Source organism: Pelobates fuscus, chromosome 5, assembly GCF_036172605.1.
Source record: "Pelobates fuscus isolate aPelFus1 chromosome 5, aPelFus1.pri, whole genome shotgun sequence".
NCBI lineage: Eukaryota > Metazoa > Chordata > Amphibia > Anura > Pelobatidae > Pelobates > Pelobates fuscus.
This window is the reverse complement of record NC_086321.1, coordinates 280114982-280187070: the sequence shown is the minus strand read 5'-3', so window position 1 is coordinate 280187070 and position 72089 is coordinate 280114982.

The following is a 72089-nucleotide window of genomic DNA, read 5'->3' as shown; positions in this document are numbered from 1 at the left end:
CGTAACCATAACTTAACAAAATGAAACTTAGAATGGGTATAGATGTAATCCTCTTCAAAACAAGCCATAAATAAATTGGCATACCATGGGGCCACATTTGACCCCATCATTGTGCCCTGTAACTGTTTTTTTTTTTTTTTTAATTCTTAGTTTGTAGGTTTTCGCATGAAGTCAGGTGGGAGGGGTGAAGGGGTACAGAAAGAAGAAAGGGGTGGGTGGGTAGGTATGGGTCAATACATAGCAGTTTAATAAGGTTTAGTACCAACGCAGGGTACTCTTTCGCATTTGAGGTAGCATACACTTCTATCGGTGTTGTATCCTTATGAGGCAATTGTGTGAATTTTCTGCTATACTCTTGTTCCCAGTTGGTGGGCTTCGTCGGTCCTCAAGTCCTTGCGTGTCCTTTCTGTCTTTGTTTAGTTTTATGACTGTCCGAGGCAGAGCTTGGGGAAGGGTATAGGTTGTGGGACTCGGGAATTAGGACGTGGGGAGTGGTGTCACGGCTCGCGGGCCACCCCGCGCACAGGCCCCTTGAGGGGGTCGTGGGTTGGTGTCTGTGTTTTGAGAGTGTTTGGGCTAGGCGTGTTCGTGTTTGAAGGTGTATGTTGTATTGTCTTTGGAAGTCTGTAGTGGGGGAGTACGGTTTTATTCTCGGTAATGTTACCACGGGATGGTTGTGTCTCCCTCTAGCCATAGGTCCCATATTTTATGGAATTGTTTGGGTGAGTCGTGTAATTGTGCTGTGAGCTTGTCCATCTGCATGCTATCCATTATCTTCCTTGTAATTATTTCTTGTGTTGGTATGCGGTTCGTTGACCAGAGTTCTGCTATAGCTCTTCGTGTTGCTAGGGCTATTCGGGCAGCGAGTTTATTTTCTGCTCTAGTGTATTGTTCTGTTGGTTTGGAAAGCAGAAGCACCCAGGGGTCCGAGGGACAGGGTTTGTTTATGAGTTTAGAAATCAGTTGTGTGGTGTCTTGCCAGAGTGGTCGGAGTTTCGAACACGTCCACCAACAGTGGAGGAACGTCCCCGCCTCTCCGCATCGTTTCCAGCAGGTGTTGGATGGTATTTGGCGCATAATGGCCAAGCGTTGAGGGGTGAGATACCAACGAAATAGCATTTTGTAGGCCTGCTCTGTGTGTGTGTGATATGGAAGCCGTTGCGTCCCAGATGCCCGACCAGTCTGTCGGCTTGTCCGGGGGCCCGAGGTCTCTTTCCCATGCCGCTATATATGGGAGAGATAATTGTGTATGGTGGCTATGGTTGCATACAAGTCAGAGATTTGTCCTTGCCTGTTGGGATACATCGCGCAGTCTCTCTCGAAGCGATTGGGCTGGGCCATGCCGGCTTGTTTTATGATCGGGGGTCGTTGCGAAACTGCGCAGTTGTATGTATCGGAAGTGGTCGAAGGTTGTAAGTGAGGATGATGTCGTTGTTTTGGTATAGATGCCCCAGTCGGGAGATGTCTCTATGTTCGAATTGGGCGAAGTGTTTGGGAGTGAGTCCCGGTGGGAAGAGCTTATTCCTCCAGATGGGGGTCATGGGGGAAAGGAACGACGACAATTAAAATTTGTCCCTCATTTTGTCCCATAAATCGAGCGCATGGGTAATTGCGGGTGCGGTTGGTGGGGGTAGGGGCCTGTGTGGTTTGGGTATCCACATGTATAAGGATGGGTGGTCCACCCATCTTTTTTCCCCTGGTGGGACGTGCCACTGTTGTATCTGTGCTAAGTGCGCTGGTGTGTGGTAGTGTGTAAAGTGCGGGAGCCCTAGTCCCCCGTGTTTCTTGGGTACATATAGTGTATTCTGGCGCACTCTAGGTTTGCGTCCATTCCAAATGAATGTGTCTATAGCCGACTGTAGCACCTTGAAGTCTTGTTTATGGATCAGTATAGGGAGGGTTTGGTAGAGGTATAGGAATCTGGAAAGGAGGTTCATTTTGATAGTTGCGATACATCCCAGCCAGGACACCCCTAGGGGTCTCTATTTGGTTAGGTCTGCATGGGGTATAATTTGTTTTATATAGAGTAGTGACGTCTGTTGGGAGTTGGATCCCGAGGTATGTCATCGTTGTGTGGCAAGTCCTCATCGGGCATGTTTGGTTGATTTTGGCTAGGCATGGGGGGTCTGTATCGGAAGGAGCTCGGATTTGTTCAGGTTGATCTTGTACCCCGAAAGGTTGGAGTATTCTTGGATAATAGTGAGGAGAGATTCAATGGAGCGTTCCGGGTTTGTCAGTGTTAATAAAATGTCATCCGCATAAGCTGATATTTTAAAGGTTTCTCCCCTGATCGTTAACCCCTCTACATCGCGGCTGGTTCGCACCGCCTGTAGCAGGGGCTCCAGTGATATGGCAATCAACAGGGGGGATAAGGGGCACCCCTGTCTCGTGCCGTTTGAGATGGGGAATCGTGGTGGGGGAATATTGGGTAGCAGCAGTGCGCCTTGGGGAGAGTGGTAGCGCGCAGGAATGAGATAAATTCAAATGGCATCCCTATATGTGTTAGCGTGTGGTGGAGAAACGGCCACAGCAAGCGATAAAACGCTTTTTCTGCGTCTAGTGAGATGATCGCTGTTGGTATCCGTCTGTGATTAGCCAGCCAAATGAGGTCTATGGCTCTCCGGGTATTGTCCGCAGCTTGTCTGTGTGGTATGAATCCCACTTGGTCTGGGTGTATGAGGGATCCTAGGTATGGGTTTAAGCGTTTGGCTATGATTTTGGTCATGATTTTAAGGTCAACATTGAGAAGGGAAATTGGTGCGGGTTCTGATTGGTCTTTTCCCGGTTTAGGGAGAAGGCAGATGTTTGCACCGGTTATTTCTGGTCGGAGAGTTTCCCCTTGGAGTGCCGCATTAAAGACCGCGCATAGGTGTGTAAGGAGTAGAGGGCCGAACTCCTTATAGTATAAGGCTGTGTAACCATCTATTAAGTATTAAGTTTGGCGAGATGAGGAAATGGCTGGATGAGGAAATGGCTGGATGTTGTGCTCTCCAAATGTCTATTATTTTTTGTGAAGCCAGGAATTGAGCGAAGAGAGTATCGTTTTGGTATGGGCGGCTTCGTGTGTTGGTGAGTGATGTCCTGTCAATAACAGTTGTGTGTACTGCAGTCCCCTCCCACTATAAGACGCGTGGCTGAGTAGGTATTGAGGTGGGTCGCTAGTTGTTGCCAGAATGAAGCGTCTGGCGTTGTGGGTGCGTATATTGATGAGAAGGCGTACTGTACAGTGCTAATTTTTCCCTTTTATTGTGATGTATCTTCCTTGTGGGTCTTTAGTACATATAATGTCTGTGAGGGGGTTGTTGCTCTCAAGATAATTGCTACGCCTTTGGTTTTGGTGTCTGGAGAAGGGGCGTGAAAGCTTTGTGTGTAGTATCTATCTGTGAGGTTGAACAGGCGGTGGGTTGGAAAGTGGGTTTCTTGTATGAGGAGTATGTCAGCCTGTTGTTTGTGTGCCCATCGGAGCATGCCGTGTCTCTTATTGGGGGAGTTCAGTCCTTTGGCATTGATGGAGATGCAGCGTATGGATGTTGGCATAGCGTCAGCGGTGGGGTGGCGTTCCCGTTGGATTCGCGGTGATGTGGTAGCCGAGGTTGTGTCCAGGTGGCCGCGAGCCGCGAGGGAGTGAGAGGGGGGGGAGGAAGGGGAGGTGGGAGGGAGGTATGGGGTAAGGTGGGCTATTAGGCTTATCCAAGGGCCAGTAGATTGTGGGGCGAAGCGTCTAACTGCTCCGTGGGTTTCCCCTGAGAGTTTGGTTTGTTGTGTGTCTGGGGTTGACGACTGTCCGGTCAGAGCCGACCGTAGGCAGTTTTCGGTAGTTGTCCGTGGTTCCGTATAATCTATGGTTAGTCATCGTCTTAATTGTTGTACTTCATTAGGGTAGACCTCAGCGTGTCATGGTGTGTGGTTGCAAGGTTGTACCTTAATGTCCCGTGGGGTGTCGGTCTGGCTTTCCAGTGAGTCCAGGTTCGGTCCAGTGGCAAGAAGTCCCTGTCCCCGTCTAGTCGTATGTTGTCGACGTGATGTCGTCTGTTGTGTACGGTGTCAGTGTGTTGTGTGGGGTGCTTCTTAAGGCTGAAAACCAAATATCAACATTGTAACATTATAACATTATAACACAATAGCTTAACAGCAACATTGACCTAGTCATATTTTCTCCTTCAGCTTTAGCACCTTGAGATTTTGGTTCGTGGACCTCCCATTGTAGTACCTATCTGTGATTAATTCAATGTTTTTTTGGGTAGAGAGCCGGGGGGAGAAGGGGCCGTATTGTCACTGTGTTTCTACATCTCCGCGTTCCCTCGCGGGCTTGACCCCTTCATTTAAAAGGGTTAAGAGGTTTCCTTCCCTGATCAGTAGTGCTGATCTAGCCTGGTTTTCCCCTGCATACATTGTCCCCTATATGGTTTATTTGCGTGGGGTTATGCCTGCCATTGTCAGCTCGATTCCCGTAGTGCGTTTACTGCGCTCGGTATCTCTAGTACAATTAGTGTTGTCGCCTACCCGTTATGAGAGAGGCGTCTACTCGTCCCCCCGGTTTAGGAGAGGATTGATCAGCTCCAGTGCGTGAGCCTAAGTGCCCTGCTAATGGGGTCTTATGTGTATGCGCATGTTTTCAGGGGGGCACCCAGTAGCAGTGAGCCTACCCTTGGATATTGTCAGTTGCTGGGCGTTTATCGTCGGGGGCCGGGGGGGCATCTCGACTAACCCTTTGCCTCGACTAACCCTTCGCCTCGACTAACCCTTCGCCTCCTTGTTATCCCTGTCCTTTGGTGTCAGTGCGGTTCGATGTGTGTCTGTATCTTAGGCCTATTGCCGTCCTCTGCCTGTCTCTTTAATGGCTCGCGGCTGTGCCTTACTGTAATTAGGCTTTAAGTATGATAGCCATTTAGGTGCATTTGCTGACGCTCTTTCAGTCGGACTTGTTCCTAATTTTGTCTCCCACCTGCCCGGTCCCATGTGTGAGGCTTAACGGGACAGCTATACCTGCTGGTGACTGAAACCATAGCCTCTAACGCCCGTGAGGAACCATCACTCACGTAACATCGGCGTGGCCATGCTTTGTGTAAAGAAGCGGCTGGTGTGCTTGTGGGTCTGATGTGCAATTTCAAGTCGGCCATTTTGTTTTGCACAGAAAAATGGCACCCTCCTACATATAAATTAGCAGATACAGTAAAATGTACAGGTGCCTAATACATATGTTGTAGAGTCTGTAATGTCTAACTATTATTGCTAAACTTCAAAACATAAAACAAGGAGAAGGTTTGTGGGTCATAGCTTATCTGGAGCTTGGAGTTGTCGGTGATTCTTTCGGTATCAAGTCCAGCATTAGGGTGTGTGTAGGCCGAGTAGGCAGAGTTTCCCCGGTACCGGCGTCTAGCAGTGTTTAGCGGTTCATTGCGTCTGTTTTTGCGGTGCGTTTCAATTTGGGCAATCAGATTCCCCCGGGGGATAGTCCGTGTTGTCGGTGGGTTTCTTTTGGTGGTGCACGGGGTGGTAGGTGGTTTTTGTTCCACTCAGTTTTCGGCTCTGGAGCACGGGCTACTGGGTATCCGGCGTGTCGAGGGTAGTGGTGGTGTGTTTCTGGACGGAGGACCCCTCTCGTTTCTTCTGGGGTTTGGGTCTGCGGTGAGAGTTGTGGTGTCTAGGCCTAAGCACTCCGTGAAGTCAGTCATTTCGGCGGTGTTGTGCAGGGTGTATGTGCGGTTGTTCTTCCGGACTTGCAGCCTGAAGGGATGCCCCCATGAGTATCGGATGTGTTGTCTAGCGAGTTCCTGGGTGAGGGGCCGCAGCTCTCTTCTCTTGCGTCGGGTGCTCGGGGCCAGATCCTGGTAGAAGGAAACTTGGTGTCCTTCTATTTGCAGTGGGGTGTTTCGTGCTGCCTGCATGAGTGCCTCTTTGATATGAAAATAGTGCACTCTTATGATGATGTCCCGGGGTTGAGTCGCATTAGGTAGGGGCGTTCGTAAGGCTCTGTGCGCTCTGTCCAGTAGGAGCTCCGCCGGTGAGGTCTCTGGGAGTAAGCTGCAAAAGAGCTCTCGCAGTGTTGGGCCCAGGGCGTCCATTTCGATTGTTTCTGGCACCCCGCGTATCCTGATGTTGTTGCGGCGGGATCGATTGTTAAGGTCCTCCTGGGCCTCCTCTAGCTGGCGGATTTGGTCTTGTAGGGAGGCTATGGCATTTTCATTTGCCGTGGTGCGCATGGCGGTCCGGTCTAGTTGTTCCTCTATTGCTGTTGTTCTGTGTGTCAGATCAATTAAGCCTTCCAGACCAGACATACCCGCAGAGATAGAATAAATCAAGCTTCCAACACTAGGGGCATTCTAAAGAACTCTGAGTCCACACTCTCTACTACCTCATCTTTTTTAGAACAGGATTCACCTCGCTGTCAGAGAACGAGATTACGGGATCGAGAGAAATGGGCTTACAAATCCCATCCCAGACTGTAACTACTGACATGAATAAAATCATCAATCTATCAGACTTCTCACTTCTCCCTAGACATTTCTCCCTACTCAACAAAGGCCTCATTTGTTCCTACTCAAACCTAGGACAAATTTGTGTGGTCCAGACATACATTTGTAGGGAGAGGGAGTTAATATATATATTTTTTTAAATTAACTCTTTAAAAAATAAATAAAAATAATTATATTTACTAAGAGCCTCGACCTCTTGAGGCACTCAGTACAGGCAGAGCATCGGAAGCCTGCCTGATGGCTTCTGATGCTCTGCCTCACTGCAGGGCTCCACGGGGAGCAATTACTCAGTGTTCTACGGGGGCCACCAGCAGTGAGGGGGGTATTGCAGTGATGCCTCAACATCGAGGCATTGCTACAATACCATTAGAGCTGCTGGAAGCTACACCACAACCACCAACAAGGATGTATCCTGGACGAACACTCAGATACACTAGTGGTTAACATTTTATCTAAAATTCTATCGGCCGCCCAGGAGCAAGTACTGCAGAAAGTTAAGGGGTCTGTTGAGGTTTTAATGGAGACAAACTTTGGGTACAGAATTGAAGAATTTGTTCAGGACATTAAGATTAACAGTTTTTTTGTTTTGTTCTGGTCTTACACAACCCCCTGCTGATCGATAAGACAAAATATAAAAAGGTAAGCAGATTCATTCAACCACAAACCAATATCTACAATATAGTTGAGGCTTCCACAGAATAGTTCCCAAAACACCAAGTTCTTTGTTAAACCTGCTGCATGTCAAGATTCCGTCCAAGAGTCCACGTGCACCAGTAGGCATCAAAGATGGCCCCAAAACCCACATGCCCATCCCCATCCGCATCCATATTTGACACTTCAGGAACCTGCCAATATGACCACTGTCCAAGAAGATGGCCCAGACCACCAAATCCTCGCGTAGGGACCGAGTGATCCGCACATAATGATGAGGACGCTCCACACCAGAGGCCGCCGCCAAACGATGAGTAAACACCCTGCGCATGGGGATAATCCTGCAGGCAAATTGCAGCTTGCCCAGGAGTGACTGCAGCTGCCACAATTGGATCTTCCTGAAAGACCCAGTGACTTCCACCGCGCAAATCCGACTCCTTGACCTCAGACAGGCAACTTAGCAACCAAATCTATCTCTATCCCCCAAAAACTTAAACAGGTATCAGGACCTACTGTTTTATCAGGGGCCAGAGGGACCCCAAACAACTGCAGGACCGACATAGAGAAAATCATCCAAGTAGTGCAAAAGGGAATCACATACCACCTACTCCAGAAACGTGCTGAAACACTCAAAATTAGGCAGATAAGGCAGATCGAGCAACCTAAAGGGAGGCAAAGATCCACATAATCACAAAATCTCTCCTTATTTTCTGTTTGGTGAGTTCCGCCAGCCTCTCTTGTAGATTTTTTATATGTCTATTCATGATTGGCTAATTACATTTTTGGTGCCAATTTTAAATCATTAGATCCCTATATAAACACAGTTTGCCAGGTTTTTATTTTTATCCCATTTGAAGAAGCCACATATGGATGAAACACGTAATGGTTATTTTATTTTGTGTATTTTAGATCAATAAGTGTCTTTTGGTTACTTTGTGTGCCTATCCTATTTTTAGTGTATTTTATATACACTTTTTTTTTAATCTTTCCTGGCATTTTACTGTTCCTGTACTCAAAGAAATCCTATGTGGGGATCATACCAGCAACGCTTTATAGAACAGTACTTTGCTTTATACTTAGGAGTATAATTTTATCTACTTTTATACAAATTTTTTTATAATTGAGAGCACTATTATTGCGTTTTTTATTCCTTTTTGGAGCCTTGGAAAACCAGACGGTGCTGACGGACGCTCTCTCTACACATCCCACAAGCGGGGATTATACCGCTGTGCGCCCTTCACACAAGAGCTGGTCATAGCTCTTTTAAATGTGAGTTTTCTACCTCTTTCTACTACATTTTATTTTGGATTTTAGACTTATTGGACTATTGGTTGCCTTTTTCTTTCCTTTTGTCTCCATACGTAAACGAACATCTTGAGATATTCTGATGCACTTATTTCTACTGAAGAGCTGAAAACGGACCCACCATGCATCCAAACGACAAATCCTTGTTGAGCTTGTCCTTCGCCACCTTGGGGTGGTCCTGAACCGACCAGAGGTTCTGACAGACCCCGGAGGGCTCCCTGACCTGATGGGGAATCCAAAACCCATTGCTGAATCCCCTGAGCAGCAACTCCGCCGCCTTGCGATTCCTATAGCGGCTTAGCCATGGGCGCATTGTGCTGACGTCCACCGGTGTCTTCACCTTTCAAGCCCACGGCATTACCCTGCTCACCCGCCTTACCCTGCTTGAAGCAGCGGGCATCAGAGTGGGATCTCCCACGCACAAAGCATTCATGCTTAAACATGCATCCGGCCCTCCACTTGCAATGACTTTTGTTGAATTGCCAGCAGCAGCCCATGGGCCCTCTACCGAGAAAGGACAACAGACCCTCTTGGTGTGAGGCCGGGCGAGTCATAATAGCCAGCCACAAACCAATATCCATATGGTCCCACCTAGTAGAAGGGCGAACAGCCAGCCTCTGGCGGAACCGCCACCAACTCAACACCCCATAAACCCAGCAAGCATTCCACACTGTGTCCTTTTAACAAAACAGAGCCGAGCATGTCTCAGGCACCTTTCCCAACAATGCTGGCCAGGATCGAGAACGCCCGGAGCCAATTCCCAAACGTTTTGGGAACTTTTTCTTTTGACTCCTCCTCAGGTGGGGTCAAGTCCTCCAAATGACTTCCACAAACTAGACATCCCCTCCAAGCCAGACACCCCGCTCCCCAGAAGTAGAAATAGGGGCCGTTTCCCACCTTGCACGAACTTGCGCGTCAAGAGAAGGGGGACGCAGTTACTCAACCCCCGAGCTATGCTCCCACTGATCTATGAATCTTCACATACAACTAACCAAAAAACCCCAAACAGGCTGCAGTGCAACACCAGTACCACCCCCAGCCGCAACCCACCTTTCCCCAGCAGAAGAACCGGACGGTGCAGGAGTCGACTGGAGCAATGGAACCAAGCTAAGGGAAGGCTGGGCCAGAGCCCACGTGGGAGGTGAACCAGGCCTCGCGGCCGCAGACCCACAAGGCCAGGCTGGCGCTCCTGAGCCCAGGAGAGCCCTCAACCTCCCCAGGAGAGCTGAAACTATCCGGGAACCGATTTCGCCACCGGGAACACCCGCGACTGCCGGGGGTGGGAAGGCGGCAGTCACCACGGAGGTCTGCAGGTGCAGACCCCCACCTTGTAGAGCCTCAGCCTTGAGGACAGAAAAGACAGCTTCAACGTCCATAATCGGGCCCTGGCAGAAAAACAGCATTAACAAGCAAGTAAAGCAGTTACCAGAGCAATTACCAAGCTGTTGCCCATCTGGATAATTAAGATGGCTGCTTGGCCTTCAAAATGCCCTCCTTTTTATACTGACAACACCTGTTTTTTCCCTACACCTCCAACCACTATTCTTAAAGCGGCACTGTCATGGCCGCATCCTCCTTTTCAAAAGCTTTCCCCACTCATTTATGTTGCCCACAATCACCATTAAATTGTTCTAAATCTCTCTACTTACCTTTTTTCAGCTTTGATCCGGATCTATTTTCCGTAGGTCGCCATGTTCCTCTCGCCGGTTTTGACGTTTCCGCTGATCCTTCCTCTTCCCACATTGCCACGCATGGTAAATTCCCGCGCATGCCTCTTCAAGCAGTAGTGCCCTCCTCCTGACCTTCCTCCAGCCTCCGCGCGAACCAAATGGATGGGCGTTGCTAATTTAATTGACAGGTCATGGGGCCGTTTTCTAGACAGCCCCATGACCATATTTGGTGATGTTCAGCACGTGGTATCTGTTTGTGGTTTTATGCATGTTTGAGGTGTTTTTTTTTTTTTTTTTTGATTCGCAATGCCACGTTTTTACTTATAGTTAGAGTAGAAACAAGCTAGGCTATGGCATATGGTAGGTGGGTATATGTAAATAAGTTAATACACATAGATTAACAGTAGTTTCTTGTTAGCTAATAAACATCACTATTGCCCCAAGTATCTCAATTATCGTTGCGTTATGTGAATGCTGGCTGGGAGATACAAACAGCATCAGTAACTAGGCCTAACATTTCTAGTGATAACAAAAGTTAAGGTCGTATTAAGGCTTAATAACATAACACAAAGGTATAAGAAATCGTTTGACGTTAGCTAAATTAATATAACCACTGGGCTATACCCTCACACCAATTCAGATGGGGAGATCCTGCTGGGCCTCTGTTAACCAAATTTGCTTGTCATAATAATTGTGACTAAGTGCTTGGCCATGTGTGTATTAACAGGCTAATAGTGGGTTTAACCCCTGGAGCGCCTGTAGTGTAGTTAAACTTAAGTAAAGCAAATAAAGAATACAGGTAAATAAAAGCAGGCAGCCGAGAATCGATCAAAGATAAATTTAGCTATGTGACAGTATAGTCTGTCTTGGTACCGGCAGGCTGGAGTGTGGCAGCCATTCCTTAGGTGGCCATGGGTACCTTGCTCGGGGACATACGGCACTATCAGCCAATGCCTCGGCTCGGCAGAGCCATGCCGTCCCTAGAAGCTCTCTGATGCGCCTGGATGCTTTTCCGTGGCGGCTCAAGGTGTGGGTTGCGCCCGTCTTGTCTCTCGTCCGTGGCCTCCCTGAGGGTTAGCATCGTTGTTTCCGAGATTCCTTCTCCGTCGGTCCACGGGGGGGTCCTCCTCCTGATTTGCTTGCCGGCCTTCAGCCCTGCCATGGCCCTGTCAGAAGCACGGTGGGCCTCGCTATTGCCGCTGTGTGGGGTTGCGCTCTGCTGGTCGGTGGTTGTCGGGGCCCCTGTGCGGTGGGCAGGCCGTGCTTGCTGGCGGATCCCGCTCTGGTTTGTGGGAGTGCAGGTGCTGGTGCCCGAGGATTCCCGCCGTTGCTTGCGGGGTCTGTTGGCTCCCTTGAATGCCTGCAGTGGGAGTCCATAATGGCGTCTGCGGGTCTCGGGACGTATCCACGAGGCCACCAGTCGAGCTGCTTGAGGGCAGGGTACTCCCCTGTCACACAGTGCTGTGTAGAAGCTGAGCCGGTCTAGGACTGTCAGGGGGTTGGAGTGCAAGTAGCTGCTAGTGTTCTCCCTCCCTGACCCCTGCTGGGCGGCCTTCTTGGATGTGTTTCGGTATGTCCGTACCTCTGCAGGCGACATCGCCGTAATTACTCGCTTTTGATTCAGGTTGCTTGTTCAGTGTAGACCGGGATATCCCCCACCGGTCCAGAGGGGGGGGGGGAGTGGGAGATCAGAAACGATTCTGGAGGGGTCCAGTGTCGGAGAGAGCGGCCGCCTCTCCCCGGCTCCAGCTCCTGTAGGCCGCAGGTCGTGTTTCTGGCCTCGGTCTCCGTCAGGTTGCAGCAAGGTAGCTATCGGTTGAGTGGCGCACCCCCTACGTGGGTAGTGCACCCTGGTGTGTCTATGGGCTGTATAATTGCCGATTTAGCTTGAAATCCTGCCTGCCTAGCAGGAGCTCTTTCCCCGCACGTCTGTTCAGCTTGGCGGTCAGACTCCGCCCCGAGGTGAAATGTTTGCTGCACATGGTATATGTATGTGGTTTCTGCATGTTTGAGGTGAAAGTGTTTGCTGCACTTGGTATCTGTATGTGGTTTCTGCATGTTTGAGGTGAAAGTGCTTGCTGCACTTGATATCTGTAGCAACACGATCAAGAGTACAGTACAGCAACGTACCAGGGTTAGCAATATCACAGTCTGTGGACTTAACGAATTTAACAAAGTCCACAGACGTTCACAGTGCCGCTAAACCATTGACAATATACGTAGTACAATTTGAAACAATTACCAAAACACAGATGTCTGTAGACACACAAACCAAAATTCGGAAAGAAAGTATTCTAGTCTTTAAAAAAATTAAAAAAGGAACTCACAATACACAATAATGTGGTTGAAAAGGAGAAAAGTGTGTAATAAACTTTATTTTACGTAACATAAATTCAGGATGATTAGTAACAATACAAACATGGTTATAGTAGAATAAAAAATTCAAAAGGCATCAGCCGTATCAATGGCATTATGATCATGGAGTCTAATAAGTCCGACATATGCATTGTCGGGGTCTGGGAAATTTGTGCGAATGACATGAACAGCACATGAGGGAATGGGCCTGCGATTTCTTCATCCAAGGTACCCGTGAATCCAAGTGGTAAAGCCTCGGTATACTGTCTTCCTCATTTGCCTACATAGATAAGCTTGGGTCAGTTTAAAAAAAAAAAAGTAAGGTTAAGACAAATTTGTAGCATGTAAAATATGAATACTAAATATTACATATGTTGTCTTAGCATTTTTTTTTTTTTTTTTATGCATGGGGGAGAGAGGGGGAGGTGAGTTTACTTCCGTAACCAGACCCTCGTGGAAACCAACATCTTCCTCGGTTAGCTCTTCGTCAACTTCTGGCACATCAGCACTAAAAATCCACCACAATGATGTAATATCGTGCATTTGCGAGAGTACAGCAATGAGGTCTATAGAGCAATGAGGGACTACTTTACACTTTCACACCCGATTGAAAAAAATATTTGATAAAGAAATTCTCATTTTGACTGTTGTACTTTCACTGAATTACCAAACCAGTCAAGAGATATCGAGAGAAAAAAGTATATCAAAATATGTCCGTCTATCTCATGAGTTAGTTGGAATTTTAGTAAAAAGATGGTCTAAATTAATATGTAATAAAGCGTACACATATGAAATGAACAGTTTTCAAGGGTAAGGATTTGACAATTCACAAGTAGTAAGAAAAGATACCTGTTAAATATTGCTTCGGAAGGCCTCTAGGACTCAACGCCAAGGAAGCAGTAGAGGAAGTGGGTGAATTCCTCCTGGCATAATTGCTTGAAGAAGCTATGCAAGACTACACAAGGTGCATCTTCAAGTTGACAAACTACATTTGGAATTTAGTAACAGATGCCACAGGTGCACCAATTTGTGTTCCCTATCCTCCCCTCTTCGTCAGTGCTGGGATTATCTTCTTCAGGAGCCACCAACTGTCTGAGTGGAGTCTCTGGGAGGCATTTTACAAATGAAGTCGTAGTAATAACTGCTGTTTCTGTTAAAATAAAACACAAATATTACATTAATAAGAAAATAATTATAAATGATTAGATCAAATGCCAAACTTTAATGTATATACTGTGTACCATTCGATGTCTATTTCATAAATATTATGTTTATGAAATAATTATTTTTCATGGGCGTTTGACAGTTCAGCTTTAGCTAAACTAAAATTGAATAGAAAATATATAAATTACCCTTTCCACAGCATTAAAATTAATATTTTAGAAAAAAGAAGACATCAAATGGTAAGTTATTTTTTTCCAGGTATTTAGTTATTTTATTCACCCCTCACTATTTTTAGGGTGGGGTGACTAGGGGCATGGGGACCCCTAGACACCTTTCGGGGGGGAGGGGGGGCATTTTCATTTAGGGCCCTCACCTGCTGCTCAGTCATGTAGAACTAAAAAAATAACATTTCTTATTTTCTCTCATTATTTTCATATTAAATTATGTTTCATAGCTAAATATTTGATATTAAATGAAAGCCCTGTTTCCCCTGAATAAAATTATATATAATAAGTGTGGGTGAATTTAATATGAAAGAGGTGAATTACGGTTGGATAGACATATAGTGCAAATGCCATGTTTTGTTTACGCTTTGTTTTGTTCACAACGTGTACATTTGGCTCAGTCCTTATATTCCCAATGAATATATACATGAAAATATGCATGCATGTATTTATTGGGGTTATATCTAATAAACTTTTTTTTTTTTTGGTGGGGGGTTTGGAAGTGTGGAGTGGTCCTTTAACAATTAAACTTTTAAAATAGTGTCCAATAAAACCCAACAAGTACAGTTGCATTTTCTTTTCTAAAAACAGGGTAAACAACTATGTTAATTCAGTCCACATTTCATACTCATAACTACTTCATTATAAATGAATACAATACTTTAATTAGTATTAGATAAAAATACTTCCTGCAAGTCCAAAACATCAAACCATATCCAGACTCAGTAAGTCTATATGACATTAATTATTACTCCTCCTATCGTCTCAAAATTTTCTATGGGGGGAGGGATATATAATTTTAAAAAATGCTTATCCTGCAAAAGTGCAATAATCAGTGCCTACTATTTTCCTTTTATATTTCTTAAAAAAACAAACACTTTAAGTACCCCAAATTCAGTGCAACTCATTTACTCCTTGTCAAATCCAAAACCACAATTAATGAGGAATTGATGTAGTACAGAACAACCTAATTTGTATATGTGGAGTTGCCAAAAAAGATTTGTGTTCACAAACCAAAGTGGATTCAATGCAAAGCAATAATAGAAACTTCCCAGTATCAGGAGAAGCTTCACTGATACCCCGAAGACTTCCTCGTGTCTTCCACAATATATGTATACAAAATAGGGGTATATCTGCTAAACCAACAGAAAGCAAAACAGCGTATAACTGTGTGAATAATGTGCAAGATAGTAAAATCCCAACTGGACACTCACAATTTCAATGGAGTAATAATGCCTCAAAGGCGTTAAGATCATCATAAGTTAGCTGAAGATCATGTACTCGAGAGAAAATAAAATTGTAGTGCAAATAGAGTAAGTGATTGAAAAAAACCAAAACAGTTTATTGACTTACATATAACTTGAAAGTAGCGCATGTAATGTTTCAAAGTCACCACTAGGCATCCTATGCGTTTTGTCCGTGTTAGGAACTTCCTCAGGGATTTTACTCTTGTCAGGTTACAATCCAAAATGAATAACCCTCCCTCCTCTCCCCAGTCATTTTGTTTCCCCCTTAATTGTCCTGACAGGCAAAATGGGCAGACGTGCTTTCCACTAGCTCCCAGCAAATTGCAAGCAAAAAAGCTGATAAATCTGAACTTATGTTCAACTGCTACTTAGCAACCCACTGAACCGGACCCGGACAAACCGCTTACCAGCACTCACGTCCATTTTTCTTTAAGGCCTACTGGGCTGGCATGCGGGCAGTGGTGAGAGGTGGCCGATCTCCCGATGCAGTGTGAGAGCATTTTGTGGCAGCTTACAAGGAGCCCGGGACCGGTGGGGGTCATCCCGGTTCCCACTGGGCCACTTTCAACCCACAAAGCAAGACACACCGAAGGGCCTCAGAAGCTGCATGGCGCGACCAAGATGGCTGCCATGCAAAAACCTCAACAATGCTGAACGGGCCCAGAAGGCCTAGGGTGAAGAAACCTCTTCAATGCACGCTTTGATGATATGTCAGAGGTTCTGGGAGCGTATTGCTCACAGATCGAAAATACCCACCCCTCCTGATACACTGCCAAGCCAACCACTCTTGGGCTGGGGACCCACTCTGAGACACCTCCATGCCAGCGACCTCATACCCGACGGGTGCTCTGGAAGCCAGTGGACCAGCAGGCCCATGATCCTGCCACCTTGGAAAGCTGGATGCAAGGACTCAAGGCACGGGCTCCCCATCAGACCTGGAGCTGTAGACTTGTAGAGCAGAAGTGCCAGAGGAACTTTTAGCACTGTCCACCCTGTCTGGAGGACATGAAAGTGGAAATCACCACTGCCATGGAGCCGATCTTTCTGCCGTGGCCCAACATGGGAATCATCAATCTCTGAAGGCCTCTCTGTGGCATTGGATGAACAGAGACTTTGCTTTTCTCCGAGCTATTTAAGAGTATTGACTACCCAGTGGCCATTAAACTAACCAGTTGTTAACTTTAGCTTAAACATTTATTTAGCATGTGTCATGTCTGCCTAGCCTGAATTCCTCTCAATCTTAAGTCAAGCTTGTCATGTTATAACTTCCTCGCATGCAAATGAGCTTGAAATAAATCGAACTTTGGTTCTCTAAATATAACAGCCTCAGAGGAATTAACATGTCATACCTTGTTTTTATGTTTAACCCCTTAAGGACATGTGACATGTCATGATTCCTTTTTATTCCAGTTTAGTCCTTAAGGGGTTAAACATTCCCATTCAACATGTGACAAGTTTGCCTAGTTTGAATTTCCCATAAGTAAAAAAAATAAAATAAATTGCCACACTCGCTTGTGTCACAAGACATTATATTCTAGACAGCATCTGTGTATTTTATGCAACTTGTAATGTTATGCACGCTGATACGCTTGTAAACGCTGTTGTGGCGCAAAGAGAAAAATTGTATATTCCGTGCTCAAAAACAATTACTATATAAAGAAGAAAAAAGAGTATTTATTCTATGCAGCTGTTGATTTTCTTTCGGTTTCCAGCATCTTCCAGGTGCGATGACATCATCACTTATGATGCCCGATAACGTCGTGCATTCCACGGCTGCGATCCTGGAAGTGGGTGAATTTCATTGCACACGGTGCTTGTTTGTTTAAAAGCTGGGACAAAGGTGTGGCAGTGTGGGGGCGGCAGTGTGAGGTGAATTGACTTCATAAAAGATATATGTAAAAAAAAACTATGGCAATACTGAGTGGTATAAATGCATGTTATAAGATTAATGTAGTGGTTCTGGTGTCAGTGTCTACAGCCTGTCCCTGCAGGCTTATCTGCCTTTTTTTAGTGAAAAGGTAGTGTTACATTAATGTCTAGGAACACCTCTAGTGACAGTCACTCAGGGAGCCACTAGAGGTGCTTCTTAGTCAAGTGCTGCACAGTGTGCAGCAAATACGCTTAGCATCTCCACACTCTGCATGGAGACACAGATTCAATGCATTTCTATGAGAAGATATTGATTGGTGCAGAACATGTGCAATAGCCTTCCCAGTAGGAGTTTGATGATCTCAGCCATGTAGGCAGGGCCAGCAGTGACAAGACCAGCATGGTGAGGGAGAAATTGTAAGTTTACATACCTTTTTACCGAACAGAGAGGTGGGCCAGTCACAAAAAACAGCCACTCCAGCAATATAGTGTTAGGAATACATGTTTGTATTTATAACACTATAATTTTCATTTAAAGTCTCTAGATGTTCATGCTTAATGGATATCTGATGGTGACTGGTTTTTTTAGTGATAGACTCTGTTGATAGTGGTTCCCTATTAAACAATAAAACATGGTGAAGAGTAGATTTTTTAAACATGGGAAGAGAAAGTTGAATGACAGTCCTTTCATCCATGAAGAACCTACAGCCGCCACATGTCTAGAATGGCCTTCTGTGAGTATGTCTGATCCTTGTAGAACAGCATGATGTTGATGAAATTGGGATTGTATTGGAATAAAACATTCAAAATTATCCTTACTGTCTTTATTCCAACGCGTTGGCAGAAAGTAAGTCAGACAACATATGGTCAGATGATGCACAGTACAGCAGTGGTGTACTAATACGGGCGCCACTCCTTACGGGGGTGTCACCTACCCTCATAGCAAGAGTGACGGCCGGGCAGCAGGAAGAGGAATGTGAAGGCTGTCCACGTGCTCCGCTCTCGGTGTTCTGAGCAGAAGCGCTCTGACACTCTGTGCGGGCGGAGCCACGGCGGGAGAGTCTGAAGTCCGGATTAGCAGGGAGGAGCGAGCAGGTGAAGGAGCAGGGTGAGTGTTTAATTGGGGTTCCGCTGGAAAATGTGAGAAAGAAAAGGGCCCAGGGTGGTGAGGGAGCAGTGAGCTCTGATCTCGCGCGCACAGCAGTGATGCCGGAGCCGGAATATGACGTCACTCCAGCTCCGGCATCACTAGGAGGCGCGTGAGGGAGCTGAACAGAGAGATCAGAGTTCTGTATGTGTGTCTGTAAAAGAGTGTGTGTTCGTCACTGAGAGTGTATGCGTGTGTGTCTGTCAAAGAGCGTGTGTGTCAGTGCCAAGGTTTGTGTATGTGTCACTGTGTGCATCTAAGTGTGTATGTGCCAGTATGTATCTGTTGGTGCAAGTATGTGTGTATCCGAGTGTGTGTGTGTGTGTATTTGTGAGTCAAGGTGTGTATCTGTGTGCCTGTGTGTGTGTATATATCTGTGTGTCAGATACATATACACACTGACACAGAGATACACACACTGGTGCATACAAACACAGATATACAAACCTTGACACACCAGCACATGCAAACACAGATACTCCATACACACAGATACTTACATACACAGATACACACTGTGTTAAGGTGTGTATCTGTGTGCCACTATCTGCCAATGGGTATACGTGTGTCAGATTGATACACACTAGCACATACAAACACAAATACACACACCTTGACACACAGATAGATACATACATATACAGACTGTGTGTCAAGGTGTGTGTATCTGTGTGCCACTATCTGCCAGTGTGTGTATCTGTGTGTCAGATTCATACACACTGGCACATACAAACACAGATACACACACCTTGACACAGATATATACATACACACACACACAGATACACACTGTGTGTATATCTGTGTGCCGCTATCTGCCAGTGTGTTTATCTGTTTGTCAGATTCATACACACTGGCACATACAAACACAAATACACACACCTTGACACACAGATACATACATACACACACACAGAATACACACTGTGTGTCAAGGTGTGTGTATCTGTGTGCCACTTTCTGCCAGTGTGTGTATCTGTGTGTCAGATTCATACACACTGGCACATACAAACACAGATACACACACCTTGACACAGATATATACATACACACACACACACAGATACACACTGTGTGTGTGTGTGTGTGTGTATCTGTGTGCCACTATCTGCCATTGTGTATCTGTGTGTCAGATTCATACACACTGGCACATACAAACACAAATACACACACCTTGACACACAGATACATACATATACACACTGTGTGTCAAGGTGTGTGTATCTGTGTGCCGCTATCTGCCAGTGTGTATCTGTTTGTCAGATTCATACACACTGGCACATACAAACACAAATACACACACCTTAACACACAGACACACACACACACACACACAGTGTGTGTGTGTGTGTATCTGTGTGTCAGATATACAACTGGCACATACAAGCACAGATGTACACACCTTTACACACACATTTAAAGAAAACAAAGGCACAATTGAAATTTTTTTTATTTTTGTCAAAGGGTTCCACGGGAAAAATTGTGAAACCCTGGGTTAGATAACAAGGAAGCCAGTAAACACAAAAAAAAGAAAAAGAAACTTATTCACCGGCCACCATGCCCAAATGGGTATAGTGCCAGGAAAAAGTAGTACAACCCTTTTAAATCTGCTAAAAAGTGAAGGTCAATACTTTATTAATGCCAAAGCTTTAAAAATACTTAGACTCCAACCTATCAATACTAGAGCCGGTAGGTAAAGCTATCAGAGGCAAAATTGCAGGTAGCCTCACAGGCAGCAAAAAACGGAGAGTTGAGGAGTCAATATGGACCCAGTGTATGTGTGTAGCGAGCTACACCCTCCATATATGTCCACTTATACTGTCCACATGACCCAGTGAACTACTCCGTTTGACTAGCCAAATGCTACAAGAGGGAAATCCCTTCTGCCTATAGTCTCTATCCAGGTAGTCCACAATACGGACCGAAAAGAGTGGGTATAAACCTAGTTCATATAGTGAAGGCGAGCGGTAAACTCAATCCCTATGCAGAACTCAATCTTAATAGGTCTAATAACTCTCATCAAGGCTCCATACAACACATTCTCTGTACTGGATACCTATTACCTCGGCATTAGCCTAGTGCTAATGCCTACCAATACCCTTAGATTAATAAAAGGTAAACGTCCAAGCTCAACCACCCATAACCCCAGTGTAAATCAAAGAAATCAATTTAAGTTAAAAAGAAAAACAGCCCGACGCGCATTTCAGCCTCTCCAGACGCCGTCGTCAGGGGCAAATGTGAAATGCTATCGCAGCTTCCAGCCTTTAAATAGCCGGTATGTAATTATACATACCACATTCCCTAATCCTAACTTTGAAAGGCCGAAAGGTCTTTCCTATGTACATAAGGCCACATGAACAGGTGAGTAGATAGATAACCCCGGTAGTACGACAGTTAATAAAAGAACGAAGATTAAATGTCTCTGAATTGGTAGAGTTGACACAAACCTTAGAGTTCTTACTAATATAAGGACAGGCACTACAGTGACCACATTGGTATGTGCCAATGGGTAGATACTTCTTGAGGGGACCTGATGTGGTCGTCGAGGAGAAGTGACTCGGAAAAAGTAAATCCCTTAGATTCCGCCCTCTGCGTGCGGTTATGGAGGGATGTGTAGTCACTACCTGTTTAAGGTGTTTGTCCGAAGATATGATGGACCAGTATTTTTTGAAAATTCCCAACACCTTTTCCCACCCCGCATCAAATGTCCCGATACATCGTATCATGCGCGTCTCCTGTCTGGCGATATTGTCATCGATGAGGATTTGGCGTTCTGTTGAGAGTGCCCTAGCATAGGCCCTCTTTAACACCCTATTGGGATACCCTTTCTCCCTGAAAGACAGTCTCAATGTGTTTGCTTTTGATTTAAAATCGTCAAGGGACGAACAATTACGCCGTAGCCTAAGGTATTGGCCAATAGGGATTCCAGCTTTTAGTGGGGTGGGATGATGAATAGACCAGTCCAACAGACTGTTTGTAGCCGTCTTCTTCCTATAGAGAGTAGTGTTTATTTTATTTGATGCTCCCATTGTCAGGGATACATCCAGGAAGCATAGCTTAGAGCCCCCCATCTCGCTTGTAAAGCGCAAGTTGTAGATGTTGTTATTGAGGGCTATAACGAACTCATCAAAGAGTTCCGTGGTGCCTAGCCATACGACAAAAATATCGTCAATATATCTCTTCCAGTATAGGACAAAGTCCATATACTGTTTGAGATTAGGCTCCTCCCTGATTACTTTCTCCCACCAGCCCAGATGCAAGTTGGCATATGATGGTGCACAGGGCGAACCCATAGCGGTTCCCCTGATCTGCTGGTAAAGTTTGCCATTAAAGAGAAATATATTGTGAGTCAGTACAAATTTTAATAAGTCTGATATAAATCCAATATATGTCTCGGGTAACTTAGGGTCAAGTGAGAGAAACCGTCTACAGTGTTCAATTCCCAAATCATGGGGAATTGAACTATACAGTGCCTCCACGTCCAGGCTACACAGTTTGGCATGATCAGGGATCTCATTCTGGTTTAAAAACCCAAGTAACTGTTTGGTATCCCTTAGATGTGAGGGTAATTCTTGTACCATTGGGGATAAAACCTTATCGAGAAATACGCTCACATTCTGAGTGAGATTGCCACACCCAGATACAATCGGTCTACCTGTTAGGTCCGACATAGATTTATGAATTTTGGGTAAGCAATAAAAGGTAGACAAAATCGGTTCTTTAGGAATCATAAAGTCAAATTCATCTTTTGAGATGAAGTCCATATCAATGGCACTTGTCAAAAGGATACGTAATTCACTTAAGAAGAGTGAGGTTGGGTCATACTTAATCACACGGTATGTCTTGTCATCTAATAATAGGCGTTCGGCCATCCTAACGTAATTATCCTTGTCCATAACAACGACATTCCCTCCCTTATCAGATGGCTTAATAATCAGGTCCCTTTTGGCTTGGAGCTGACTAATAGCCATCCTCTCTTGTTTAGACAAATTGTCCCCAAACCGTATTTGATGATCATCATTAGGCTGGGAGACAATTTCCCTGCAGACCATATCCAAGAACACTTCCAAGTTCCTGTAGTCTTTAAACGGTGGGGTGAATCTGTTTTTAGATCTTAAGTTAGTGTGGGGAACTTTGTTCCTAATGGAATCATCATTGGATTCTAATAATTCAACAAGCATTTGGAGACAATCTAAGTCTTTGGGTGCTAATCCCAAATTCTGAGCTTTAGTCTCTTTGCGTAGCTCATGATATTTATAAAGGGCTAGCACTTCCTTTCAGTCCCGCCGGAAACCGGAACCTGAAATTAAAGTTCCAGTACCGCGGTGCACGCTGTGAAGCCGGCCCACGCTTCAAGACAGGTAAGTAAATATGGGATATCGGCGTATAACACGCACCCATCATGTTCCCCCTATTTTCAGGGAGAAAAAGTGCGTGTTATACGTCGATAAATACGGTATTTTTTTTTTAGTGCCCAATCACATTGTATAAAAAAAATTGCCATCTTTTACTACAAGACTTGGTTTTTGCTCCTTTTTTATCAAAATTTTAAGAATGTAAGCTTGGTTTCCCACTAGTCGTGTCGCTGTGTCCCGATTTATCGGCTTATTTGAGCCCATATAGCTGGAGCTCATGTGAAGTGCGACCAGTCGGATCGCTGGCTCGGCTCCGCCCCCCGTATGTCAGTGTTTTTATCTGTATGTTTGTGTATCATTGTATCTGTGTCTGTATATCTGTACATGTATGTATGTCAGTGTGTGTGTGTGTGTGTGTGTGTGTGTGTGTATCTGTATCTATATGTGTGTCAGTGTTGGTTTATGTGTGACAGTTTGTATGTCTGGGGCAGAGGAGTAGCAGGGAGAGCCTGGGGCAAAGGAGTAGCAGGGAGAGCCTGGGGCGGAGGAGTAGCTGGGAGAGCCTGGGGCGGAGGAGTAGCTGGGAGAGCCTGGGGTGGAGGAGTAGCTGGGAGAGCCTGGGGTGGAGGAGTAGCTGGGAGAGCCTGGGGTGGAGGAGTAGCTGAGAGAGCCTGGGGTGGAGGAGAAACAGGGAGAGACTGGGGCAGAGGATATGCAGGGAGAGCCTAGGACAGAGAAAAAGAGGAGATGAGACAGAGAAAAATGTATACATTTGAAATAAATGCAAATATATTAATTACAAACATTTTGTTAATGAGAAGTACAATTTATGGAAATGGGCTGCCAAGGCGAAAAAAGTTTGGGAACCACTGCACTAGGAGACTGCCCTGGAACAGAAATCTGAAATAAAGGTGGGTTACTGCTTTTTATTTTAACAAGTTGGAGGCAGTCTTCTGATGTAAAGAACACAGAGTTAAAAATAAAAGGTGAACTGGACTGTAAGGCTATTGCCAGAGCGAAAAACTTAACTTTGACTAGTGACAGATGAGGCCCTACTAGTGCCAAGTGGCGGTGAGAGGCTCTATCTATGATTTGGCTGAGGTAAGTACGTTACCACAGATGTGGTGGCGGGATGTTGGCCTCTCGATGACATTTAAGAGATTCAAAACGTGTTGCCGTGGAAAGTGAGGCCCTGACTACGGCCCTGTAGAAGAGCAAATGAGGCGTTTAACTATGATTTGGACGTGGGGCCGTACCTCCGTGTTGAGGTGGAGATGGCCTTGCAGAGCCTGTAAATACCTCGGTGAGCTAGGTCTGGAGCCCAGACCCTGTGAGCCAGTTCACGTACCATCTATGGGATAAATTGGCAAATTATGTAATGGGTGGATACTAACCTTGATAGTGGTTATACCCAGGAACTAGAACCTTCGAGTATTTTTAGAAGATCACAGCGGTTGGTGATATCTTAGAAGAAACCTAAGGGTTTGAGACAGATGTAGATCTGTGTGAGCGTGGCGTATGAGCGCAACATGAGCTCCTGGGGGGTCTGAACGGGTGATACGAGACAGAGTGACAAGTGTAGAGTGAAGGCTGCCTGAGGCCTTGACAAAATAGAAACTGAAGTGAAATAAATACTATACCTGGATTGTAGGACAAGAACCAGGGTTTTTTGCAGTTTAGAAGAGGTACCGCGGTTGGTGATATTGTAGAAGAAACCTAAGGGTTTGAGACAGATGTAGATCTGTGTGAGCGTGACGTATGAGCGCAGCATGAGTTCCTGGGGGGTCTGAACGAGTGATTCGATACAGAATGACAAGTGTAAAGTAAAGACTGCCTGAGGCAATGAAAAAACTGAAACTAAAATAAAATGAATACTATACCTGGACAAGACCAGGGTTTTGCAATTTAGCCGTAATATATGACAAAATGGGCGATCTGTGGAGATCAAAGACATTTTTTAACAGAGCTAAGATTAACTTGCACATAAAGGAATGGTATAATATTGTGTAATTAGTACTTTTACGGTAAACATCCAAGTAAGTAAGATTGCAGCTGCTGCTAGAGTTTAGTGCAGGCAAGCTACATGTAATACATAAAGAACCAGCCAATACCATAAAACCACTAGGTGGCGATAACAGCCCACTAAACTTGACCTGTGAAACTGACACAAGAAAAAAAAAAAACATGGAAAGCATGAATGAAAGTTTACAAACCGTAGCAATATGCCGTGCAGACTTTAATGACATCTTTTACATATTCAGCTTAGTAGCATAGCCTCTGCTATAACAACAAAACGCTAACCCAATGCGGATTTACATGCACCAATTGACCAGAGTATCGTTTGACCGAGCCGGTACGTGGTATGTATGAAAGGGTAGTAACGTGCCGCAAACCTACGAGTCCGTGGAGGGGGGGATGTAGGTACCCCCGGAAAGATGTACAAAAACCGACCGCCTAGATGCCGTAGTGTGTGGACTGTGGGTGGTCTCCGGTAAAGATTAACGCCATGTGCGTTCCGGCCTCCCGATAAGACCACAGAGCGGCGTGGAAGGGACCGGAATGTATCGCAAGTATGACTCACGGTTTAGCAGTCAGGAAGCCGGACCGCAGATAGGATGGAGGATTCTGCCGGAGACTGCAGCTGACAGACAGGACGCCCGGACCGGATGTCAAGCAAACCGGAAGTTGATCAGGAACATTCGAACTTGAAAGTCAGAGGTGTGTAGGGGCTGGGAGTTTAAGTAGGGGACTTACTCCTCCCACAAATTCGGGCCTAATGGCCTTCCTACATATATATATATACACATATGTAATTATATTTTTTAACATTTCTTTTTTTTTTTTTACAGCAGCAGGGAGACTGCATGGACACCTATTGTGACCATGTGACCGCGGGGTCCTGATTTGGCAATCTCCGCACACCGGGAGCAACGCAGATCGCCACCGGGGGAACGACCGCGACCGGGTGAGTAAAGATTTCCGTTATGACGGTTCAGGAACGTCACCGGTCCTCAAGGGGATTTTTCCGATGACGGTCCTGAACCGCCATCGGTCGCGAAGGGGTTAACATTAGTGTTCCTTTGACAACAACTCATTTTACTCTTTAGTGACTAAATCATTGCAATTTTTCGTTACATACCGTATATACTAGAGTATAAGCAGAGTTTTTCAGCACATTTTTATGCTGAAAAAGCCCCCCTCGGCTTATACTCGAATCAGGGTCTGTATTATGGCAACTTACATTGCCATAATACAGATGAGCCCGGCGGTCCTGGGGGGGGGGGGGCGGTAGCAAGCTCTTACTTACCTTTCCTGCAGCTCCCCAGTGTAAATCTTGCGAGTCCCGCGGCCGTCAGAACGTTACCACGGTTTACCATGGCAACACTCTGCATGGCACTCAGACCGCGAAATTTACACTGGGGAGCTGCAGGAAAGGTAAGTAAGCGCTTGCTGCCGGCCCCACCACTGCTCAGCCCATACCATTGGACCACCAGGGAATGTCATAGACCCCCCTCCCTGGCCAGGTAACAAGCAGGGAGGAAAAAAAAAAAAGTAAACAAATTAAATATTAATATAAAAATATAAAAAATGCCCTCCCACCACTCAGTATACACACACATTGTATTCACACAAACACACACTCTGCATTATATACACACACTGCATTGAAAAGAAAAGGAGGGGAGGTAATTAGCGCTCACAGAAAGGAATAGATGTTACCTTATACATATAGATTTGAATGAAATAGTCTGATAGTCTAGTGACCTACAAGTAAATACATATAACAGACATAGTGTAATCTGCATATATAATATAAGTGAGAAAAGATATATACATCCAACTCACAATTTCCAGAGCCTTTTTAAAAGTTGGCTCTAAACTTATGAAGCATATCGTCTCCTCCTTGAGACGCAAAGTGAAGATACGTCGGATCAGTCCTCAGGAACTTGAAGGTGGTAATTTAGCAGCAAACTCCAACGTAGATATGAAAGGATAAATGTATTTTGTCAAATACATTAAATACATTAAAAGTATTGCACAACGCGTTTCAACCATTAAAGGTCTTTCTCAAGTGCATCTAACTACACACTGAACTTGACCCTGCATTTATATCACAACAGTAACAGGCTACAAATTAAAACAAGTGGATCCATATGTGTTCAAACAAACCACCCACTTCCATATATGGTCATAGCCGGAAGTGTCAAGCCCACCAAAAAGATGGCTGCACCTATGTACCATTCCCTGCCGACCTCCCAAAACATGTCCGCTATATCAGTATGTCCATAGCTCTATTTCTTAATTTTCTTCCGGCTTTTGATTCCGATACGTCATATCCTATGACGTGCCGATCATTGCGCTTGTCCGGATCACGTGGGTAACAAATGGGACGTCCTTCTTGTGACGTGTGTAGCGTCATGTAGGCAGGGAAATCACGTGAGCGGAAGAAAAATCGAGTCCGCTGAAGATAGGGCAAAAAGCCCATAGTCCATGATATTAGTGTCCAAATACATAAGAACAAAAAAGAGGAAGAAAAATAAAACATAATGAGACATTATAAGCTTGCTAAATGTCTACATATATTTACATATTCAATTATATCTACTTTGTGGTATATTTGGTAATAATACCATACTGTACAACCACTGTGTTAATTAAAACGGAGAAAAAGGAACAGGTGCAGAAAAATAGTCCAAAACCCACTCTACTCTAATATATATTAGTGAGGTTAAATATTTATAGCCAAACTTGCAATATTCCATAAATTATGATAAAATAAACCAAAAGTCAATTTAAAATTGCTAAAAATATATTTTAATAACTACTCATAAAATGCTATTTATTTCAAAATCAATATTAAATTCTTGGCAATATCTCCTCCTCTCCAATGGGATTCTATTTTGTCTATGGCATAAAAATTAAGAAACTTTGGATCTGAGTTGTGTTTTTTCAAAAAATGTTTGGATACGCTATGATTTAAAAATCCTTTTTGGATGTTTCTAACATGCTCGCTTATTCAAGTTTTTAGTGGTCTCGAGGTCTTGCCTATGTACTGTAGGCCACATGTACAGTTTAGAAGATATATAACGTTGTTAGAGTGACAGGTGTTCATTGACTTAATTTTGAACTCTCTTTTTGTACTCACGGACATAAACGTGGTTACATTTTTTTCTTTGATGTTTGTGATGATAAAAACCTTTTTGGGTCTTTGACCAATTAGATAAGAAATTATTATTATTAAGAGGGTTTTTTTCAATAAAACAGTTAAAAATTTGTTTAACATTTTTTGCGCCTCTAAAAACAAATTTTGGTTTGGAACCCAAAAGCTCTGATATTTCATCGTCTTGACTTAAAATATTCCAGTTTTTATTTATAATCTTTTTGACAATACCTATATTACTTGAATAGTTAAAAATAAGTGGAATTTGTTGGTTAGTGTTATCAACAGTAGGGATTTCTCTTTTTTTATATTCTAAAAGGGGAGATCTGTCTAACGATGATACCATTTGAATTTGGCTATCAATATCTTTTCCCGGCATATCCCTTTTGGATAAATAGTTTCTTTAGAACTTCAGCCTGCTGGGAGAAATCTTGTTCATTTGTACAGTTCCTACGCAGCCTTAAAAATTGTCCCCTTGGGATGTTCCTCAACCAGGGTTTGTGATGACAACTGCTAATTTCTATGTAGCTGTTGACGTCAACTTGTTTAAAGAAAGTACGGGTGTTTAATTGATTATTATCTGTAAAAATGTTTAAATCCAAAAAGTCTATGCTGGTATTACTGACATTTTTGGTTAGACGGATTCCCCAATCATTACAATTAAGAGAATTAAAAAAATATATTAAAGAGATCTTCTGACCCCTTCCAGATTATAAAAATGTCGTCGATATATCTTTTGTATAAGACCAGGTTTGCACCACAGCTATGCCCTTGGTATATAAAAGTGCGCTCCCAATATGACATAAAAAGATTGGCATAACTGGGTGCAAACCAGGTCCCCATGGCTGTGCCTCTCATCTGCAAATAAAAATCTCCTTCACACCAAAAATAATTGTTGTCTAAAATCATATGGATACCATCTAGAATGAAGTTTCGCTGAGCTTCATTATATTTTTTAGATTCCTGCAGGAAAAATTCAGTTGCCTCACATCCTCTCTCATGTTTGATGATAGTGTATAGACTGGTTACGTTGCAAGTAATGAGAAGATAGTCATCTTCCCATTTAAAACCATTCAAAATGTTTAGCAGACTCATTGAGTCTTGGAAGTAAGAGGGGCAATCTTTGACCAGGGGTTGTAGATGAAAATCTATATATTGCGACAATGGTGATAAAATAGAATTTATGCCAGATATTATAGGGCGGCTTGGTGGATTTACCGGATCCTTATGTAGCTTGGGTAGTATATAAATTACTGGTATACGAGGGTGGTCTAAAAGTAAAAAAGCTAATTCTCCCTTGTTTAGAATTTTGGCCTTTTCTCCTTGTTCAAGCAGGACTTGATAATTTGTTCTGATTTCTTGTGTAGGATCTTTTTTAATTTTCTATAAGTGTTAGTATCTTTAAGTTGACTTTCAATTTCTTGTAGATATTTAATCTTATTTATTATAACTACCCCTCCACCCTTATCGGCCGGTTTAATGACAATTGCACTATCATTTCTTAATTCCTCTAAACTCTTTTTTTCTTCAAGTGTTAAGTTTAAACTATATTTAGGGGTTTTATTTTATATATTTTTATTGGGTCAGATTTGAGGTGTGCAGGATAAAAATTAGATTTCTTTTTAAAATCTGTATGGACGATATCTATATTGTCATTGTTACAAAAAGTATAAGGTTCACATTAGGTTCTAGCGCTTTTCTTTTAAAAAACTTTTTAAGACACAATTTTCGACTAAAGCGATTATTATCTTAAAAGGTTTCAAATTTGTTTAAAGAGCAACTTGGTGCGAACTTAAAACCTTTGGTTAAAATTTTAGTTTGCGGGGGGCGGGGCCTGGCAGCCAAGATGGCCGGCAGCATGATCTCGGAGCTCCTGCTACATCGGATCAAAGAGCTGAGATAACGAGCGATCCGACAGCGCTGCCGACTCACGGTGACCAGCAAAGTACACGGGACGACATAAGCCCTATAACGATACCAACCCGGCACCGGAGAGTCGAAGAACGGCTGAAATCGGCCATGCGGCCTATTCCGGAGCGGGACCTGTGGTCTGGGGGGAGCAGCCGATCCCGCGGCCCGGGACACGCTCACCAGCGAGAAAGCTTTGTAGCCCCACCACCCCCCCCTATGGACCGGCGGGGGATATCCCGGTCCTCCTAGGGGCGAATACCCCCATGACCCGAAGAACCCAAGCGACAAAACCCGCAAGCACCCAAGGCCTAACCAAGATGGCGGCTAAGCGGCAGACAAAGACGAGGCATACACTCACCAGGCCGCCGAAGCATATCCCGCAATTCTATGACCAGATCTGTACCTACCTCTGGTCGAAATTGTGTGCACGGAGACAGCTCTTCAGATGGGCAATAAGAGAGGTGGAGGCATGGATCCGCCCAGCTACCAGGCGCAGTTTGCGGGACTCTCTCACCCGCGCCTATGGAGCGGCATCTCGAGCGCAACGGAGCAGCCAAACCACAAGGCGGGAAAAGGCGCCATGCTCCCCGGGCAGCAACACTCCTGTTCCTGGGCCCCAAAGCAAAACGCACTGCTGTAAACGACATGCCGATCACGCGGCGAACCCTACCACTGCTAAACGGCAAGGCACTAACCCACACGGGGGAACGCGTGGATCACATCGAGACACCGCTCACAACGCAGGAGGGTTGCTGACAAGGAAACCAGAAAAGAAGAGGACCCATCCAAGACCAGCCAGTGAAGAAACCAACGGACTCTGGTTACTCACGGGAACCGGTGCGGTGAGAGTGGGAATAGGGTGACCGGCGCCAGGATGACTCAGGCTGATGCCACGTTTGTCCCCTGTCAAACCTGACAACACGGACTGGCATGAGATCCGACCGCTAACCGTTGACATTCACTGCTTATATACTATACCACACAGATGATGCCTATATTCTCAGAGCTGTTTATATGTTGTTTCATGTTAGGCTCTGCCTCCCGCCATTTGGAGCCAAAACAGCATCTGGGTTTCTGCTGTGCTCATTCAAGAGCCGCAGGGATGAAGATGCTGAGGCTATCATGACTATTGCAGAGACTTATAGCCTGTTGCTTAATGTCTGTTCTAGCTAACGATCTTGTTCACAAGCAGAATAATGCAAATATATCCGTTCTCAAGCATAATTGATGCAACACTGCAGTCTTACAGTATATGCATGGCCAGTCTGTAATTTGTTCACTGATTCTCTGCCTTAGTATTGCATTGCTCTATTGGTATTTACTTAATTCCATCACACAGTGAACTCATAAGCAAAATGTATCACACTATTATGCCTCAAGCTGTTGTAACTAGGGCATGGGCAGCAGGGTTGGTGTATTAATGTTGTATTAACCCCCGGTCCACCAGGGTGTGAGGGGTCTGGGCCTGTTGGTTTCTTTTTGCATATCTCCAAAACAGTTATTTCTCAGCAGTAGAGCAACAGTAATTAACCAGTCTTACCTTACACCTTGAATTCCATGGCAAAGCATACAGTTAAATTTCTGTGTTCTATTTGTTTTTATAAACAACCATTGAGCAGTCTTAATTACTATATCTTATACTTCAGCGGCAGGCTCAACGGCAGGCTCAACGGCAGACTCTATTGCTATAGATACACAAGCATGTAACTATCACTACCTTTCTCTTTACCATTAAGGCAGTTCTGATGGGCTGATACCCATATCTGTTTACGTTTGCGTTTTTCTTTTGTTCCTAATATCGTTTTTTCTTAAAATCGTGACAATCTAGAATACTAAAATCAACCACTGAGCAGTCTTAATTCTTATATCTTATACTACAGCGGCAGGCTCAACGGCAGACTCAATTGCTATAGATATACAAGCATGTAACTATCAGTACTTTTCTCTTTACCATGGAGGCAGTCCCGATGGGCTGATGCTCATAGCTATTTCTGTTTGCATTCTTATCTTAATATCGTTTTTTCTAAATATTGTGTCAGGCTTGATTACTAAAAACAAAAATTGTGCAGTCTTAATCAATGTCGTAGCTCTGTTAACCATTAATGGGCGATTACTACTGAAATGACAACACCGACATGTATGTAACTTTCATCCTGCACTCAAAAATAAAGAATTAAAAAAATAAAAATAAATTTAGTTTGCATGTCTGTAAAATTCTTTCCTGATAGATTAAAAACCTCTATGTCATTAACCGTTTTCTCCTTGCTCCAAGCATAATCTCTCCCTCCTCGTTTTCCTCTTCTATTACTCTGTCTCTTTTTTGAGGTGTGCTCTTTGGATGGTTTGTCCATCTTTGTCTTTGTCCTAAAAAAAATATTAGATTCTCCCTTATTTGTTTTCAAAGGTTCAAATCTATTTTTTAGAGGCATTTCAAAACAGTTTTTTCTCTGATGGATGTTATTTCTTACTGGACTTTTTCTCCAGTTTTCTTGATTCCTATGCCTATGCATTGTAGGACCTATTTCTCGGGCTAGTGGCTCTCGGTGTGCTTTCTATTTTTTTTTCTCTCTCCTTTCCAGTTTTTCTAACTAACCCATTATCCTCATGTCTCACTCTGGTTTGGATAGGTCTTTCTTGATAGTAGTTGCGGTTTGGGGATTTAGTTGGGTATCTGTTATAGTTTTTCTTCACACTCTGTTGGTTCCCTTTATTTTGGTTTTGATCCTTCTGTTTATAGGGATTTTTTCTAACCCTATTATGGGCATAATCGTCCATATCTCTTTGAAACTTTCGTTTTTTTGTGTGTTAATAAGGGAATTTTCAATTCTTTCTAAATTAATTTTTATTTTTTCAGCCAAACTTTCGAAATCTTTTGTACCTACAAGAGGTTCTAAGCGTGATTTTATCTCCCTAATTTGTGTATCAATTTCTACCAAGTTTTCTTTCCTCTCATGAATAATGAGAATATAGAGAAAGATTCCAAGGCTGATGTCCAAATTTTTTTTTTTTAAAAAAACCTCTTTTTCCCTATTAAATGTTGGGAACTTTGTAAATCTTAATCCCCTGGGGGTGATCTCTTTTTCCAGATATCTCTCTAGGGTAAAAATTTCCCATTTAATTTTTACTTCTCTGATCATTAATTTCTCTAGTAAATTCATCATCTCATCCAAATTATCACTTACTACAAAATGTTGTCTTACTTCGGGGTTATCACCTTCAAACCTTTTAAGTGCATTTTTCCCTCTATCCTGTCTTTGTTGAAAAAGAGACATATTTTTTGGATCAGATATAGCAGCCGTCCTTTAAAGTGACACTCGTACAACAATATAAAAGATAAAATAAAGGACTACGGCGCTTAAGATTCCTTAAACCTGGTGCAGCTAAAAATTACCCAAGTGTAGTGGCACCTATTACACTTATAGATGTGATTGAAAAGAAAAGGGGGAGAGGTAATTAGCGCTCACAGAAAGGAATAGATGTTACATTATACATATAGATTTGAATCAAATAGTCTGATAGTCTGGTGACCTACAAGTAAATACATATAACAGACATAGTGTAATCTGCAAATATAATATAAGTGAGAAAAGATATATACATCCAACTCACAATTTCCAGAGCCTTTTTAAAAGTTGGCTCTAAACTTATGAAGCATATCGTCTCCTCCTTGAGACACAAAGTGAAGATACGTCGGATCAGTCCTCAGGAACTTGAAGCTGGTAATTTAGCAGCAAACTCCAACGTAGATATGAAAGGATAAATTTATTTTGTCAAATAAAAATATATTAAAATACAGTAAAAGTATTGCACAATGCGTTTCAACCATTAAAGGTCTTTCTCAAGTGCATCTAACTACACACTGAACTTGAACCTGCATTTATATCACAACAGTAACAGGCTACAAATTAAAACAAGTGGATCCATACACACACTGCATTCACACAAACACACACACTGCATTATATACATTCACACAAACCCACACTCTGCATTATATACACACACTGCATTCACACACACACTGCATTCACATACACACACACACACACACACACACACACTGCATTCGTTATATACACACACACACACAGGGCTGGCCATAGATGCTCAGGTGCCCTGTGCGAGCTAATCTTGTGGCGCTTCCTCCCCCCCCCCCCCCCCCCGATAATTTAAGTGCAAGTGCAAACAAGTACAATAATAAATAACTGTCAGGCTTACCTTGCTGGGAGTCCAATATGCAGAGATATGCTCACCCTTGCAATTAGACACAGGCCAAGGTGGTCAAGGAAGAACTCACCTGGCCTGTGAATCTGTGCACGGGGGCTGTGCAGGTTAATGCTTGAAGTCGCAGTACAGAAAAGGAATATATGGAATATATGGTCAGAGGATGCCAGAAATCAGGAGATACGAGTAGCGAGCCGAGGTCAGGGGATGCCAGAGGTCAGGGTACAAACGAGTAGCAATCCAAGGTCAGGAGAATACTGGAACATGGAATAGCAATACTCTAACCAGAGTCATTGAACTGACACTGCCCTTAGGGAGGGGCAGTGTCTTATACCTTGTTAATTAGGTATCAGATTCAGCTGGAGAGTTACTGACAGGTCTGAGCCAGGTGAAGTCCAGCCCCCTAGTGCTGCAGGAAATTCAAGAATAAACAGGAGTTATCCAAAGTCCTGAAATGGCTCAGAGGTAAGAGAGCAGGTTCAGAATTACAGAGTACAAAGGTTCAAATCCCTCTTCGGGCAATAAAGGGGCGACCCCGTCTGGCAGTCTGGAGGTCACAGTGTGAATCCTGACAATAACTGTATTGACTGGTAACAATAATGTATATTAAAAACAGCTAACTGCAATCTTTTTAACATTTGTTTTTAGAGATAATATAATGTGCAAATGCAATAATAATTGGGAACACTGGTAAACAAAATATACACCTCCTGACAAGTAATATTAATCTGAAGCTCAAAATACAACTTTATGTGCTTTTGTCTTTGCAAACTCATCAATCACGTTGTTCATGTCCAACGTCTTCAAAACATCGCTTTCAATTGATAATACTGATAAAGAGGTTAGTCTGTCATCAGTCATTGATGATCTCAGATATGTTTTAATGAGTTTTAACTTGGAAAAGCTGCGTTCTCCTGACGCCACAGAAACAGGAATTGTTAATAGAATCCGAAACGCTATCCAAATGTTTGGAAATGTGTCAGTCAGGCCATTTCTCACTATGAAATTGAGTATATGGCGGGGTGCTGTGGCATCTTGAGGTAGTAGGCTTTGAATATGCCAAAGCTCCTCTGAAAGATCTAGACCATTAATGTCCGATTGGCTGCTCTTCTCTAATGCCTTCTGTAACTGCAGGCAACAGTCCCTTACGTTTTCTCTTGCTGGAAGATGTCTCATTTGTGTAGAAATCTCCATACTTGTGTTGTTTCATTTGAGTCAATTTGAGTAAAACGCTCCTCCAAAGATTTAGCAGCAGTATCAACTAAAACATAAAAAACAAAAATCACTTACATTTCTTCATGGGATCGGTTAAAGGTTCATCTTGGCTTTCGTAATCAAACAAGGCTTTTTTTCTGTAGATACGAGAAGGCTTTTTAAATACAGACTCCACATTCACTTTTTCTGCTAGTTCCTTTGCAAGCTCGAAGGAGCTTTCAAATCCAGACTTTCTGAAATTTATTTAAAAATGGTGACATTTCTGGATAAGGTTTGAGACTAAAATGATATCATCAGCCTCATTCTGCATAGCTTTGCTCACAATATTAACTTGGTACAATATCTCATACCAAACACACAATGACACAATAAATTTGAACTCCACAATCTGCTGAGAATAGTGTGTTAGCCTCATGACAAATGTTCGGTTCAGTTTGGGTTTCATCAGACAAAAGTCTTCTTGTATTTCACCGAGATTATGTCTTAGCTGTTTAAGACAATTTGTACGGCATTCCCACCGCGTGGTGCACAAAGGCTTTAAAGTGAGGCCAGAAACGTGGTCAGACAAAATTTTCTATCTCTTTACGGATCCTGAGAATTGAACATAAAGGCGCTGTATGATACCAAATAGTTGCATCGATACCTTGCAGGAGCGTACTGCATCTCCAATGATAGCCACACGGTACAAATACTGCTCTTGGGTTTATGTTTAAAATTTTGGACTGAACTCCGTTGTTTTTTTTCTGCCATATTGGCTCCATTGTCATAACCTTGTCCACAACAATTATCAATATCCAAATTTTTTCCTGAAAGAAATTCAAGGAGGAAATCACTTAATCCTTTTCCAGTTGTATCCTCTACTTTATTGAAACCAAGGAAATGTTCCTTTACTTGAAAATTTCCAGAAATGTCTTCCAAAATGCGAATTCTAAAAGACATCTGCTCCTTGTTGCTAATATCTGGAGTGCAATCAAGGATAATTAAGAAACATTTTGCATTTCTGCAGCGTTGTAAAATGTCCTCAATTACCTGTTTTGCCATAAGATTTATTATTTCATTTTGAATTGGTTTTCCTCAGTAGTGGTCTGCAGTTTCTTTTGATACCACCCTGCGTAAGTGTTCTGCCATCACACTGTCATATTTTCCTAATAGTTCCACGAGACCTAAAAAAATTCCATTATTGGTTGTAAAAAGACGATCTGAAGAGCCTCTGAAGGCCAGATTACGCTCTGCTAAAAACGGGACAATATTTAACAGCCTCTCCATCACAGATCTCCAGTGTCGCCTTTCACGGCTCATGAGATATTGATAGTTTTGGTCAATCACGTGTTTTGATTTCCGTCTCAGTTGTGTTTCAGTCCACATCTGCTGGGCTGTAAAATGACCTCTGGAGGTTTCATGCGATTTCAAATTATTTGACATATGTGTCCAGTCATCTGATCCTCCAAGGGCAAGCTATGTTTTAGGATTCTTATCAAATAATTTACAAGAGAAACAGAATACTTTATTGGAAGATGAGGAGTATACCAACCATAGCTGTGTTTGTTCTTCACCACTGTCTAATTTTCTTTTGTAGAAAGCTGAAGAAAAGTGCCAATTATAAGCATCTTTTTTTAAAATCAACATCTTGTACCTGTACAGGACCAACATCTAAAATACTATCAATATTCTTAGAAATCAATTTTGGCCACAAAGCGGGATCTGTGAAGCTCGAGTTTTCACACGTGCTTATTGTTTCATCAAAAGCCACTGAGCCAGAAGGTGTATTAGAATCCTCTTCCAAAGATGTTTTAGATGTTGAAGGCTCACTGAGCTTAAGATGCACATCACTTTGGCTACTGCAGCTTTCTTCATCTTTTTCTTCTGTGGTTTGTAAACCACTAGGTGTTGGTGTTCCTAAATAATTTTTTATTACTCCAGCACTCTTTTGGTCCTCCAAATCCATAAGGGATTTCGACTTTGAGCACCTGACAGTTTTTTGGGACCCATAATGCTGCTACACGATACAATAAAATATATATATATATATATATATATTTAAAAGAGAGGCCCTTTTAAGTATAGATACAAAAGAAATGCAAGATTCGCAGCAGCAGTGTACAGATAATATGAATTTCCTAAATGTAGTACGCCAACATTTGCTCCAAATAAAGCATAGATAAACAAAATACCAAATAACATAGGGCTGCACTAGATACCACCTAGCGATTAACTGAATAATACATAAAACCCTGTATTGCAGGTATAGATCAACTGAATAACCAGTATACACAACCAGTATAGCAGATGTAGTTCAACTGCATTATTCATACAAATCCTTTAGTCCACAAAGTCAGTTTATGTATTGTAGAAACAAGAGCAATGTTGTCAGTACACTATATTTAACCATTTTACAGCACTAAGCCTGTATAGCCTCTCCCTCATTTCTTCAACCCACGTCTTTGTTTGGCCCCCTCTATACAATTTCAGGGACACAATATGCCGCCTTCACCTCCTTGGCCACCCCTTCAATAAAACCCCTGCCCCTTCATCAGACCCTGTCAGGGCTTACCTGAGTTGGGAGTCCAGCAGGCAGAGATATATGCTCACCCTTGCAAGTAAACACAGGCAGAGGTGATCAGGTAAGAATTCACCTGGCCTGTGAGTCGGTGCACGGGGGCTGTGCAGGATAATTCTCCAAGTCGTAGTACAGGAACGGATAAAGCAGGAGAATCGTCGTGGGAAGCCAAAGGTCAAAGGATGCCAGAAATCAGAATCAACTAAACAACAAGCCGGGGTCAAGAGATACACTGGATAACAGGAGACAGCAAACCGATAACCAGAGTCAAGGAACTGACACTGCCTTCTGGGAGAGGCAGTGTTTTATACCTGGCTAACGAGACTATCCACAACAGGTGTACCAGGAGTAATTCCAATTAATGTCCAGCCTCCAGTGCTGGATAAAGACAGGGCAGGAATGAAACATAGAAACATAGAATGTGACGGCAGATAAGAACCATTCGGCCCATCTAGTCTGCCCAATTTTCTAAATACTTTCCTTAGTCCCTGGCCTTATCTTATAGTTAGGATAGCCTTATGCCTATCCCACGCATGCTTAAACTCCTTTACTGTGTTAACCTCTACCACTGCAGCTGGAAGGCTATTCCATGCATCCACTACCCTCTCAGTAAAGTAATACTTCCGGATATTATTTTTAAACCTTTGTCCCTCTAATAATGAACTTCCAGGCTGAAAGCAAGAACCCTGTTGGGCTCTTCCAGGGCGACCACGTCTCGCTGTCTGTATGTTTCGGTGATAACCGTGACCAAACCTGACCCCCTTCATCAGATACTGCCTCTATTTATCAGACCTTGTCCCCTTCATCAATCGCCAGGCTGCACCCCTTCATCAATCGCCAGGCTGCACCCCTTCATCAATCGCCAGGCTGCACCCCTTCATCAATCGCCAGGCTGCACCCCTTCATCAATCGCCAGGCTGCACCCCTTCATCAATCGCCAGGCTGCACCCCTTCATCAATCGCCAGGCTGCACCCCTTCATCAATCGCCAGGCTGCACCCCTTCATCAATCGCCAGGCTGCACCCCTTCATCAATCGCCAGGCTGCACCCCTTCATCAATCGCCAGGCTGCACCCCTTCATCAATCGCCAGGCTGCACCCCTTCATCAATCGCCAGGCTGCACCCCTTCATCAACCCCCAGGCTGCACCCCTTCATCAACCCCCAGGCTGCACCCCTTCATCAACCCCCAGGCTGCACCCCTTCATCAACCCCCAGGCTGCACCCCTTAATCATACCCCTGCCCCCCTTAATCATACCCAGTTTCACCCATAGCCAGTCCACTGCTCCCCTTAATCATACCCTGTCACCTTTACCCAGTCCACTGCTCCCCTTAATCATACCCTGTCATCCATACCCAATCCCCTGCCCCCCTTAATCATACCCAGTGTCACCCATAGCCAGTCCCCTGCCCCACTTTATCATACCCAGTGTCACCCTTACCCAGTCCCTTGCCCTTCTTAATGATACCCAGTGTCACCCTTACCCAGTCCCCTGCCCCCCTTAATCATACCCAGTGTCACCCAGTCCCCTGCCCCCCTTAAGCATACCCAGTGTCACCCATAGCCAGTCCCCTGCCCCCCTTCATCATACCCTGTCACCTTTACCTAGTCCCCTACCCCCTGAATCATACCAAGTTTCACCCATAGCCAGTCCCCTGCCCCCTTAATCATACTCTGTCATCTTTTCCCAGTCCCCTGCCCCCCTTAATCATACTCTGTCATCTTTTCCCAGTCCCCTGCCCCCTTAATCATACCCAGTGTCTGTCACCCTTATCCAGTCCCCTGCCCCCCTTAATTAGACCCTGCCCCCATTTAATGAAAGATATTTGGTTAAAAAAGAAACAATTATAACAGGTACTCACTCTTTGAAGTGCCCCTAAGCTCCTCCTCCACGCTCCGGAACCTGACCTGGCAGCTGCAGCGGCTCAGCTCGCCTCACACAATCTCGGGCTGGCCTGCTAAGCCTGTGAGAGACCGACTGCGAGCTGTGCCGGCGCCCCTGTTGCCATTGCGCCCTGTGCGGCCACACAGCTCGCACACCCCAAAGGCTGGCCCTGCACACACACTGCATTCACACAAACACACACACATTGCATTCATTAACTACACACACACACACACACACTCCATTCATTATATATACACAATAAATATTCAATTAATGTAATTTTATTGGGATCTAATTTTATTTAGAAGTTTACCAGTAGCTGCTGCATTTCCCACCATAGGCTTATACTCGAGTCAATAAGTGTTCCCAGTTTTTTTGTGGTAAAATTAGGTGCCTCTGCTTATATTCGGGTTGGCTTATACTCGAGTGTATACGGTAATTTAATATATTTTTCTTCAACAAATAGTAAAAAATTTGGGTAGTTTTTAACAGTAATGGTATATTTCAGACATCACTTTTTGATTTATGTATTGATGCTACTGTAACTCCTTGCTATAGCTTCTTGAATATAACTTACATTTAAATACATTCTGGATGAAGTTTAAATGCATTAACAGCAGATGTCAGCATTGACTAGTATTTGTTGTGAATAACAGCAATGACAATTATAATTTGTTCACTTTGATATAGTCCACCATTGGCTCTGTAAAATATGTTGATTTGAATGTTTCATCTGTTTACGTGGGTGTAAAAATAACAGCATCGTTACGGAGGTTTCCCAAGTCTAAAAATAATTAAAATATTTAGTTGAATATTTAATACATTTTTTGTAAATCTGATCTAAATGAGGAAAGTGTCAGAAAACAGTCATAACAGAAATGAAAGTTGATTTGGCATTCAAAGTTGGTTTGAGCATTGCATGTTATTTAATAAATCAGCTCTTACTAATAACTCACAAACTATGTCGTTCAAGTTAATCTTAACAAGTGCTTTTTTTTATTTATTTTGTAACTTGTTCACCTTTCCTGCTCCACACAATGTCTTTGAAAGAAATTATGACCAATAGAGTTGTGTTAGTGCATTCAACTCCAATTTCTAGATATCAACCTGTTTTGTTTTTAATACACCAATAAGCAACTAAAATAAAACAATAAACAATATTTTCAGAAAAGGGCAGTAAGAAAATTCATGCATAAACATTTTAAAATATTTATTGAAATATGAGCAAAAATTAAAAATGCAAGCAGCAGAGTATTTATTAAAGTCTGACTCGGCTTATACTCGAGTCAGTGTTTGTATTATGGCAACTTACATTGCCATAATACAGAGCCCGGCGGTCCTGTTGGGGGCCAGAGCAAGCTGTTACTTACCTTTACAGCAGCTCTGTTCACCTCCCCCCGTTCAGCTCCCTGTGTAAATCTCGGGAGACCCGGGGCCGTCAGAGACGTGGCAACGCTCCGCGCGGCACGCAGACCGCGAGATTTACACATTGAGCTGAACGGGGGAGGTGAACGGAACTGCAGGTATGGTAAGTAAAAGCTTGCTCCCGGCCCCCCCCCCCCCTGCATAGTACACACCACTGGACCACCAAGGATTTACATAGCCCCCCTCTCTGGCCAGGTAACAAGCAGGGAAGGGGAACATAAAAATAAAATTAAACATAAATATTAAAAATTAAAATAAAACAAATAAAAATATTAAAATAATAATTCCCTCCCCCCACCCAGTTTATGTATATCACACACTACACAAACACACACACTGCATTCATACAAACACACTCTGCATTATATATACACACACTGCATTATATACAGACACTGCATTCACACACACACACACACACACTCTGCATCATATGCACACACGCACACACTCTGCATCATATGCACACACACACTCTGCATCATATGCACACACACTGCATCATAAACACACACTGTATTCATACAAACACACTCTGCATCATATACACACACACAGTATTCATACAAACACGCTCTGCATCATATACACACACACAGTATTCATACAAACACAGTCTGCATTATATACACACACTGCATTATATACACACACTGCATTCTATATATACACACTACACATATACACACACTGCATTCATTATATACACACACTACACATTCATTATGTACACACACTGTAAATAAATATTCAATTAATGTAATTTTATTGGGATCTAATTTTATTTAGAAATTTAGCAGTAGCTGCTGCATTTCCCACCCTAGTCTTATACTCGAGTCAATAAGTGTTCCCAGTTTTTTGGGGTAAAATTAGGGGCCTCGGCTTATATCGGGTCGACTTATACTCGAGTATATACGGTATAAATGCTTGTCAGAGCTTTAAGTAAAATATTGTACCAATTCCAATTGTAGATGCAATATCTATCCATATTTGTTTTAAGATCTGATCTAAATTGTTTATACATAAGATCCCTTATAACAGACTATTTCGGAAATTAGAATTTCAATATATAAGCTAATTATGCTAATCAACTTATGCCAACTTATAATAAATAAGTTATGGAGTTCTACATAACCATGTAATAATCTAGTCATTGTAATAAAGTAATAATTCAAGTTAACCTTCATTTGTAAGTATAAATTCAAAATCCTAGGCTAATAAGAAAACAAAACCTGCTCTATAAGATAAGAAAATATTTTGGCTTCTTACTAGGCGATTATGATTTTCAGGCACCTAGAGAAGATTTTCAAAGCTGACTGACCTTGTATTCACTAAACTAATTGCAAATGTTTATATACATCATCGGTACAAGTGTGTGAAAGTGTTCTGCTTGCAGAGAAAGGAAAATTACAGAGAACTGATACAATTCTAGTTCAAATTAACCATGTTCTGCCAAAATGCATATAACAATCTCCTATATTCACATCTCTCAGAAATTGCTTTTGATAATGGCGTGTCTTAAAAAGAAAGTACATTAAGATTTGTAGACGCCAGTGCCTTTATTATTTAATACAGCGACAGTAAATGAAAACAAGACCTTTGTGACTGTGCAAGAATAAACTTATTTTTTATATATTTGTTTTGCAGCTGTACCATTTTACACTTCGTTACTGGGCTTATATTCCAATTGATTTTGGTTTTCAATAACACATTATTTGAAACAATTTCTGTCAAGATAAAAACTACCAGTGAAAACTTGATTTTCTAATCATTGTTTTAAAAATACTGAGACCTTTTTTTTTTTTTTTTAATGATACCTCACATTTATATGAAACAAACCTACTCAGAATGTGAATTAAAATAAAAGATAAGAGTTACCGTATATACTCAAATATAAGACGAGTTTTTCGGCACATTTTTTTGTGCTCCAAAAGCCCCCTCATCTTATACTCAAATCAAGGTCTGTATTATGGCAACTTACATTGCCATAATATAGACCCTGACATGTTGGGGGCCGGAGTAAGCTGTTACTTACCTTTACAGCAGCTCCGGTCTGCTCCCATCACCTCCGTGCAGCTCCCCTGTTCAGCTCCCAGTGTAAATGTCGCTAGGCACGCAGGCCGCGAGATTTACCCAGGGAGCTGATGGACAGTAAGTAATTGCTTCTGGCCTTCCCCCTGCACAGCCCCCCTCCCTGGCCAAGTATGAAGTAGGGAGGGGGGGGACAAAAAAAAAAATTTAAAAAAAAATGTACTGTACTGGCAATATTAGAATATTAAAATAAAATAAATATTAAAATAATAAAAATGCCCCCCCACCACACAGTTGATGGGAGTCTGACTCCCTGTATATGATGCAGAGTGTGTGTATATAATGTAGAGTGTGTGCATTATATACAGGGAGTCAGACTCCCATCAATCTGAGTCACCCTCTTGCACCTAAAATGCAGAGTGTGTGTATATATAATGTAGAGTGTGTGCATTATATACACACACACTCTGCATTTTAGGTGCAAGAGGGTGACTCAGGTTGATGGGAGTCTGACTCCCTTTTCTGACTCCTGTATATAATGCAGAGTGTGTGTGTGTGTATATAATGCACACACTCTGCATTATATACAGGGAGTCAGACTCCCATCAACCTGAGTCACCCTCTTGCACCTAAAAGGTAGGCAACAGGAGGGTGACTTAAATATTATCTATGGTATATTTAATATTAAGGGTGTGTGTATGTTTGTATGTATGTATCTGTCTGTAATATGAATGTGTGCCTGTCTGTTTGTATGTGTCTTTGTATGTATGGCTTGTGTGTGTCTATCTGTCTGTATGTGTGTGTGGTGTGTGTCTGTATGTATGTGTGCCTGTCTGTGTGTGTCTCTGTATGTATGTGTGTGTGTTACTGTCTGTGGGGGGTGGGGGGGGATAAGAGGGAGGGAGGGACCACTGGTCCCACTTACCGGTTCTCCGGTGCAGTGCGGGTGTTCTCCGGTCTCTCCCGCTCATCCTCTGCAGCCTCTGTGGGTGGTCCAATGACTGTTGATATCACCGCTCTTCTTTTCTCCTGCACACTGGCCGTAATGCAGCGCATGCAGTAACACTGCTTTTATAGTATGAGCCCCAACACAGGCTGCTCTATGCAAACATAGTTGGCATTCTTTTTCAAAGTCTTTTTTTTATCCTGTTAGGAATGGATCCCAATATTTCTAATTCCGGACCAAAACAAAAACGCAGGTCATACGATGCTGGTTTCAAGCTCAAGGTTGTGTCAAGAGCAGAAGAAAGCAATAACAGTATTGCAAGTAGGGAATTTTGTGTTGGCGAAAAATTAAAGCTGACTTGGAAAAGATTCCAAAGGCAAAAAAGCTCAACGTGGTTTAACGACTTCATATGGGGCCCTAGAGACTGAATTGCAAAAATGGGTTATGGAGCATCTTCAAAATGGTTACTGCGTAACACACATGGGAATTCGCTTAAGTGCCTTTCAAATGGCTAAAGATGACAAATTAAAAGCACCAGGCATTGAAAATTTTGTTGCGTCAGCAGGATGGTGTACCCGCTTCATGAATAGGTTTGCCCTATGTTTGCGGCAAAGAACAAAGATTTCCCAGAAGTTGCCAAAAGACCTTGATGAAAAATTGATGTCATTCCATTCATTCATCATAAAACAAAGAAGGATCCATAACTATGACCTGGGAGATATTGGGAATATGGGTGAAACACCTATGACCTTTGATCTTCCAAGCAACAGAACTGTGGCAAGTTTGGGAGACAAAACTATTTTACTCAGAACCACAGGAAATGAAAAAAAAAACATTTCACAGTCGTTCTGTCATGTTTGGCTAATGGAACTAAGCTACGGCCTGTCATTATTTTTAAAAGAAAGACCTTGCCTAAAAAGGTAAAATTCCCACCACGAATTACAGTGCACGCACATGTTAAAGGCTGGATGGATGAAGACGGAACAAAAAAATGGCTGGAAGAAATTTGGAACGGACGACCAGGAGCAGCCTTAAAGATAAAAACATAATTGCTAGTTTGGGATATGTTCAGAGCCCACACATCTGATGACATAAAAAAATTGGCAAAGTCTTCTCAAGTTACTTTCCAGGTGGCCGTTTTTCCAGGTGGGCTTACATCTGTATTGCAGCCCCTAGATGTGTGTTTAAATAAACCTTTCAAAGACAGTGTGCAAAAGAGGTGGCATGAATGGATGTCATCTGGTCACCCCCGACTGACAAAAGGTGGAAATCTGATGAAGCCCGATATAGAATTGATAGCAAAATGGGTTTGTGATGCAGAGAAGACAGCGCTTTGTATGAGGACAGCAGTGATGACTGCGAACTCGGCGATGATGACAATGTCTACGCTGATAACCTCACACCAGCTACAGTTGAAGCTTTGTTTGGACATACAGATGATGAGGAATCCAGTTTTGAAGGATTTTAACTCTTTTAGCTGTTTTAGCTTAGTTGGCTTTGTACTGTTAAAGTTATTGTTAATACCATATTGTTTTTGTTGACCCTCTTTTCCCCTTACAGCTAGTTTACTATTTTTCTTTGAAATAAATATTCAAAAACCTTTAACCTACTGATGCCTAAATTAATGTAATTTTATTGGTATTTATTTTTGTTTACCAGTGGCTGCTGCATTTTCCACCCTAGTCTTATACTCGAGTCAATAATTTTCCCCAGTTTTTTTATTTACGTTCAACCAGGGTTACCTTCTATTTTGGATATCTGGTAGACACTCACACATTCGCCCAGATTGGGAGATTGTGTGCTCTTTATCGTTTTTCTGTGGTAAAATTAGGGGCCTCGACTTATATTCGACTTATATCATATAAGTATTTTTTTTCTTTTAATATTTTTTTATTTAGATGTATAATAATATATTTTCTAAAAAATACATAAAGCAAATAGTGATGTCCCGAACAGTTCGCTGGCGCTGGGCGAACACATGCGATGTTCGGTCCGCCCCCTATTCTTTATCATTGAGTAAACTTTGACCCTGTACCTCACAGTCAGCAGACACATTCCAGCCAATCAGCAGCACACCCTCCCTAGCAGACCCTCCCACCTACTGGACAGCATCCATTTTAGGGGGAGTAGGTCCTCCCCCATTGTGATTTATGGCCCCCACCCACCGCGCAGGGGTGGGAGCCGGGGGGAGGACAGTAGGTCCCCCCCTCATTATTTTTATGGCCCCCACCCACCACGCAGGGGCGGGGGGAGGTCAGTAGGTCCTCCCCCCATTGTGATTTATGGCCCCCACCCACCGTGCAGGGACCGGGGGGAGGACAGTAGGCTCTCCCTCATTATTTTTATGGACCCCACCCACCGCGCAGGGGTGGGGGCTGGGGAAGGACAGTAGGTCCCCCCCATTATTTTTATGGTCCCCACCCACCACGCAGGGGTGGTGAACATAGAACTTTCCCACGCTGTGTAAAATGACACCGAACACTCTGATTGGTTAGATTCCAAGCCCACCAATCAGAGTTCTCTTTGTCATTTTACACAGTGTGGGAAAATTCCAAAGACTTTCCCACGCTGTGTAAAATGACACAGAGCACTGTAATTGGTGGTCTTGGAATCTAACCAATCAGAGTGCTCTGTGTCATTTTTTGGAATTTTCCCACGCTGTGTAAAATGACAAAGAGCACTCTGATTGGCTTAAACCAGCCAATCAGAGTGTTCTTAGCCTAATTGCAGGGCGTGGCAAGGCTATATAAGCCTTCCCCCGCCCTGCAGAGCTCAGTCTGCGCGGAGCCCTCCATGGGTGAAGATGGATTATTTTTTTTGCGCTCGTTTTTTTTTTTTCTCTTCTCAAATTGCGTCGGTTCTTATGGCTTATTATTTGGCCTTTTTGGGGCTGAAAAAAGATTTTAGAAAAAAGAAGACGTCAAATGGTAAGTTGAATTTTTCTTTACAGGTTAGTTATTTTATTCCCCCTTCGCTATTTTTTATGTAGGGGGTAACTTTTTTTGGGGTGGGGGGTGGGTGACTAGGGGCTTGGGGACCCCTAGTCACCTTTGATTGGGGGGGAATTTTTATTTAGGGCCCCCACTCACCACTCAGAGGTGGTGGCTGTGGGGGACAGTAGGTCCCACTTATTGGTTTTTTATGGCCCCCACCCACCGCGCAGGGGTGGGGGCCGGGGGGGAGGACAGTAGGTCCCCCCCTCATTATTTTTATGTCCCCCACCCACCACGCAGGGGTGGGGGCGGGGGGAGGACAGTAGGTCCCCCCAGTGTGTATCAGGGTCCCTGAGGACAGGTGTCAATCCATAAGTGCCAAGTGACCCTATGTAGGGGGAACAGTCCTTATTCTGCTCTGTGTCAGTGTGTATCAGGGATCCTTAGGATAGGTGTCAATCCATGTCTACCAAGTGACCCTATGTAGGGGGAACAGTCCCTATTCTGCTCTGTGTCAGTGTGTGTATCAGGGATCCTTAGGATAGGTGTCAATCCATATCTGCCAATGACCCTATGTAGGGGGATCAGTCCCTATTCTGCTCTGTGTTAGTGTGTATCAGGGATCCTTAGGATAGGTGTCAATCCATATCTGCCAAGTGACCCTATGTAGGGGGAACAGTCCCTATTCTGCTCTGTGTCAGTGTGTATCAGGGATCCTTAGGATAGGTGTCAATCCAAATCTGCCAAGTGACCCTATGTAGGGGGAACAGTCCTTATTCTGCTCTGTGTCAGTGTGTATCAGGGATCCTTAGGATAGGTGTCAATCCATATCTGCCAAGTGACCCTATGTAGGGGGAACAGTCCCTATTCTGCTCTGTGTCAGTGTGTGTATCAGGGATCCTTAGGATAGGTGTCAATCCATATCTGCCAAGTGACCCTATGTAGGGGGAACAGTCCCTATTCTGCTCTGTGTCAGTGTGTGTGTATCAGGGATCCTTAGGATAGGTGTCAATCCATATCTGCCAAGTGACCCTATGTAGGGGGAACAGTCCCTATTCTGCTCTGTGTCAGTGTGTATCAGGGGCTCTGAGGACAGGTGTCAATCCATATCTGCCAAGTGACCCTATGTAGGGGAAACAGTCCCTATTCTGCTCTGTGTCAGTGTGTATCAGGGTCCCAGAGGACAGGTGTCAATCCATATCTGCCAAGTGACCCTATGTAGGGGGAACAGTCCCTATTCTGCTCTGTGTCAGTGTGTATCAGGGGCTCTGAGGACAGGTGTCAATCCATATCTGCCAGTGACCCTATGTAGGGGGAACAGTCCCTATTCTGCTCTGTGTCAGTGTGTATCAGGGATCCTTAGGACAGGTGTCAATCCATATCTGCCAAGTGACCCTATGTAGGGAGAACAGTCTCTATTCTGCTCTGTGGCAGTGTGTATCAGGGGCTTTGAGGGCAGGTGTCAATCCATATCTGCCAAGTGACCCTATGTAGGGGGAACAGTCCCTATTCTGCTCTGTGTCAGTGTGTATCAGGGATCCTTAGGATAGGTGTCAATGCATATCTGCCAAGTGACCCTATGTAGGAGGAACAGTCCCTATTCTGCTCTGTGTCAGTGTGTATCAGGGTCCCTGAGGACAGGTGTCAATCCATATCTGCCAAGTGACCCTATGTAGGGGGAACAGTCCCTATTCTGCTCTGTGTCAGTGTGTATCAGGGATCCTTAGGATAGGTGTCAATGCATATCTGCCAAGTGACCCTATGTAGGAGGAACAGTCCCTATTCTGCTCTGTGTCAGTGTGTATCAGGGTCCCTGAGGACAGGTGTCAATCCATATCTGCCAAGTGACCCTATGTAGGGGGAACAGTCCCTATTCTGCTCTGTGTGAGGAGGAGGAACGGGAAATGAGTAGCTCGGCATCCAACCTTTTGCAAATGGGGTCTTTCATGCTGTCGTGCCTGTTGAGGGACCCTCGTATAAAAAGGCTTAAGAAAAAAGACCTGTACTGGGTGTCCACGCTACTAGACCCCTGGTATAAGCAGACAGTAGCGGAAATGTTACCGAATTACAACAAGTCGGAAAGGATGCAGCATTTGCAAAATAAATTAAAAAGTATGCTTTACACAGCGTATAAGGGTGATGTCACAGCACAACGGGAATCTAACAGGGGAAGAGGTGAAAGTCATCCTCCCACGACCACGCCATATCTGCCAAGTGACCCTATGTAGGAGGAACAGTCCCTATTCTGCTCTGTGTCAGTGTGTATCATGGTCTCTGAGGACAGGTGTCAATCCATATCTGCCAAGTGACCCTATGTAGGGGGAACAGTCTCTATTCTGCTCTGTGTCAGTGTGTATCATGGTCTCTGAGGACAGGTGTCAATCCATATCTGCCAAATGACCCTATGTAGGGGGAACAGTCTCTATTCTGCTCTGTGTCAGTGTGTATCAGGGATCATTAGGATAGGTGTCAATCCATATCTGCCAAGTGACCCTATGTTGGGGGAACAGTCCCTATTCTGCTCTGTGTCAGTGTGTATCAGGGATCCGTAGGATAGGTGTCAATCCATATCTGCCAAGTGACCCTATGTAGGGGGAATAGTCCCTATTCTGCTCTGTGTCAGTGTGTATCAGGGTCTCTGAGGACAGGTGTCAATCCATATGTCAAGGTGTCCATATGTCATATGTCAGGTGTCAATCCATATCCATTGTGATTTAGGAATGTTAGGTGATTTCTGCCCTTTATGCATTAAAACCAGACTCTGCATCAACTGTGTAATTTTCCATGGGAGTTTTGCCATGGATCCCCCTCTGGCATGCCACAGTCCAGGTGTTAGTCCCCTTGAAACAACTTTTCCAACACTATTGTGGTCAGAAAGAGTCCCTGTGGGTTTTAAAATTCGCCTGCCCATTGAAGTCAATGGCGGTTCGCCCGGTTCGCGAACGTTTGCGGAAGTTCGCCGTTCGCAAACCGAAAATTTTGTGTTCGCGACATCACTATTCATATTATAAAAGATTAATAACAATGAATAAACTACTACACATACTAACCACAAATATACAATGTGCACAGAGTATGCACTAACAAACACAATCGTGCGTGCTTAACGTAATGCGTGGGCTATCTTTGATATTCACTTCTTATATTTAAAGAAAGCAAGAGACGGTAGGGGATGGATATCAGATTGGAGATTTTAAAATCCACCTTTTCCATAATTCAGTTGTGCAGAGTAATATCCCCGTTCCATTTGAGCTTGGTGTTTCATCTGATTAATAACATTATCAATCTTTATTATATCATTTTGAGACCAATTTTTAGTTATGACAATCTTTACTGCTAGAAGTCCCTGTAAAAATAAAGCCTTATCATTTCTTGATAACATTTCTAATTCCATATGGAATAGGGCCCTTTGAATCATAGTTGGAATTATGATATTGATCACGCTTGAAAGAATACCAAAAGTACCAATCCATACCTGTTGAACCTTACTACAGCTCCACCATATATGTTGGTAGGTAACTACTACCTCATTGCGTCTCCAACATATTGTATTCACATCAGCACTAAATTTAGCCATTCGCGCTGGAACCAGGTAACATCGCATCATAATCTTATAATGTAATTCAACCATATTTAAACAATGAGTAATTCTTCTAGTTTTAAATGGTATTCCAGTTCCCTTTGCCAACTCTCATAAGGTTTTAAATTGGATGTTTCATCCATATCTTCTAATATTCTATACTATCTTGCCATCTTTTTTTTCACAAACGCATTATTCAAAATATTTTTAATGTTATGGGCCATTTTATTTCTATTGCCGTAATATATATGAAACTTTAAATAATGCCACAAGCTGAGTGAGTTAAAATATTCCGACTCTTTAAGTGCATATTCATTAAGAATCTGTATTGGGGTTTTAATACCGCCCTTGGACATAAAATTTATTATTTTATAGGGTGTAAGACTCACCCATTTGTCAAGCTTTAGATGAGGAATATTCCAAAGGGGCAGAGGGCAATACTTTATCTTTAATGCCTATCAGGTTTTTAAATACTATCTAAAATTCAATACAATTCTTAGTCACCATTGACTTTTATTTAAAGCATTACATTTTTTAAAATGGAGCCATAATACACATTCTAAATTAGCCATCTCTGCGAGTTCTTGTTCTATATAATACCAATGTGTATCTTTATTTTGTTTACATTGAAGCTTAGATATATGACAAAGCATGCTCGCCTCTGCATAACGTTCTAAGCTTGGCATATTCTACGACTGGAGCAAATAATTTTTTTCGACACTCTAGATTTCTTATCATCTCATACAAATCCATCTGAAATGCCTTAATGCAGCATAGAGGCCACTTCAATGGGATCATTCTGAGTAAATACAGCCTTTTTGAAATTATATATGATCTGATCATGTTTATCCTTCCCATCCATGAAATGAACAGTCCTTTCCACTCACACAATAGTCTATTCATTTCATCAACAAGGGCTGAATAATTAACTTCAACTATTGTTTGTATATTCCTTTGCATCTTAATCCCCAAATAGGTGATCTCATCAATTCCCCACTGAAAATAAACTGTTGCCTTCGTTCTGTTTCTATCCATACTTATATTGAGAAGTCCAATACTTGAGATTTATTCATGTTTATTTTATAATTAAAAACAAGGCCATATTCTTGGATTTCATATATTAATGAAGTCAGAGTTTTCTCAGGATCGTAAAGAGATAGTAAGATATCATCAGCATACATACAAAGTTTGCTCTCCATGCCCCCCATCTTAATATGTATATTATGTCTTATCCTTGCAGCAATAATGTTCTAATGTGAGAATATAGAGCATTCGAGCAAGGGGACAACCCCGTCGGGTTCCATTATGTATACTAAACCATTCTGATCTCAAATCCTGTCCAATAACTCTTGCAGTTGGGTTGGTTTATAGGGCCCTGACAGAGCCAGTAAAGACCTCTTCAAATCCAACATTTCTGAGTACTTCTTCTAAAATTGTCCAACTGACTCTGTCAAAGGCTTTTTCGGCATCTAAGGAGATAAATATAGATGGTATTTTATTATAGCATACATATTCTATTAGACGAATGATGTTCCTGGTGTTATCATTTGACTGTCTCTTTCTAACAAATCCAGCCTATTCCTGTTGTATTAGTATAGGACAAATATTTTTTAGACGCGCCACTAAGATGGCAGAGTATGGTTTCGTATCTATATTAATCAATGATATAGGTCTATAATTAGATAGTTTTGTAGAATCCTTTCCTACCTTTGGTATAGGTAGGATAAAAGTTTGAAGAATTTCAGTTGGAAAGGATCCGAAATCTCTGACTTCATTAAAAACATCTGTCATATATGGGGATAGAGTGTCAACCAGTTTTTTTTTTTATAAATATCTGCATGGAACCCATCAGTGCTTGGTACTTTATGTAGTTTCAATGCTCCAATTGTCTTACTAACTTCTAGATTATCTATAGGAGCTTCTAAGCAATTAGCCTGTTCTCTAGACAATTTATTTTTAATTTAGATTCTTCTAAAAAAAAATTTATTTGTTTCTTATTTTTTAATTGATTCTCAATATTAAACAATTTAGAATAGAATTTTTTTAAAAACGTTACCAATTTCTTCCGGACTATTGTAATGTTTATACAATTATTTTATGTATTGATTGAGCAGACTAGATGGGCCGAATTGATTGGGCAGACTAGATGGGCCGAATGGTTCTTATATGCCGTCACATTCTATGTTTCTATATTTTGTTCTTCAAATTACATTTTTCTAGTTGATTATTCATCATCTTATCTGCTCTATTACCTAAATAATAGAATTTTGGTTTCATTTTCATAAAAATTTTATTAGTTTTTACAATGAATTGTTCTTTAATTTTTCTTAATTGTATTCATCTCTATTATAGCTTGTACTTCTGTAACGCTATTACTCTTTTTTTTAATTACTTAGTTATATAAAGATCTGAAAGTTTTTTCTTATATTTTTTCTTATAAAATGACCATTTCTTAATTAAATAGCCCTTAATACAAGACTTACATCTCCTGTTAAATTTTCCTCAAAAAAATTGTTTAGTAGTAGTTATAATTTCAATTTATAATATCGTCCTTAGACTTAAAAAAAACTTTCATTCATTCGCCATGTTCGTTCTCCTCTGATATATTTACCTTTAATTTCTATACACACTGAGTCATGATCTGACATCACATTTTTTATAGTCTAAAATTGATACTGCTTTTGTTAGTATTATGTCAATTCTTGAGAAAGATTGATGTCTATTTGAACAAAAAGTATATTCCTTATCAATTGGTCTTATGGTTCTCCATATATCATATAATTCATACCGACCCAGTGTGTCTTGAAAGGCTTTTGCCAGACTAACATGTCTATTACACCATTCACTATTGCTTATATTATGCTTATCCAAATTACAGTCTGCAATGCAGTTAAAATCACCGCAGCATATAAAGGTTCCTTGAACAAGTGCATTTACTTTTTGTAGGATTTTATTCAGAAAATGTTTTTGCTTTGTATTTGGAGTATATATATTTAATATAGAATATATTCTATCATCGATTTTACAAACTACAAAGGAGAATCTACCCATCTCATCGCTCTGTTTGTATATAATCACTATTTTCATGTTATTTGAGGCAAGAATGGCTACACCATGTTTTTTTCCCTCCTTAGGGGTGAATGTTCTATAACGGTGTATTTTTTATTATTTAGTCAGAGAATATCACACCCCTGCATACCCCTTCATATGAATTTCTTGAATAGAACAAATATCCACATGCTCTCTATATAAGTATTCATTAAACATAGCTAGTTTTTGGGGGGGAAGTCAAACCCTGCACATTCAGTGTCAATATCTTAACCAATCCCTCCATCCATCAATTTACTTTCTATTTTACTATTGCTCCGCACACATCACAAAAGAAAAAACATTAAACACATACACTTCAGGTCCGTAACATAGGACCAAAAATACGTAACACAAACCCAATATGGGATAGGGGAGGGTGCCATCCTCCCCTATGCTATACATACCATACATGCAAATAAAGTTCTGTAATATGGCGTCACAACATCATTATGCTTATATAATTGAAAGAAAACTGAGGCCAGTTAAGAGTCTTCTTAATTCCCCATCCTAATTCAAACTGTTTACTTATATTAACAACTCAAATAAAGGTGGAAATTCGTATTAAATTCAAAACATGGATCTCACCATATCATACTTGTTTTCTTATGGAAGTAAAATATATTGTAATTAGTAAATAGAACACAATTCCTATTAATTAGAATTAGAAATTTAGAATTAAAACTAGAAGTTAGAATTTTTTTTTGCTTCCGTCTTCCTCTTCTCTTTGCCTTTAGAATAAATCTGAAGATTGACTTATGTATCTTAAAGTTGTCAGACTATTAAAACATACACTTAAAGATACTTAGCATATTTAGATGTCATATCATTATAATTATTATTCAAGGTGGGGGGGGGGGGGGGTTAGCAGGGCTCAGGAGACTAGGAAATTATATAAGGTCTCCTATATATTATACCCCCTGCTATATTCATGTAAAAAAGCCCCTTTTCTCTCCTCCCTTTACCTTTCATCTACCTTTCTCCTCTCCCTTTTTTTTCTCTTCTCTTCTTTTTTCCCTTTTTTTTTAAAAAAAGATTAACTCACAAACTTACAATCCTTTAATTGTATCGTACTTCCCTCATTTTTATCAACAAGTTCTACTCATGATTTAATATCAGCCGTTTATAATATGTACACTTAAATTATAAAAATTGGTATCCCCTGTACCGGCCCCTCTCATTAGTGTTTATTGTATATTCCCTATTATATTTCCCACTTTGTAATACCATCAAATTTATTATTGTATGACCCATCTATTTACGTTTTATATAGTGTAGATTAAATTATGTTCTAATATCCCTCCCTAAAAGGAAGTAATTTTTTCTACCTTGAAAACATTTAATTAGGAGTTCAATAACACATTATTTTAAACAATTTCTGTCAAGATAAGAACTACCAGTGAAAACTTGATTATTTTCTAATCTTTGTTTTAAAAATACTGTCAGACCTTTTTTTTTTTTTTTAATGATACCTCACCTTTCTGAAACACATTAGATTATACAGAATGTTTAGAATCTCAACCACCAGTTGAACAGTAGAATCAATATAACAAATTTGAATAAGCATAATTTTCAACATCAATTTTAGTTCTGTCATATATCCATCAAACTGAAGATGCTAAATTTTTCTTGTTTAAGAATATATTGTGTGAGTGTGAAATCACATTTTTTAGGAAACAAACCTACTCAGAATGTAAATTAAAATAAAAGATAAGAGTTAAGTATTTTAATACATTCAGTATATTGTGTATATTGTTGTCAAAGATAATCTGTCATATATTTTTACATTTTTACTTAGAAGAGGTTTTTTTTCAAGGTCACCAATGAGGTGAAATAGAATAAAGGGTGATGATAATTGGTGTTGATGCAGCAAAAATGATTTGCCATGTACAGTATGCAAAATTAGCAATTTTATTCATGACCCATATATATAGGCGGGGCCTGAAGTTGTGGGAGGGGCTATGTCCTTTTAAAAAGGGACTCCCCCTCCTACCTAACTTACCTACTGGTCTAGACGTAGTTTTGGGGGTTACAGCAGATCCAGAGTGGTTACAGCAGCTCCTCTTGACAACTTGCGTTGCTCTGTTCAGGGCGTTTTTTTCGACAGAATGTGAGTAGGCAGGCCGGTATCATTGTACCAGCCTGCAGACCACACACAGCCTGACCCACCGAGGTCCACGGCTGCGGTATAGGGGCATAGGCACGGGGGATCGGGGAGTTTCCCCACCGGTGGGCCTTGCTCAAGACCACCCCCCCTCCCTCTCGATAGGAGCCAGTTCACTGCATAGGTGGATCCGGCTCCTACAACAAATGTCCACACGCCCCGCGAGCAGGGGGGCCCAGTAACATAGTCTTCGCCGGCCCACCTCGCATTCAGGGCCGGGTCGATCCGGCTCCTACAAACTCCCTCCCCCCCCCCCACTTACAGTAAGGGCACGGAGGCCCGTTACACCAACCCCCTACCCTAATAGTAGGGACACAGAGGACCTTCACGCCGGCTTTTCCGGCTCCCAAACCCCCTTCCCTAACAGTAGGGACACCGAAATGTAGTGGGGGGACAGGGGCTGAAGTAGGTTGATGGCTACAATTTGGGAAAGGAGCTGTGGTGTGGGTGATATGGGTTGCAATTGGGGGAGAGGGGCTGTAGTGAGGATATGGGGGCTGTGGTGGTGGGGGGACAGGGGCTGAGGAAAGGGGACAGGGGCTGAGGAAGGGGGTCAGGGGCTGAGGAAGGGGGTCAGGGGCTGAGGAAGGGGGACAGGGGCTGTGGTGCCCCCCTCTCGGAGGCTTAACTTGGGTCAGGAAGGAGTGGAACAGGAGCTAGAGACAACACATAGCAGCTTGGGAAGTCGTTTGGCCTCTCCTGATGATGTCAGGAGGAGGGGGCGTGACTTCCTCTGCTCTTCTCCCAGAATCCCCAGTGGTCCTGGGAGAAGAGCAGGGGGAGTCACGCCCCCTCTTCCTGACAATATCAGGAGAGGCCGGATGACTTCACTTGCTGCAGAGATACAGGTAAGTTGAAAAATCCCCCAGTCCCCAGCTAGAGGCAGAGGATTTGGATTTTTGCCCCTCCCCCCCCCCAGCTGCATGTGCTGCCTTATAGACATGCTGGCCCTGTATCTGAGACACTCATGCTCTAGTTGAAAAGTCCCAAAGCTTCAAACTGCAGGACTGGGGCTGTGAGTCTGAGGACTGAGCTGAGTCTGATTGTAATCTGTTTTAATATCTGTTAGGAGTAAAATTCGGGGGAGGAGTCTGGCATTTCACCATTTTAAAACTTTACCAGCCACCACTGATAGTAACCCAAAAAAGTTAATAAAATGCTAACATAAAAACAAATTCTTCTGTGAACAAAGATTTATTGTATAAAAGGAAAAGTGAAGAATCAGGAAATCTCCCAATTACACAAATTAACAAAATCTCAGTACATATTTACTAGGGAAAGCTGTTGGCCATTGAGTTAGCCTTGCACTGCAGCTCATAGCACAATAAAGTTAAAGGATCACTATAGTGTCAGGAAAACAAACTAATTTTCCTGACACTATATCATCCTTAGGACACCCTCACCCTCAGGACCCCCCTCCCTTGGCGCTGAAGGGGTAAAAATCCCTTCAGCCACTTACCTTTATCCAGCGCCAGGCTCCCTTGGCTCTGGTGACCTCTCCTCCCCCACCGACGTCAGCTCCCAAGTGGAGAGAAATGCGCATGCGCGCGCATTCAAACAGTCCATAGGAAAGCATTTATTAATGCTTTCCTATGGATGTTCTGCACGCTGCATGCGAATTTCGCATCCAGCATCGTAGAAGCGCCTTTAGCGACTGTCAGGAAGACAGCCACTAGAGGTTGGATTAACCCTGCAATGTAAGCATAGCAGTTTCTCTGAAACTGCTATGTTTACATCTGAAGGGTTAAAACCTGGGGGACCTGGCACCCAGACCACTTCATTGAGCTGAAGTGGTCTGGGTGACTGTAGTGTCCCTTTAACAGAAGCTCCAGGGTTAATAGGGGAGCTTGCGAGCAGCTCCTGGCAGACACCAGTAAGATTTCAAACAATGTAAAAACATGCAGTGAGCTCTCACCCATTGTTTAGCACATTCTGCATTGGTGGCAATATATAGGTGATATATTGCATTACATTTCAGTATTCCTGGTAATCATGGCAACATCACTTATGGGTAATGCCCAAGCTAAACAATGAAAAAAGTGGGGGGAGGGGAGGGAAATTACAAGAAACTCAATAATACTGCAAAAAACACACATTTGTTACACAGAAGTAACAGAGGCCAAAATACTTCTTCCAAATTGTGTGGAAGAAGATGCCACATCCAATTTGTAATGCTTAATGAAGGTCATAGGAGAAGACCAAATAGCTGCCCTGTGGATATCATCAGAAGAAACATCTGCCTAGTTTGCCCATGAAGTTGCCAATTACCTACTGAAATCCATCTTCATAAAGTAGATGATGCAGCTTCACCTTTTTTTGAACCCACAGGTATAATGAACAGTTGATCAGACTTACTACATGACCCAGATACTGCCAAGTATTTAATCAAACGTTCCATCCCATCCAAACAATGGAGTTTCATCTCCAAATCAGATGGAACAGGGAAAAAGGAAGGTAGAACTATATCTTGCATAAGATGAAAGTTAGAGACTACCTTATGCATAAATTCCAGATTAGGACGCAATACTACTCTGTCATGAAAACTTGAGTATAATCCTCCTTGCAAGAAAAGGCTTTTATCTCAGAAAATTCTTCTAGTTGAGGTAATGGCCACTAAGATTAGTCGTATATGTTAAAGAAGCAAATTCAATATCTTCTAGTGTAGAGAAGGGTTTTTCAGACAAAACATCCAGGACTAGTGGAAGATCCCAAGGAGGCATAACATTGCATTTTGGAGGTCTAATTCCTAAGGTAGCCTTAAAAAACATAGCAAATTAGGGATTAGATGCCCAAGAGAAAATTACAGAGGGCAGATATTGCAGTACACTGAACTTTTAGTGTACTCAGACTCAGCCCTTTATCTAACCCAAGAAATTGCAGGAAATGGTTCTGGAAAGGATGCAAGAAGCCCACTCCACTGATAGTTGCCCAGGATTTGAACATCTCCCAAATACGATGATAGCAACTAGAACTAGAATGCTTCCGTGACTAAAGAGTATTAGTCACTGACTCTGACCATCCTAATTGTAGGAGCCTTTCCTTTTCAAGAGGCAGCACCCCAATCTCAGCTGGTCGGGATTGGGATGAAGTACAGGACATTGACTCAACAGATCCATCTTGCATAGAAGAGGGAACCAAGGTCTCCCTCATGTCATACCGGGATGATGGCTATCACCATTTCCCCTTACTTCCATATTTTTTTTAATAGGCGGTGGACTATGGGTAGGGGAGGGAAAACATATCCCAGATCGAATACCCATACTTAGGACAAAGCGTCCAGTCCCACTGACCGATGGTCTGGGTGAAGAGAAAATAATTTGTTTCATTGTGAGGACAAGCCATCAAATCGATCTGGGATATGCCCAACCGAAGAATAATCCACCTGAATATCTCTGAATTACGTTTCCACTCTCCTGGCAGAATTTCTGATCTGCTTAGATAATCTGCCAGTACATTTTTAGCGCCAGGTAGATACACTGTTTTCAGACCTTGGAGATACTTCTGTGCAAATGACATTAGGGGAGCTAATTCTAGCAGGAGAATTCTGCTGCAGGTACCCACTTGATGGTTGACATAGGAAACCACCGCCCTGTTGTCTGTTTAAATCATGTTCCATGAATTCTTCACAAGGAAGAAATTCTTGAAAGGCCCTGGTTATCGTCCTCTATTCCCCCAGATTGGAATGCAATTTTCTTTCTCTGTTGGACCAGATTCCTTGCTTCCATCTTTACCCCAAATGAGCTCCCCATCCTTGTAAACCCACATCTGTTGTGACAATGAGCCACTTTGGGTCTTCTAGAGGTTAACCATAATATAGGTTCTTCTTCTTTGTCCACCACCTCAGATAAACTTTTGTACTCTTTAGAAGGAGATTAGATTGATCCCAGTCTAATTTCCCCTTGTCGAACTGCCTCAAAAATGCCATCTGAATAGGCAGTGTTTTCCAATGGGTCCATCTTACTAGACCTATAGTAGATGTAAAGGACCCCAAAAGGCTCATGAATTCGTTTGCTGATAGTCTCTGTTTAACTTGATATTTCCAAATCTTTTCCTGGATCTTGACAATTTTTTCTAGAGACAGTGTTACTGTTGATAGATAAGTGTCTATAACTGCACCCAGAAAATTTATGTGTTGAGAAGGAATCAGAGAACTCTTTTCCATGTTTTTTATTGTTGAAATTGATTCAATTTTAAAAGATTTTATCTTCAACTTGGTGTTTAATACTTTCAAATCCAGAATTTGTCTCCATTTCCCTATAGGTTTTGGGGCCAAAACCTCTGCAATCACTTTTTGCCAAATACGTTTTTCAATATTATTATTATTATTATTGCCATTTATATAGCGCCAACAGATTCCGTAGCACTTTACAATATTTTGAGAGGGGGGATGTAACAATAAATAAGACAATTACAAGAAAACTTAGGGAACAATAGGTTGAAGAGAACCCTGCTCAAATGAGCTTACAGTCTATAGGAGGTGGGGTATTAGAAACATTAGGATAGGAAATATCAGGTAGGAGTGAAGCAGAGCTGGAGAAGCGAGCAAAGCACTATCCCATAGGAGAGAGCAAGAGACAGGTATGTAAGGGAGAGATTACTCTGGGAGGCCATACGCTTTCCTGAAGAGATGGGTTTTAAGGCCCTTCTTAAATGATTGAAGACTAGGGGAGAGTCTGATGGCAGTAGGCAAGTTATTCCAAAGGAGAGGAGCCGCCCGTGAGAGGTCCTGCAAGCGCGAGTTGGCCGTACGGGTGCGAGCAGCGGTCAGGAGGTGGTCACGGGCAGAGCGGAGGGTACGAGGAGGGGCATACCTCTGGATCAGTGAAGAGATATAAGAGGGGCTGGAATTGTTCAGTGCTTTAAATGTATGGGTTAGCACTTTGAATTGACTCCTATAGGATACAGGGAGCCAATGTAAGGACTGGCAGAGGGGCGAGGTGTGAGAGGACCGACTGGATAGGAAAATCAGTCTAGCTGCAGCATTCATTACAGACTGTAGCGGGGCAGTACGGCTTTTGGGGAGACCAATCAGGAGAGGGTTACAGTAATCCATGCGGGAAATTACTAGAGCATGGACAAGCTCCTTGGTAGCATCTTGCGTAAGAAAGGGGCGGATGCGGTCTATGTTTTTGAGTTGGAACCTACAGGACTTGGCAACAAACTGGATGTGAGACTCAAAGGTGAGACCAGAGTCAAGTATGACGCCAAGACAGCGCGCTTGTAGGGATGGACTTATGTGGATATCACTGACTTGAAGGGAGAGTGAGAGAGGAGGATCAGTATTAGGAGGAGGAAAGACAAGGAGTTCAGTTTTAGAGAGGTTAAGTTTGAGAAAGCGTGACGACATCCAGTCAGAGATGGAAGAGAGGCAAGCAGTGACACGTTGCAGGACGGCCGGGGAGAGGTCCGGTGAGGAGAGGTATATCTGAGTGTCATCAGCGTACAGGTGGTAGTTGAATCCAAAAGAGGCAATAAGTTTTCCAAGAGAGGCAGTATAAAGAGAAAATAGAAGGGGACCAAGGACAGAGCCTTGGGGAACTCCAACCGAGACAGGGCGAGGGGAGGAGGTATCCTTGGAAAAGGAGACACTAAATGAGCTTTGGGAGAGATAGGAGGAAAACCAAGAGAGGACAGAGTCACAGAGACCGAGTGATTGAAGAGTTTGAAGGAGGAGAGCATGATCAACTGTGTCAAAGGCAGCAGAGAGGTCAAGGAGAATTAATATGGAGTAGTGACCTTTGGATTTAGCGGAGATTAGGTCATTAGTCACTTTGATAAGAGCGGTCTCAGTAGAGTGGAGAGGGCGGAAGCCAGACTGAAGAGGGTCAAGGAGAGAGTTGGAATTAAGGAAGTGAGACACACGGGTAAAGACAAGTCTTTCCAAAAGCTTTGATGAGTAAGGGAGCAGGGATATGGGACGATAGTTAGAGGGGGAGGACGGGTCAAGAGATGGTTTTTTCAGGATAGGTATTACAGTGGCATGTTTAAGGTCAGCAGGAACAGTGCCAGAAGAGAGAGAGCAGTTAAAGATGTGTGTTAGGATAGGCACAAGACAAGGGGAGAGAGATCTGATGAGGTGAGATGGGACAGGATCAAGTGGGCAAGTGGTGGGGCGAGAGGAACGGAGAAGTGCAGCCACCTCTTGTTCAGTAGCTGGGGAGAAAGTCTGAAGGGTAGGGAAAGCATGATTTATGTGTGGTTGAGAAAGAGAACGGCAAGGAGGGGAGAATTCTTCATTGCTGTTTCTTCAATTCCTTTTGAGACGCGGGAACTTTGGAACACAGGTTTACGGATCTGCAAAAACTCTATCCTGTATCCATCTTTTATTATGGATATGACCCAGAGGTCTGTAATAATTTTGATCCAGACAGGATAGAACTTTTGAAGATGACCTCCAATCACTCCTGGCTGGACCTGCATGCCCTCATAAATGTTTGTTAGAGGGTCTTGTTCCTCTACCCCTTGAAAACTTGGAAAAAGAGGAAGGCTGGTTAGATCTCCAATTAGTATTTCCGGAGAACTGTCTTCCGGGACGATACACTCTGTCTCTAAATGAACGATCCCTAAACTTCTTGTTCTTCCTTTGGTTAGAGATGTTTCGTATTTAGTCTTGGGGAAGAAATGCACTCTTACCATCTGCCGCTTTTTAGATTGCTTAATCCAGAACTCTACCAAAAAGCAAGTTACCTTGAAACAGAAGAGATGATTTTGATGCGTAGTCCGCTCCCCAAGAATGAAGCCATAAGGCCCGTCTGCATGCAAAAGAAAGGGCCATACTTTTTGCCACCATCCTAGTGCTATTGAGCGACGCTTCAGAGAAAAAAATCAGTAGCTAAGTTACATTCTTTTAAACTATCCATGAGGTGTTCTCTGCGAACCCCAGAAGCAATATCCTCTTCCAAATTCTCAAGCTTTCAAAGCCACCGCAGGATGTAGAGCAGAACCCAATCCTAATGTATGATTTTATCATCAATTCCCTTACGTATGCCATTGAATCTACTGGGAGCGTAGTTTTTTGGGGGGAACGGAGAGGCATGTAATTGTGAATTTTGGAGCGATTAAAGTTGGAATTATACTATATAGCATCGTCTAATTATAATTAGAGCTGGTAAAAAAAATTATTTAAAACCGTTTGATTTTGAGTCTGTTGTACAATCAGGATAAACATTTGCTGCTTTACTTTTTAGAGTAGCTTTTTTTTTTCCTCAGGTCTACTCCACTCTTGAGAAATGACCAGATTCTTACATATCAGATTTCTCCTCAGGGATCTTAGGAGTGTCCCTCCACCAATTTCACAACCAATCTGGAATCCAATGATCTAGAAGGTTAATCTATATCCTCATCTTCTTCTTTAGATACTGACAAAACATCTGAATTGTGTTCAAAAGCTGCAGATTCCTGTCTGGAATGCAGGGGAAATTTGGAGGTGATGGCTAAAAGTGTTAAGAGAGAGAAGCAGCTATTGGTAAAATATAAAGGGAATGGTGAGATAATTGAGGGAGAATCTCAAACAGCTGGAGGAGCATGATATATGTTTAGGGGGAACCTTGGTGTGGAGGGAAAAGAAATGCCGAGCTCCACTGAGTACGAGTGTGAGATGAGGCCTGAGGGTTGTTGGATTTGCTGCAGGATGTTAAATGCAGGGCTCCACAGAGTGAGATAAGGCCTGAAGGACAGAGATGGAACAGTTATATGAAGGTATTTACAGCTAGGAGGAGAATAGGAAAGAGGGAGAGGAGGGAGGGTATAGTAGCCATGTGTTATATACAATTGAAAAGTTTAGTAACCAAATTCTATCACCCAAAATATGAATAACTGTGTACATGAAATATTGGTCAGAAACATTAAAAGACAATAATACAAAATGCATGCACAGAAAATTACAGTGGAAAACTACAGGTATAATGGTAACAATTCTATAGTAACACATGATAATATGGTAGCAATGCAAGAATAAATTAGGAGTATCTTCCAAGCTTCAGTCAATACCTGAGGGTTGTTGGATTACTTTTTGCTGTTGATCCAAGTTAGTCCTGCCCGTGCAGGCTGATTACTGATTCTTCAGATCAAGAGAGGCTGAACTTCATCTGGTATATCCACGGTAAACATGGGAGGTGGCCAAAAATTAAAAAGTAATCTGAATAAAATTCCTGTTGTCCGACTGAAGACAGAAAAAAGAGCTATGGAAGGAGGAGGGACCTTTTATGCCTACAAGTCTGTTAATTGTTTTATTGTTTCCTGTCCTGTTCAGGCTACGGGTGGAGCTACCCATAAGTGATGCTTCCTTGATTAGCCAGGGAATATTATTTATTTATGTAATAAGGCTTTGATACCTTTAAGGTTTTTATATAATTTGGTACTTATAAGCACTTTGTGTGTACAGTTTCCAATTATTTAATGGCATGACTCCCAATAGTCCTAATACAATGGGGCTTTCCTGTACCTCCATCCCACTTTTAGGAACACTAAGGAACTGTCCCTAACAATCACAGAGTAAACACATCATAAGATGTTTAGAGCAGTAGGACCCTGCAGGGTCAGCCCACAGTAGGCTCGCTAAAATGATTTGGAGGCAGCATGGTGTGTATTCATCCCCGGTTGACCTGCCAGTAATGTGGGCGCACATGCCCACTTTCTGAACTGGTCCACCTAGCGTCACTGAACCATCCCCTTTACCTCAAGGCATCCCAAGGTTGGGAAATATGCAATGGGTGTTTTATAACAATAAAGACTGTTGTAGTGGTTGAAACGTTACTGCGGTGTTCACTCTGGGCACTTAAAGGGACACTATAGTCACCAAAACAACTTTAGCTTACTGAAGCAGTTATGACATATAGATCATGCCTCTGATGTCTCCATTCTCTGTTATTTAGTTAAGTGACTTTTGTTTCTGTTTTTGTATCAGAGTACATAACAGGTTGCATAAAACACACTGGTGCGGTCTAGAATGTAACTTCATGTGGCAACAAACGGGCATGGCACTTTTCGTAATTTTGGGAAATTCAGGCTAGGCATATTTGTCACATGCTGAATAATATGATGGAACATAAAAACAAGGTAAGACATGTTAGTTACTCTCAGGTAGTTAGATTTGAAAGAACCAAGGATCGATTTAGATCAAGCACATTTGCATGTGAGGATAATATAACACGACAAGCTATACTGAAGATTGAATGCTTAGTAAAGAAATTATTCCACAGGCAATGGGAGCTTTATCGAGAGAGCATTCTATGTTCTTTATGAAAAAAAAGACAACATGTCGAAATTAAATAAAAACATCAGAGTAAGCCCTTGACACATAAAACAGTGTATTTGCAGGACACCTGGAACCCTCAGGTGGGAAACGGAAGGCTTCTGCAGAGCAGGTTTGAGTTAGGGCGATCCTCCAGCCCCAGGCTGTTATATAGTCCAGCATCTCTGATCCAAAATCTCAGTGACTCCCTGAGCCTGAGTTTCCTCTGCGAGTGGGACTGATGGTCGGTTGCCACTTGCAACATATGGACCTCCACCTGTGTGGTCGATGCTTCTGGGTCGTGACCCTTGAGGCTTTCAGCCCAGTGGATGCTGCGCTCGACAGGGGCCTCCTTATTCCTTGCCGCTTGCCTTTCCCATTACACGGCTCTGGCAGGGATGGCATCTGCAGTTGCACCATACGGTCCGGCTGCTTAGGCCAGGTTGCTTGAACGCGTTGCTGTATTATCTCCCATAAACGGTGGAAAACTTAATTGAGGCGCTGCAAGGTTGTGTCAATGTTATTTTGATAAGGCCTTTGGCATGGGGGTAAGCAGGCTATTTTAGGTGGAAGAGCCTTCCCCATCTTGATTGCTCTGTATGAAGGAAGCACCAGAAGACTGTTGCCCAAGGTTCAGGGCTCGATCAGGACAGGTAGCCCCAGTAGTCCAGCAGGGACCAGGATAACCCCTGCCGGTCCAAAGGGGAAGGGGGGGATAGGAGTGCTGTAGGACCAATATGAGAGTCTGCAAGCGTGGAGAGCTGCCGCCTCTTCCTGGTTCGGGCCCAAGTAAGCCGCAGCTGAGTGGCTTGGTTACTCGGCTGGGTATAGTCCTGAATCAGGTGTCAGAGTGATCACCTGGGAGTCCCCGACTTCATTATAGTCCTGCAGAGTGTGTATGTGCTAATTAATTGGGGTTATTTTCCCAGATTCATTCTGATTCCCAGGAGCTTGGTTCAACACCTCTGCTCTGTATGGAAGCTAGGCTCTGCCCCCCGAGAAATAACTTTAAAATATAAATTTAAATGGCATAAATAAATGGCAAGTCCAAACAAATATTCCTTTTTTGTGCACACAATAACACTTCTCTGTATTGATGGTCCCACTTACATGGAGCATGCACACTATATAGATTTAATATAAGATTGTGGGTTACCAAGAGGCTTAATTCTGCCTGCTACCTCACTCCTGAAGTACTGTGCTCACACATTTCAACACACTACCTACTATTTAAATCTGTAGAAAAACTGGAGTAAGGATGCAGCTCACAAGACCGTTATGCTAGTAAACTGGAGGTAAAGTATTGGACCAGAAAAATCACCTCTGGCTTGGAAAGACTACTCTCACACCAAAATAGACACCAATAAAATAATTGCATCCAAAATAAAGTTGGAACATGAAATACAATCTTTAGATATCTATATATAAGAAAAAATAAAAAAGTGAATAAAATATACCACATACTAAGGGAAAGTGCATTAAATATGTCTGAGGACAGAAGCTGATGAATATCAATATTATTAAACATCCAAGAATGAAAAGAGACAAACATTTGCAGAAAAAACAGTAAATATATTGTCTATAAAGTAAGAATATCCTAAAATCCCTTAACTAAAGTTAGGGGTCAAGTATGGCTTTTTGTCTCCGACCACATGTGAAACAGTTTTAAAATATTTTAATAGTTTTATATCTGGGCGGGGGACCTAAAGAATAATGCCCAGTAAGGTATTATTAAAAGAGGTGCAAAAGGGGTTAAAAAAAACCCTTTAGGCTATATTAAAATATCGTTTCAGCCCTTGTGTCAAGGCAGCGCCCAGACATGACTCTTATTGGCTTTCACTAACCCTCTGCCTGCAATGTATCATAAAGCCAGCAAGATCTCCATTTTCTTTATCAATCTCACATTTCAACATATGGAATTTTAAAACAGGTGAGGGTTAATCAATATTGGGTTTTTTTTTACTTCTGTTACAGCAGAAAATAAATCATTTTTTTAAAAAAAAAAAATGTAATTGTATTGATAGCACACACTATTGTCAGGAACCTAGAAAACAATATTAAATATTAAGTAGCTTGAGTGTTATCGGTTTTATTTTAATGAATACAGGTGCAGAAGTGTGAGATCATTTACAATGGTGTTTATTGCTTATATACTGATTTATTTTATATGTATGCCTACTAATTCTAGATTGGATTGCATTAGACACCAGGAATAGGCTGATAGTGTCATAGATTCTTAAAGGGACACTATAGTCACCTGAACAACTTTTGCTTAATGAAGCAGTTTTGGTGTATAGAACATGCCCCTGCAGCCTCACTGCTCAATCCTCTGTCATTTAGGAGTTAAATCCCTTTGTTTATGAACCCTAGTCACACCTCCCTGCATGTGACTTGCACAGCCTTCCATAAACACTTCCTGTAAAGAGAGCCCTATTTAGGCTTTCTTTTTTGCAAGTTCTGTTTAATTAAGATTTTCTTATCCCCTGCTATGTTAATAGCTTGCTAGACCATTCAAGAGTCTCCTGTATGTGATTAAAGTTCAATTTAGAGATTGAGATACAATTATTTAAGGTAAATTACATCTGTTTGAAAGTGAAACCAGTTTTTTTCATGCAGGCTCTGTCAATCATAGCCAGGGGAGGTGTGGCTAGGGCTGCATAAACAGAAACAAAGTGATTTAACTCATAAATGACAGTGAATTGAGCAGTGAAATGGCTGGGGAATGATCTATACACTAAAACTGCTTTATTTAGCTAAAGTAATTTAGGTGACTATAGTGTTCCTCTCAGTGGTTCTGAAAACAAGCGGGGAGATCAGATCCTTTGCCAAAGGTACATTAAAATTATTTACCTCTCAAACCTCAGTAGCCATTATTGACAGTGTTTTGCTCTTAGCTGTTTTAGCAGCAAATGATTTTGTAAGTATAGTAAAACGATAAATATAGTATGATCACCGGGTTTTTAAATATCCCAGTTTTAGTAGTAATTATCTTTGTCTTTGTAGGATAGCTAGCATGTGGGTAGTATAATTGCACCGTAGGATATTATCAAAATAACAATTGAACAGACATAATTGGTCAGCTGAATTAACAACATATCATGTTTTCATAATTGAAAAATAAATCAGTGTCTGAAGGAAAAAAAGGTTAATTCCACATTAGTATTTTTTTTTTTAATAATGTTAAAATAAATGTTTTTACCCATTTTTCACATAGAAGTATTCTAATTTGCTTAATTAGAGAGATAATCAGATATCTTTTTTTTTACATTCAGAATGTTGAAATCATATCAATTATAAATGTAGAGCATTAGCAGATTGCTTGAACTCCCACATGTGCTGCAAATAAAATGTTTTTTTCAGTGAACCCTACCATTTAATTGGACATAAATACACACCAGGTGCTGTGATCATTTTTTAGAGGATAACAGATGTGACAGCGTGATTTTTTTTTTCTCGATATTTGGCATTAACTGTGTTTCAAAGAGTTATGTATAAAAATCTGAATACGAAGTAGAAAATTGTAAATAGCATGATTTGAATTTTTTTTTATATTTTTCATTTAGGTACTGTTGTTGAAAACTGACCACAACATAAAATAAAACAATAATTCAAAGATTATAATGCTGTAGATCTGTCATAAAAAGAAAGAATAAAATGTTAGACGATGTGTAATCATTTTTATACAAATAATTTACATATACAATTAAATGATTCAAAAGTCCATTTTTGTTTAAGGTTATGTGTAAAGATCAAAACTAAAGCACCATTTCAACATTTTCAATGCTGTACACAATGGAAACAGACATTTCTAGATAATTACTCCACTTAAAAAAAAAAATTAGTTTATATATCATTTTATATGATTTATTATTATCTTGTTACATTTGAAATTACTTGCTATAACAAATCAATGATTGTGTTGGGATATCGTAAAACACCTGATACTAATACAATTTTCATAATGCCATTATTTAAAAAGTAAAAGTGTTATGGTGGAGAGCAGAAAGTATTAGATATTTAATATTATATATAGTCAATAATTGTTAGATCTTGTTTGAAATGCATGTCTTAACGGTACAATTCGATATGGCTCTCTCGGAATTAATGGAGGTACTTGAATAAGCATGATTTACCCCTTCTTCACTTTGTATAATAAAACGTGTGCATAAGTGTCACTGTATACAGGTTATTATAAAAACTATAAGAAGGGTAACCGTGTCATTGTCTGATGTTGTCAGGGTTACTTATGATCACAACATGAAATATTTAGTTCTATCCTACCTATTTAAATAATATTAAGAGGAAAGACCAGACCTGAGTGCCTGGTACCTGTCAGTAGTGCGAACAGGCAAAAATTGGTCAGGAATGAGTTCTAAGTCTATGAAAAATCAATGAAATGGAAGAGCAATGGAAGAACAATATACATAAAAGATGCCAGAGATCAGAATAAATGTAAAACAAGCATTTTTTTTTTTTTATTAACTCACCCTATGGTATATAGAGAAGAAAATAGCAAATGAGAGTATGTGTGTCTGGCTTAAATAGATATGATAGAGGGCTCACTGGTTGGTGTCATAACTGTGATGCCAAAAGCTGTGTGCATGGTGTTGCATGAATAACACATTGGGATTACATGCAGCAGGTGGCTAAAGGTTCAGAAATACATTTTGATGTGATATGCAACTTAGATTGTTATATATGATACATAATGTTTAGCAAAAATATATTAACGTTTATTTTTTATTTATTTCTGTAAAGAAAACCATATATACTGAAACCCTAGCAGGTTTATTATGCATGTAAGTGGGTTTAAAGAATTAACATATAAACAAATCGTAGAGCAATTTCTCACGTACAGAACTTAAAGGTAGCAAGTGAAACAAAGCATCATTTCCTTTATCTGTTAAATGGGATTTAATACCTGTTGCAATATGCATGCAGTATCTTAACTCTAATTTGACCCAATAAATAAATGTTTAATATCCCGTATATTTTAAAATATATCATTCCTCATCTTACTGCAAAGGATTTCTTCTTATAAGATGTAAAAACAATAGAAGATGTGACCTTCGTTTAGTATTTCACTTTTCAATTAAAATGGTACCATTAATTCAGGATACATTTCCCTTTTACCCAAATTAGCTCCAAATGGGTGACGAGAGGGTAAAGCCTCTATGAGGCTCTGTAATAAAGGTGGATTTCCAGATCCACCGACTGAATGAAAAAACATAAAAGACTGTATGGTTTCTTTATTCCATGATTTACTTGTATAGATAAATTGATGTCTTTAAAGGACCACTCTAGGCACCCAGACCACTTCAGCTTAATGAAGTGGTTTGGGTGCCAGGTCCAGCTGGGGTTAACCCATTTTTTTTATAAACATAGCAGTTTCAGAGAAACTGCTATGTTTATTAATGGGTTAAGCCTTCCCCCAAATCCTCTAGTGGCTGTCTCATTGACAGCCGCTAGAGGCGCTTGCGTGATTCTCACTGTGAAAATCACAGTGAGAGCACGCAAGCGTCCATAGGAAAGCATTGTAAATGCTTTCCTATGCGACCGGCTGAATGCGCGCGCAGCTCTTGCCGCGCGTGCGCATTCAGCCGACGGGGCGGAACGGAGGAGGATCGGAGGTAGAGATCTCTCCGCCCAGCGCTGGAAAAAGGTAAGTTTTACCCCTTTTCCCCTTTCCAGAGCCGGGCGGGAGGGGGACCCTGAGGGTGGGGGCACCCTCACGGCACTATAGTGCCAGGAAAACGAGTATGTTTTCCTGGCACTAGAGTGGTCCTTTAAATTTCTTCGCTTATTCTTGTTTTACTTCACTTTACAGTTATATATGTTTAAAATTCATGCGCAGTTTTCTTCTCTGCTAATTTTTTTTATTGCCCTGAGTTTATTTGTATAAGGATGGGAAGGGCGCAAAATACATTTAGGAAGGGAAAAAATAAAACCATGCAAAGTATCAAAAAGGGCAAGGATGGTTAAAAATACATTGAATAATAACTATTTTTTTGACCTTCACTATAATGTATGCTTTAATGTCCAATAAACCACATTTGTGTATATTTCAGCAGTCAGCAATGGAATCCATGTATATATATATTGTAATAATATAATTTTTTTTTATTGTGTTGAATGCATATTCCACTTATTATACGTAATATTTTCCGAAGCTATCCTTATGAGTAGCGATATCTTTGAGTGATCATACTCCCAGAGAACTGATGTGTAATATGTCATTAAACTCACAGCCTATTAATAAACAAATGAACACAGATGTACAGTATTACTACAAACTGTCAATTAATTTTAAAACCATAACAAATGCTTCAAGTTTATGTAAATAGTTAACACCAAAGATACAACATGCTTTCATTAAGAGTAAATACAAGTGTTTGCTCCAGAATTGTTTAAAGAGCGTCTGTTTCTCCCAGAATGTCTTCTTTCGATCTTCCAACATTTTTCAGAACTGTTGTGATGTCTGGTAGTTTGTATCTATGCGTACATGAACCAGCTGTCCTAAATGCTTCATTAATGAATAAATAAATGTTGCTTTTTATCACTGTATGATGAAAATAATAAAATGAAGGGGAAAAAAAATCCACTGATAATAAATAACAAAACCTATTTGTAATAGTGTCATGAAAGTACAGGTATGTGTTCCCTTTTATTCTAACATATCCTGTGTGTGGATATATTATGGAAAAATATATTTCTCTTATGTCATACCTAGAATAATGTGATATTGTATGCAGACGTAAAGAAAATGTTTTATTTATTTATTAATAAATTAATTAATAAACTGTTAAACTATTTATGATAGTGACATTTAAACTATAAAAATAATTGATTTTCCAATACTTTTTTTTTTTTTCTCAGCAGGATTCATTAAAGAGAATTGGAAAAATAGTGAACTCGTTTTTAATTAGTCTAGCACAGGGATGCCCAGAAGGTAGATCCCTAGATTTTATACAACTACAGCTTCCATGATGCTTTGTCATTCTAAAAGCATTTTAAATGTATGCAAAGCATCATGGGAGCTGTAGTTCTACAAGATCTGGGGATCTATGTTTTGGGCACCCCCGGTCTAGCAGAATTATAGCTCATATTTGCCATGAATTATGTGACTACAGCTATGAAAGCATGAAAAGTAAATATAGATATTATTGTATGCATTGAATATTCTGTAAATAATTCTGATATAACTGAGAAACACGTGTAGCTGTGATAAATGAACAAGTACCTTTGCTATGTTGCATGCCCATTCACTAGTGC